The sequence below is a fragment of the Medicago truncatula genome, chromosome 5, assembly GCF_003473485.1.
Source record: "Medicago truncatula cultivar Jemalong A17 chromosome 5, MtrunA17r5.0-ANR, whole genome shotgun sequence".
Classification (NCBI taxonomy): Eukaryota; Viridiplantae; Streptophyta; class Magnoliopsida; order Fabales; family Fabaceae; genus Medicago; species Medicago truncatula.
The window spans coordinates 13,095,402-13,152,502 of NC_053046.1; the positions used below are offsets into that span (position 1 = coordinate 13,095,402).

At 32.7% G+C, this 57,101-nt stretch overlaps 5 protein-coding genes and 1 long non-coding RNA gene across 6 annotated transcripts; 4 read left to right on the plus strand and 2 right to left on the minus strand.

The window, feature by feature from the left end:
- Positions 1–8,550: 8,550 nt before the first annotated feature.
- Positions 8,551–13,531, plus strand: LOC11426255 (probable beta-D-xylosidase 6). Its single transcript, XM_003612896.4, has 6 exons — positions 8,551–9,346; positions 10,913–11,079; positions 11,184–11,281; positions 11,390–11,737; positions 12,262–12,678; positions 12,764–13,531. The coding sequence occupies exons 1-6, from the start codon at positions 8,633–8,635 to the stop codon at positions 13,369–13,371; spliced, it is 2,352 nt and encodes a 783-aa protein (XP_003612944.2). The 5' UTR covers positions 8,551–8,632; the 3' UTR covers positions 13,372–13,531.
- A 3,807-nt stretch (positions 13,532–17,338) lies between these two features.
- LOC11426256 (uncharacterized) lies at positions 17,339–18,755 on the plus strand. Its single transcript, XR_003012124.2, has 3 exons — positions 17,339–17,669; positions 18,042–18,129; positions 18,300–18,755. It is a non-coding gene; the product is annotated as an uncharacterized lncRNA (long non-coding RNA).
- Positions 18,756–23,303: 4,548 nt separating this feature from the next.
- LOC11413450 (squalene monooxygenase SE1) lies at positions 23,304–27,381 on the plus strand. The gene is made up of 4 exons (XM_024783148.2): positions 23,304–23,552; positions 23,642–23,682; positions 23,794–24,068; positions 27,378–27,381. Exons 1-4 carry the CDS (start codon positions 23,495–23,497, stop codon positions 27,379–27,381), a joined length of 378 nt encoding a protein of 125 aa, XP_024638916.2. The 5' UTR covers positions 23,304–23,494.
- A 585-nt stretch (positions 27,382–27,966) lies between these two features.
- LOC11407837 (glycine-rich domain-containing protein 1) lies at positions 27,967–34,094 on the minus strand. The gene is made up of 9 exons (XM_003612899.4): positions 33,979–34,094; positions 33,538–33,711; positions 33,243–33,360; positions 32,881–33,135; positions 31,770–32,225; positions 30,896–31,434; positions 30,252–30,444; positions 29,077–29,232; positions 27,967–28,942 (listed from the first exon to the last, which is right to left on the minus strand). Exons 2-9 carry the CDS (start codon positions 33,693–33,695, stop codon positions 28,124–28,126), a joined length of 2,694 nt encoding a protein of 897 aa, XP_003612947.1. The 5' UTR covers positions 33,696–33,711; positions 33,979–34,094; the 3' UTR covers positions 27,967–28,123.
- Positions 34,095–36,541: 2,447 nt separating this feature from the next.
- On the minus strand, positions 36,542–40,920 carry LOC11411928 (uncharacterized protein At4g37920). The gene is made up of 6 exons (XM_003612900.4): positions 40,660–40,920; positions 39,663–39,940; positions 39,152–39,317; positions 38,830–39,074; positions 37,263–37,450; positions 36,542–37,163 (listed from the first exon to the last, which is right to left on the minus strand). The coding sequence occupies exons 1-6, from the start codon at positions 40,832–40,834 to the stop codon at positions 36,947–36,949; spliced, it is 1,269 nt and encodes a 422-aa protein (XP_003612948.1). The 5' UTR covers positions 40,835–40,920; the 3' UTR covers positions 36,542–36,946.
- A 5,851-nt stretch (positions 40,921–46,771) lies between these two features.
- On the plus strand, positions 46,772–50,769 carry LOC11407838 (ABC transporter G family member STR2-like). Its single transcript, NM_001424622.1, has 3 exons — positions 46,772–47,526; positions 48,813–49,543; positions 49,694–50,769. Exons 1-3 carry the CDS (start codon positions 47,047–47,049, stop codon positions 50,664–50,666), a joined length of 2,184 nt encoding a protein of 727 aa, NP_001411551.1. The 5' UTR covers positions 46,772–47,046; the 3' UTR covers positions 50,667–50,769.
- Positions 50,770–57,101: the final 6,332 nt, after the last annotated feature.

Genomic DNA, 57,101 nt, shown 5'->3' on the forward strand with positions numbered 1-57,101 from the left:
CAGATAATTGTCGTTCATCAGTCTCTGGATGTCATTCTGAACAACGCAGCAACCCAAAGGATTACAGAATCATTCTTGGCAATTGGCATGATCATGGTCAAACAGAGAGGCTTGGCATAACTTGATGTGTAGTGGCACCAGAGGAGTTGCAACGTTACAAACGTCCGATCTGGGAGCTTCCTCATATACCTCAATCATGTTTACAGCAGCGTGATTCGGAAGAGGATTGTCGACGACATGAGGGACGTTATTCTCAAAGGTCAATTTTCCTTGGTCTATGAGTTTTTTTACAATGTACCTCAACGCGTAGCATCCTTCGACATCATGACCCATAGCACCTTGATGGAAATCACACTTGAGGTCCGAACGGAACTTGGGAGGCGATGGATCAGGTGGAGGCTTGCCCTGTCTGGTTGTGCAGTGCCCTTTGAGAAGTAGAGTCGGGAGTAATTCAGCATATAACATTGGTATCAGAGGAAAGGTAGGTCTAGCCTGTTGCTGCTGTCGTTGTTGAGCTGGAGGCTGTTGTTGCATTCGCTGGACGACGGCATTAACGGGTACCTGAGGTTGACCCGATGGCAAAGGATACTGATGATAGAATGGTGGAAAGAAGGGATGCTGAGAGTATTGCGCATACGTGTACGACGGAGGTAGCTGAGCAGCATTGATGTCCATGACCTGGAACGTGATCAGAAAGGTTTCGGGACAGATAGTTATTGGCAGATCTATCTCCCCAAGAATGTTCTTACGGGATCCGTCGAAGGCTTTAACCAGAAAGGTGCTCATTCCCAAGGGAGTTCCCCGATAGCTCAATCGATCCAGAGTGGCCGTTGTCTGAGGCAAGGTGGTATTGACAGAGACATGGTTCTTCCCAGGAATCTGGCCATTATTGACAGTACCAGAAACGCCAGCTGCAGTACTGGGAGTGAAGAACGGTGGAAGCCCATACGGAAACCCAGCTGTCATAGCAAAGCGAGCGTCTGCAGATGTGGTTGGGAGCACGCTTGTAGTCACCGGTGCAGCTGTGGCTATAGGGATAGCCGTAGCTGATTGTTCTTGAGCGGCTAGCAGAGCAGTCATGACATCATTAGCTTTAGCCAATTCCTCCCTTAGAGTGGCTAACTCGGTACGGAGCTGAGCGTTCTCTTCTTCCATAGCCTTTTTCCTTCTTCTGTACTCTCTGGTTCGATCGATTCTATCAGGTTCGTAGACCTTCTGAGCACGAGCCACTTTTCAAACTGTGGCAGAGGAACCAGGAAGTAGTGAGCAATTGGAAGCCTTTGTGACCGATGTATGATGCATATGATGCATGATATGCAGATGCAAATGCAAAAACGACTCTTTTTAATGTCATCGAAGGACTTTTTAAACAAATTCGAAACATTGTAAACACTGTTAAACAAGCAAAATAAGGTTTTACAATGGTAAACTTATGAATACAAGTTCACACCTGCGGTGTCTTACAATGTTTCGATCTGTCTAAAAAAATCTTCGATGTATGCGTGAAAAAAAACTTATGCATGAATGCATGTATGCATGGTTGTTTTGTTTAGTTACAAAGAACAAGGTGGGTTGAGATTCAAAGTAACAGGGCCACGGATGGACACGGCATCCGGTGAACTAAGGCTTTGGATAGTAGTAACCAAGGTTCTAACACAGTTCCCAAACTGCAACCTCTCTCACATATATCATGGTAGTACAGGACGACACCCGTTCCATGATTATTTGTGAGAAGGTCTAGTTTGAGTGTAGTATCGCGTGACGACTAAAGTTTGAGACAACACTCAATTTAGCCACCGCACTACGTCCTAAAAAGGCTAGGATGGGTTTGGTAACTACGGTTCATAGCTTCGTCGAACAATTGAAAGTGAAGTGCCTAAGCATGACAACACACGCCGACAATATCACCTTCAAAATGCCTCAGCTATGTGAGATTGATCGCATAATCCAATACACGAGGCAACCCCCGGATCGAATTGTCGATTATATCTCTACCTAAACATAAGTTCACTCAGCCCGGGTATAGGACTTTTGATATTCTCACCCCACACGTCAAATGAAAATAAACAAGTATTCACATATGTAAACAATAAAACAAAACGTAAATATAAACTAAGGAAAACTAGGCGCGACCCGCTAAAAAAAAAAAATCAATCCCCAGTGAAGTCGCCATTTCTGTTATCATGGTTTTTGGGTGCCAAGCCATTAATTGGACTTGAACCTTTTGACCGTTGATATCTCTCTTTTTTCTTGGGAAGGGTAAAAGGCGAAAAACCCTTAAAAAGTTCTAGATTCGGGGATCGTTTTCGCTACGGGAAGGTGTTAGGCACCCGGAGCGATTATGGTATTCCATAAGAACCGTTCTCCTAAGTTTATTTCTACGCTTTAGTTTTATTGCTTATTTGTAAAAATGAAGGTGTGATTAGTGAAGAATGGGGGTGAGAAGAAGTAGAATTTGATTTTATTTCGGCTTGGAGGAGTTTTGACTCATTGCCTACGTACCCTTTTAAGGGATCAAAACCGATCGTAGTTCATTCTCAAAAAATAGCTTTTGTTTTTGTTGGTTGATTTTAAGTTTGAAAAAGGAATTTTGGAAGAATAGAGATGAGAGGCCTCAAGGGCATAAGATTTGGAAAATGTGAGGTGGAATTAATCGTTTTGCTAAATGAAATCTAAGTATGGTTAAAGTTCATTAAAAGTTTTACTTAAGAAAATAAAAGGGAAAAGTTATTGGAGTTTTGACTCCATTTTTCATAAAAATATTTGAAGTGAATTTATTTGCATATTTTTTGGAAAAAATTGGATTTTCTCTAAGTGTTCAAAACTAAACGTTCATCTAATCATGCAATCCTAGCCATACATCTATGCATACAATCCTAAGCATACATCTAGGGTGAGTGTGTGCGTGTCGGTGCGTCATAGTGTCCATAGTCCATATTACAAAAATTGCCTAAATACATTCTATGGCCCCTTTGCCAAGCTACAAACCAATGATAACAAATTACATCACCAAATGAATTAAAACTTGCAAAGATAAATGCTAGGCTAAAGAAAGTGGAGGAAATAGTAAAATGCTATGAAATGTATGTCACATGAGATGAAATGGTTAGTAATCATAAAGCATGAAGTAGTAGGAAATAAATAAAAAGAGATTGTATAAGAATAGCAAAAAGGAAGTAATAAAGTGGTAAAAACCTATAAAAAATTTGATATGATACCTAAGTGTGCTTGTGACCCATAATCATCACATCATGGTAATTTTGAAGGGGATTTAGTTTCAAGCCATGATGTGAAATTAATAGAAACACATGCAAGCAAAGTATCACACCAAACTCATATAGGAATTTGACACTTTATTCCTTAAGACACACACTTGTTGCTTGCAAAACAAGAAATTTACAAAATCAAATCCAAAAACCGGCAAGAAAGCACATGGCCAGAGGCATATTCATCATAAGATTGGGTATCATTCATTCATGCCACACATCAAAGTATCAAGAACAAAAACATAACCAAAATAATACCCAAAAAATGTAAACACACATGGAAATTAATTCATGCCGTTTTACCATTTTTTATGCAAAAACACCATAGAAATACCAAAAATATATCAAGAAACAACTAGGATTTTTTAGGAATTTTTTGTAAAAAAAAGTGAGCAAGCAACAGGTGCAGATAGCAAAGACATATGGTGCAAATAGCAGGAAAATAACAAAAAACGTAAAAAAAACTAAACCCAAACCAAAGCCCAATACACAAAACTCAGATTGCACAGGAGACGTTGGATTGATCTAGAGGCTGAGAAAGAAAAGAAAAAACCGAAAATAAACCGGACCGGTTCAAAGCTCTATATAAATGCTTCCAGTCCGGTTTTTTTCATTTTCTTTCTTTTCCTTCTCTCTCTTCTCCCCTCTAGTGAGAGAAGCTCTCACTTCTCTCTAAGATTCCGGTCATCTTCTCCGGCTAACTCCTCCGTTCCGGCGCGGCGGATGGCGGCGGCGCCACCGTGCCGGAAAATCAAACTGCTCCGATTCGAGAAATTTTTACATTTTTAGATATCCTTTTTTATATACTTCTCGAATCCGAACTTAGATTTTTCGAAAAAAGCTTGAATCGGAGTAGATCTGAGTTTGAATCTTGATGAAATTTTTGTAAAAGAAACGGTAGAAAAAGGAAGAGAAACGAACGAAGAGGATGCTTACCTCTTCTTGCTTTCTGTTACGGCCCTTGCTGCTTGTGCTTCGCGTGCTTGCTCGCGTCCTTGCTTGCTTGCGCGCGTGTTTGCTTGCTTGTTTGCTTGCTTGCGCGCGTGTTTGCTTGCGTGCGCGTTTGCTTGCGTGCGCGTTTGATTGCTCTTTTGCTTGCTGTTTCTTTGGTTCTGTCTTCTTCTCCTTCCTCTGTGCAGATTCGGTTTTCCTTCTTCTGCCTCTACCGTGATCGGTGCTTGAGTTCTTCACTTCCGGTGAGGAATTCGCGCCTTGTATTGCGGTGGAATCGATTCAATGATGAAGATTCGTACACGAATCTCTGAGAATTGATGATGAATTTCAGTTAGGGTTCTTTGTGTTCTTGAGGAATTTTCTGCTTTGATCTAACAGAAAAGAGAGAGAAAATGGGAATTTGTTTTTGGTGATGTGTATTGTAATGAGTGGATCTGATCTATGTGGCACTGTGAACAGTATTTATAGCTGACATGTGTGAGTGATTGGACCATTGGAAAGCTGACATGTGGCATTGAAAAAAAAAAAAGAGGCGCTGCCTTGTAATTTTTGACTTGAAGGACCTGTTTGCAATTTTGAAAGAAATAGGGACTGGACTGAAAAAAGAAAGTAAGGACTGAAATGAAATAAAAAACTTTTTTTGGACAAAAAATGCAATTTTGGGACCTCAATTGAGGGACCAAAATGCAATTAAAATAAAATTGAATAAAAAACGCAATTTGACCAAACGTAAAGCGAAACAAAAATAAAATTGACAAAACGGACTAAAACGAATCAATGGCCTAAATGAGGTACTTCAAAGTAACCTCTCTATGCCGAAATTTTGTGTGAAATGACCAAAATGCCCCTAGGGCTAAAATTGACCTAAACAGATTCAAATTGACTTGACACTGACTCAGATGCAGGTTTGAAATGAATTTAACAAGGCTTACTGATGAAATGCTAAAAAACAATCTGAAAAGACTCAGAGACAGTCACAAGGATGAAAATGGGTCCCACTGCAGGAAATGACCAAAATACCCTTCTGTACGACTTTTTGCAAATTTTGAAATAAACTGTAGAAAAAGCAATGTAATGATTCAGAGACACTTTTGAATGACTTACAAGACAAGTAAAGACAATTCGAAAGGTTTTATGCAAGAAAAACATAGGTAAAATTGTGATTGAAAATACTGCGAGGCAGAGACAATTTGAACTGTGCAGTTGAAATTTGATAATTGACAAAGTTTGAAATGAAATTGGGCCCAGTATTTTTAGGTCCAAAAACAGGGTATAACAGACATATATAATAATTCAAGCACAAATTACAAACTCAAGCACAAGTTGAAATATGAAGATTCCAAGCACTAAAAATTAAGATTCAGATTGCAAACAGATTCCCCAAGTTCACATTAGTATCAACAAAGTGTCAGTTTTCATACTCAAACAAATGGCAACACGTTAAGCTTCAAAACATAAGCTTCGAGGTGGATTTCTAGAATATTCTTGTAAGTGGTAACGTTCTCCCCTATAAGGTGTGATGAGACATGCCTTTAAAGGAAACCCCGCATCAGCAAGATAATATTTTCCTATAGAAAATAATGAGTCTATTAGTTTGGATAAGCTACATACTTATAAAAAGCTTTTGTATTTTTTCGTTACCTTGCGGGACTTTAAGAGGATACCGATGTGTCAAAGCACTCTTTACTATTCTTGAGTCTGATGTTGTTCCTTCCCATCCAACCAAGACATATGTAAATTTCAAGTCAAATGTGCACGCAGCGAGTACATTTTGTGTAGGGTAATCTTTTCTACCACGGTATCTAGGTGCAAGTTCTGTTGGAACTTTGACACGTATATGTGTACAGTCAATTGCTCCGATACAATCCTGGCATTCAATTATCCCATTAAAAGTGTATAACATAATTTATTGAAGTGTAAGAAAAACTTATTCTTACCTTGAAATATGGGTAGAACCTATTGTTGTTACGTATCTCTGGAGGCACTTGTGTTCCATCAGGTTGTTTCAAAAATTTGTCTTCCAATTCTATCAAAGCATCTAATACTCTATGAAAATGACGACTAATTGTTTCACCTGAGCGTCTAAAGAAGAAGGACAACACACGATTTCTGACATTATGTCCGACTGTGTGAAGAAATTTGGCTACTTGTTCCTCGATAGATGCTCTTCATGTATGTGTAAGCCCACCGTGATCTCGTAATAAGGTGCACAAGTTTACGAAAGCTTTGGGACTCATACGAATTATATCATAACATCGGTCACTACCTATTATATGTTTCATTAGTTCGTTCCTAACTTTCTCTCTATGCTCTTTGATTCTAGAGGGTATTTGAGATCTAGACTTGTTTTTTAGGCGAAATATTAGAACTATAATGATGGATACTTGAACAATCATCATTTGAAGCAATTTCAAATGTTTTGTTCTCATGTCTTCATTAGTCATCTATAACAAAGCAAAAAAAAAAAGAAAAGAAAATCACATATAGACAAAAACTCAGTACCACAAATAACAAAGCAAAGAATCATATATAGACAAAAACCCAGTACCACAAATAACTAAGCAAAAAAAATCATATATAGACAAAATCTCACAAGTCTTCACTGTTCTAATGATGGTTACTTTATACAACTAGCATATAGACATAATCTCAGTTCCAGAAAAAAAAAATCAAATGACATGCATATGCCATATATAAGAAACTAGAATAAACAAATAAAAAAAACACACCCTCTATTTTACATTCATCAACTATCTACATAGAGATACTCCACACTACCAAAAATGACAAAATCATAGGATGCCCAAACAGAGCAAGTGTATAAATTTATCACGATCACCTAAAATAAATGAAAATTTTGACGCTAGTTCACAAAATAAATGGCTCACAAAGGATTGATGTTATGATACACATAATAAAAATGAAAAGATCACGTGACAAATAAAATTTGATAAACATAACTAAACATGCATAGAAGCATACGGTGAAAAAATAAATGGGGTAGAAATGAGGTACCTTGTGAAGCAAAATCGTAGAAATGAGAAGACAGGAGAAGAAGAAGAGCAGTCAGCAGTACAAAGAAGATGAAAGTGAAATGCAGTCAGTAGAAATAGAGAAAAGAACGTGTTGAAAATTGTGATTGAGTAGAGGAAGAGGCAAATAAAAGGAGGGTAGAATAGTAAAATTTCAAGACACAAATTTCATTCCATTGGATACCTCCCAAATTGGGGGGAATGAGAAATTGAAGGATTGAGTGGTATAGAATGGAATTGGTTCCATTGCATTCCATTCCATTCCATGTACATCCCATCAATCCAAACAATGGAATTTTATTATATACCATCTCATTCCATTCCATTCCACTACAACCCATCAATCCAAACATAGCCTAAAGGATCCAATCAAGTAGCCACACACTCGAAACATCCATGCCCTGTTGGCGCAAAGCCCCCTTTTGGTATGTTGAAGTGTAATGTGGATGTCTCATTTTCGAACAATGAGATGGGAATATGCATGTATATAAGAGATCACAATGGAAACTTTATGCGAGCCAAAACAACTAATTTATCAGCCATTCTATTAGTTAAGGACAATGAAGCTTACAATTTACTTCAAGCTATCAAATGGGTGGTTAGCTCAATCTTGCTATTGTTATATTCGAACTTGATGCAAAGGTCGTGGTTGATAACTTCAATACTCTTTGTCTAACTTATCTTCATTTGATTATATCATTAGAGATTGTATGCTTTATTGAATTGTGTACTAATTTGTTGGTTGAGTTTATTAAAAGACAAACTAATATGGTAGTTTATTAACTAGTTAAGATCACCATTTTAGATTAATGTTTTTTTTTTAATAATGATTTGATGTCTTCTTGCATTGCTTTATATTCGATTAGTTTTCTTTTTTGAAAAGGCTAAATTACTTATTTAATGTTGTTATGAGATAATTTTAAAACATAACTCACAACAAAATTATTATTATTTTTTGTAGAAGATCAATGTAATTATTTTTCCCTAAAAAAAAAAAATCAATATCATTATTTTTGACTAAACTCATTTATACTATCTCAATTTCATTATCATCGATGAACTTCCAATAATAACTCATTCATATAATTGACCCTTTAAAAAAAAAAAAAACTTCTTCATATAAGTATTATTATTTTTGACTTATCTCATTGATTTTTTTTTTTGAAGGAGACTTATCTCATTGATGAAACTAGAAAATTATCTACCAAAAATAAAGTACTCCATTATTAGAAAAAAATAATCTTTCTTTTGATGAAGTAAGCATTGATTTTCTTTGACAAAAATGAAGTAAGCATTCATAAAAGTAGCACTATTTGTCTTTGTTCTGAACTGAACTGTACTTCAACTCAAGTACACAAACTGAAGTAGTAACAAAAAACCATGATGTTTCTCCAACAAAGATCCACCATCATCATCTTCTTGTTTTCACTATTACTAATACACCTCCCTAAATTCTTCACCACCCCAGATTACCCATGCAAACCACCACACTCTCACTACCCATTCTGCAACATCTCTCTCCCCATCTCCACAAGAACAACCTCTCTCATCTCTCTCCTAACCCTCTCCGACAAAATCAACCAACTCTCCAACACCGCATCCTCCATCTCCCACCTTGGCATCCCATCTTACCAATGGTGGTCTGAAGCCCTCCATGGCATTGCAACCAATGGTCCTGGTGTCAACTTCAATGGATCAGTTAAATCTGCTACAAATTTCCCTCAAGTTATCGTCTCCGCCGCGGCGTTTAACCGTTCTCTTTGGTTTCTTATTGGTTATGCTGTTGGTGTTGAAGGTAGGGCTATGTTTAATGTGGGACAAGCTGGGTTGAGTTTTTGGGCTCCAAATGTTAATGTTTTTAGGGATCCTAGGTGGGGGAGAGGACAGGAAACTCCTGGAGAAGATCCTATGGTTGGTTCTGCTTATGCTGTTGAGTTTGTTAGAGGGATTCAAGGTGTTGATGGAATCAAGAAGGTGTTGAATGATCATGATAGTGATGATGATGGTCTTATGGTCTCTGCTTGTTGTAAACATTTTACTGCTTATGATTTGGAGAAATGGGGAGAGTTCTCTAGGTATAATTTCAATGCTGTGGTAAGTTTTTTTTTTTATTTGCTTTTTGCTTTGACCATGTTTGGATAAACAACTTAATTTGTAGTTGTAGTTAGCTTATAGCATAAACGCTTATTATAAGCTATTTCCTTAACAATAGATAAGCTAAAGTCAAACTTTTTTCATATAATCTATAAGCTATCATGGAGAGAAAATAAGCTAAAAACAACTTATAATTTATGAAAATGTCATAAATTGTTATCATTAGTTCTCTGAAACAGTAGATAAGATGCTAGTAGACTAGATCAAATAAGTCAATACAAAAGGGAGTTATAAGGTTGGCTTGGTATACTGTTTGTATTGTTTCTAAGACTTACCAGCTTTCACTTCCTCAGGATGAGTCAGTCTCAACTTAACTAATCTCCGCAAATCTTTCTCAAATATCTCATTCGTCGATGAAGAGAATGAAATGACTTGTTACTCCTTCAAGACTCAGTTTTCGTTCTTCATTACACAAACGAGGGATTTGTGCTTTTTATCTCTAGTAGCAACTTATCAGCTTCGTCGGTATATTGCCAAGAACATCGTTTGTGACCGTCATCTTTGACAACATAACCAACCCTCAGTCCGCCGACGATGCTGGAGAGTCAAAATTTAGTTTCGTAGTAAATTCACTAAAACCCTTAGAACAATAACCTTGACATTTATGAAATCTTTTGACTGACGAAGTCATCAACTGCTGGATTGAGTATTTCAAGTTTCAACGGTCATACTGTTTTTTAAGTGCTTCAACAAAAAAACCGCAAAACGCCATACTGACGATTAATATTGATATTTGTGTGTTTTGTTGATAACGGTGTGTTGTATATTGACATTTGAGCATCTGTTTCAGCCTAGGAGCCAATATCCGAGATTCCCCAAATCTATAGTTGGGATTTCAAAAGCTTTAAGGACTAAGCCATTTGAGTTATCTCTGACATGTTATATTCTTGGTGGTTTATTTGCTCTTTCAGTTGTGTTGTCTTTTTCGTATTACCTCTATAGTGTTATCAAGGGTAGGAGAACCCAAAACATTGCATTCAATACTAAATTAGGTGAGTGGCGGCAGCACATGCCACATACTATCCTCGTAACGACAAAACCACTGAACACACCCTAGCCAAACCTCCGTTAACATTACTCCAAAAGGGAGTTATAAGGTTGACTTGGTGATCGGAGTTGGAAAGCTTATGGAAATAAGCTAAAAACAACATATGGACATGTTATAAGCTTTTTTCACAAGCTCTGTCAAACAGTCTTACACATCCTTATGCTAATAGTTAACCTCTTCTAACAAGTCAATCCAAATAGACTTGATCACTTCTATTTTTTTAAATTATTTTGCGTCTACGTGTCAGTGTCTGTGCTTTACATATTTTGGTAAATTGAAAATGCTAATCTTGGCATGTTGTGTTAGGATAGTTAAGCCTGTTATTGTTGTTAGCTGAAGTTAGTTTCGCTAGTTACTTGCTTTCATCATGTATAGATATCAGAGATGTGCTAGATTCATTAGTCATATTCATTATTCATATGTTCGAATATGGTGTTGACTGCAATAGGTTTTTGTAGGTAACACAACAGGATTTGGAAGACACTTACCAGCCACCATTTCGTGGCTGTGTTCAACAAGGGAAAGCGAGCTGCTTGATGTGTTCTTACAATGAAGTTAACGGTGTTCCTGCTTGTGCTAGCAAGGATCTTTTAGGACTGGTTAGAAACAAGTGGGGATTTGAAGGGTAAGGATTTGAGGAACTTTTGGAATTTGATTTCATTGAGAAAACACCCACAAAAGCTTTAATTTTGCTGATTATTAGAATTGGTTGCATTGACTCGAGTGTAGGTATATTGCCTCAGACTGTGATGCTGTGGCTACTGTTTTTGAGTATCAAAAGTATGCAAAATCTGCCGAAGATGCTGTTGCTGATGTTCTTAAAGCAGGTATTTTTCTATGTCTTTGAAAATTTGTGGTTTTGTTGAATTAATTTCCGAGAATTTATATGAATTGGATGGTTTCCAAGGTATTTTAATTCATCAATTAAATTTTAGGTATGGATATTAATTGTGGAACGTTTATGCTTCGACACACTGAATCTGCCATTGAACAAGGACTGGTGAAGGAGGAAGATTTAGATAGAGCTCTTTTCAACCTGTTCTCTGTTCAAATGCGCCTTGGACTGTTTAATGGAGATCCGGAAAAAGGCAAGTTTGGCAAACTGGGACCTCAAGATGTTTGCACACCGGAACACAAAAAACTAGCACTTGAAGCTGCAAGGCAGGGGATAGTACTTCTGAAGAATGACAATAAGTTCCTTCCCTTGGATAAGAAGGATCGTGTCTCCTTAGCTATCATTGGTCCAATGGCAACTACGAGTGAATTAGGTGGCGGTTATTCAGGTATTTGTTTTCTTCAGATTGGAGTTGTTATTTGTCAATCTTAATTTAATCATTTAATTGTCTAAAGATCCTTTTCTCGTGGTACTGTAGTACATTGTATTAAGTGAATAAGGGAATGTTTTCTTATGGAAATGATTGACCTAGTTTACTGATTTCCGAATTATATGCTATACCGATCACTTGAAAAATATTGCTGAGCTTTTGTTTAGGTGACTGATGGAAGTTTCTCAGTGTCTTGGCTAATGACCTGTGACTGTGAATACAGGGGCATAATCATTTAATTGTCTGATGATCCCTTGAAATATTAAGTGAATAAGGGAAAGTTTTCCTATAGAAATGATTGACCTAGTTTACTGATTTCGAATTATATGCTATATCGATCACTTGAAAAATATTACTGAGCTTTGGTTTACGTGACTGTGAGTACAGGGGAATGATCTCCCATTTGACAGAAAGGCTGCTTTCTTAAATTTCAATATCTTTTGGCCATTAAGATTATTAATGTTTCCTATCTAATAATGTAGGAATTCCTTGCTCCCCAAGAAGCTTATATGATGGGCTTAAAGAATATGTAAAGACGATATCCTACGCTTTTGGTTGCAGTGATGTAAAATGTGACTCTGATGACGGGTTCGCCGTGGCTATTGACATTGCAAAACAAGCTGATTTTGTTGTAATAGTTGCCGGGCTTGATACCACACTTGAGACAGAGGATCTTGATCGAGTTAGTCTTCTTTTACCTGGTAAACAGATGGACCTTGTATCACGTGTTGCTGCTGCTAGTAAAAGACCAGTGATTCTAGTTCTTACTGGTGGAGGACCCCTTGATGTCTCTTTCGCTGAAAGTAATCAACTAATCACAAGTATTCTTTGGATAGGATACCCTGGTGAAGCTGGTGGAAAAGCACTAGCTGAAATAATCTTTGGAGAGTTCAATCCAGGTATGTATTATGTTAATGAATGAATACACTGCTCGAAAATGTTGTCCTTGTACATATTGAACATTTGAAGTTGATTTTGATGCAGCTGGAAGGCTTCCGATGACTTGGTACCCCGAGTCATTTACCAATGTTCCCATGAACGACATGGGAATGCGAGCTGATCCTTCGCGTGGTTATCCCGGAAGGACCTACCGTTTTTATACTGGAAGCAGAATATATGGATTCGGGCATGGCTTAAGTTACAGTGATTTCTCGTACAGGGTTTTATCAGCTCCAAGTAAACTTAGCTTGTCTAAGACAACCAATGGTGGTTTGAGAAGAAGTTTATTGAACAAGGTAGAGAAAGATGTGTTCGAAGTTGATCACGTTCATGTTGATGAGTTGCAAAATTGCAACTCATTGAGCTTTTCAGTGCATATTTCTGTGATGAACGTTGGCGATATGGATGGAAGTCATGTGGTGATGTTGTTCTCTAAATGGCCTAAAAATATACAAGGTTCTCCGGAATCCCAGCTTGTCGGATTCAGTCGTCTGCATACTGTTTCTAACAAATCAATTGAAACAAGTATTTTGGCGGATCCTTGTGAACACTTTAGCTTTGCAGATGAACAAGGAAAAAGGATATTGCCCTTGGGCAATCATATTTTGAACGTAGGGGATGTTGAACACATTGTTTCTATTGAAATTTATTGATTATTGATTGGTTGTAGAATGTCAATTGTGTAATTCCTTGATGAGTTGACATTTTACTAAAGAAAATAATCAAATAAGTGTATTGTAAAATGCAATTTATGTATAATGTATATGTTGAGAGGATATTAGAATTCAGAACAATAAAGGATACAAAGAGAAACTAGTAATTTGCTCAAAAAAAAAGAAGAAAAAGAAACTAGTACTCCATAATACTAGTGTATACATATTGAATGTAGGATTAAATGTGTCATTGGTCCATGCACTTTCATCAGATTTTGGCATTGATCCCTGCACTTTGTAAAAATATTGGTATTGGTCCCTCTGTTAACTTTCTGTTAAAAAAAAAAACACAAAATCAACGGAGTGCCACGTGGCCCAATCATTTCATGCCACGTGGCACCAATATTAACATTTTTACAAAGTGCAGGGACCAATACCAATATTTTTACAAAGTGCAAGGACCAATACCAATAGTTTTGTGTTTTTTTTTTAACAGAAAGTTAATAGAGGGACCAATATCAATATTTTTACAAAGTGCAGGGACCAATGCCAAACAAAAAAAAAGTGCAGGGACCAATGCCAAAATCTGATGAAAGTGCAAGGACCAATAACACATTTAAACCTTGAATGTATTACCTTACCTATTGCGACTATTTTTTGTGTTGCACAGTGAACTTTTGTCGAATTGTCATCCATATTACTTGTGCATATATTAATTCATACGTATTTTAAGAATGACTTCATTAAATATAATAAATAATGTTAAATATCTTACTTATATTCAAGACCACCTAATATGAGTATTTTTTTAGTTTATCAATGTGACCAAAGAAGAAGTAATGTGTAAAAGAAAAACAAGGAAATAAAACAAAATATTGACCCTATTATGACCTTAATGGAGTTGTTGAGCTTATGCATAAGAATTTAAAATATATTCCAGTCCTTAATTATTTATAAATAAAGGCTTATGTTGTTGACATCATATGCTCCCCATGGTTATTTATGGTACATAGATCTCAAGACTTCTGAGAGTACTGACGAATATATTTACACGTTTGTCGACTATATCACATCTATTATATCTTAAGGTTCACCCTCTAAGTATAAGATTGTGCCAACTAAATTATGACAATTTAAAAATAGTAGTAAAAATAAATTTAAGGTTGCTAATTTACACACACCTAAAAACATTAAAGACTAAGTTAACAATCTACATCCACTTATTTTTGACCAAAATATAAACTTGTAAATTTGATTTTATTTCTTAAAAAAATATTACAAACATATTTTTTCTTAATTGTTATTGTCTTAAACATATCTTTTGGTCATGTGTATATTTATAGACTGTATGGTACACACAATTTGATTTATAGACTGTATGGTACACACAATTTGATTTTGAGGAGTAGGTAACGCCATCAAATCAATAATCGTCATAGCTACTTACTTCACAATCACATAATGTGGAGAAGATTGTCGATTTCTCTAGATTACTAATTTACCATTTGTGGCAAAGTAGTTTGCATAAAATATAAGACAATATGTATTAAATAAGTTTTTCTTCTTTATCCTTCAAAATGTTTTTCTTTTTGTATAAATATAACGAATTTTAATTTTAATTCTGTAGAAAACAAATCAAGAGTTTTTTTAAAAGATAAAACAAAAAGTTTTCATCCTAAAAAAAAAAAATCATTTTGAAGAAAAATTCATTTTAGTTTTAGTACATAATGGTCGGTTTAAGTTCATATCAATATCAAGGGTACCATTTTGTAGTCTAGATGTATTCAAATTATGTTAGTATATTATATTCAATCTTTGTATGTCTTTTATTTTAAAAAAATGACAAGGACATGTCAAATTTATGTCAATTAAGGAACAAAATGAAACGGAAAATTTTAAAGGATGAAAAATACTCTACTTTATTTTTTAGGAAGAAAAATTTTCTATAACTTTTAGAGACGAAAACTTATTTAATCCTTTTCAATAAAATGGTTAGACGGTAATGAGTAGTCATAAGCTTGGATCATTAACCCTTCAGAAAAAAACTTGGATCATTAAGAATTGGTAAAGAATACTCTTGAGAATGTATATGTTGTTTGAAATAGATATAAGTTGTTGTTGCAAGTGTGATAAGAGTTAGAAATCTTTTATTGAATGAAAAAATGAAAGATGAACAAAATATAAGCGTGAGAATTTATAAACTATTTGAACAATATCTTAAGGTTTGAAGTATAAAACATGGTGTTCAACTTGTTAGTATTTTTTTTTTTTTTTTTTACGAAAACTTATTTGTATATTTGTTTTTATCTTATATAAACGATTATCGAACTCTCCTCGTGGCCTAACATAAATTAATCATTCTCATTGAGAAGGGGGTTTGGAAGTTGTAAATCAATCCTTATCATCAGTACACTATTTTTACCAATCATAGCCAAAGTCATTCTTCCATAGGCACAAACACAAATGAATTGTGTTTGGTCACACACACATAAATATGTCATTTTTTTAAAATACTAAATCATTTTATTATCAATTTCTTTCTTATTATTAAAAAAAATCTTGTGATGTGTGTGCCGAAACACTATGCATTTGTGTTTGTGATTATAAAAGAATTTCTCCGGTACACATTAAACAATTGAGGTGAAAGTCAAACACAAAATAAAACTTTTGCCATCTTTTGACAAAAACAAAATTCCTGATGCTGTGAGATTAGGTTCCTTCTGGGGAGTATATAGGCTCTTTCTCAGGTGGAGTAAACACCACGTCTCTATGGATTTTGTAAGGCTAACATTAATTTAGGGAACTAGTATATCATATCATATAGAATTAGTTCTAAGGTAAAAATAAAATGTTGTTGATCCGTTTATAAATTTTTATATGGATGATAATATTTTGGTGTTGGAATATTTAACGAGTAGTCATAATAGTCTCTTAATATATCTAAATTTTAAAATAATTCCTCATTATGTACTATGTTAGTCAAAATAACTCTTTACGTTAAAATGTTTCGTTAATATTATCATATTAGTCCCTCGATATACTTATTTTGTCATATCAATCCCTATAAATATTTAATTACTGTCGGTCTTTATATGAAAAAGGATAATGTCAACATTAAGAGACTATTTTCCTTAAAAAAAAACATTAAGAGACTATTTTAATTTATGTTCTATGAAATGCACAATCAAAAAATATTTTAAAATTTCACTACATTAAAGAACTATTATGATTACCCATTAAACAATCAAGAATCGAAATGACTTTTATCCCATTTTTAAATGTATACAAAAGAAATTACACAACTACTATTTATTTGTGGGATTCAACCGTGAGAAGGAGAGAGAACATTATTTTCTCTCCTTTCATTTCAATATTTTCCCCCTTCTAAATAGACCTTTCATTTCAATTAAGCTTGCTTTCTAATTACCCTTCAATCAGATTTCATAATAGCTATTAAGCTATTTGACAAAGAAACCCTTGTTAATATATTCTAATAAAAAAGCTAATATTTCGATCTTAATCCACAACATAAAAATTAACAATACAAATTGTCTAAAAAAAATATAATTGTATTTTCTACTTGTGTTAACCCTTCTGTTTTCAAAGGAAAGATGATTTGACAATTTAAAGTACGACTTAGATATAAATAAAATCTGTTTGAAAATTATTCTATTCAGAATGGAACTAGATTCTTTCGAACGATTTGTCATGTGGTAAAGCTCATTAGTATTTGGTTAAATATAGTTGTTTTAATTGTTACATAAATGCTATTTTTTTACAACAAGTGTTATATCAATGTTAAACTCATACAAACTATTTTAAAATAGAGAGAGTATCAAGAAAGAGGATAATTTAGGCCCTCTATTAATATTTTTTAAGTAATATGTACTACAACTAAATACTATGCCCCACAACTGTTGTTTTTTTATCAACATACTCTCCCTTATAAGAGCATATTTTAGAGCCAAATTCTTTGAAAGAAAAAAAAAAAAACTACCTTCCTGGCTGGTCCTGGGTATAGAAATAGTAGGGCTCCTATTAGTTTTTGTTCACTGTGAAGTCTCTCTTTTCTAGAAAGTGCTTTGTTACCTAAACAAGTATACCTCAGGTAAAGGGTTAGAATTAATTATAAGTTATAACCGTGGAAAAAACAAAGCACTAGTACTCAAAAACCAAGTCTCTTCTCCTCAAGTATATATTTGCAATTAAGAACATAGAATTTGTGTATCATATTGTGCTTTGAGTCCAATTCCCAGGAATGAATGACCCCAAATATGCCTATCCATACCCTGCTCAAGGTAACTCTTCCTTCTCTTGATACAAAAACTAGATCTTATAGCTAATTAACCATGATTATTATTATTAATACAAGAGCTTTCTAATTTCTCTCATACTATGCTTAAAATTTTCATCATCTGAAACCAATATTTTTTTTTCTTTCTCATATGATATGATTTTTTTTATGGTGTACAAAACTAACCCCTTAATTTGCTAGCTTTGTCCTTTATTCACTTTATGGATTTGTTTTTTTTTCTTCATCCTAATTTTTTTTAGGGTATTCTTTCTATATAGTACATATTTATTTCTTCATCTTTACCAAAAAAAATATATATTTATTTCTTCATAAATTAATCACGTCCTTAATTTAAGAGGAACCTTTTTGCTGGCAGGGTATTATCAAGGTCCCCCAGTGATGGCACCACCTCAATATGCTGCTCCACCACCCAGAAGACAAAGTACTGGATTCCTTGAGGGATGGTGAGTCTATAAATCTCAACTAAATTAATTAAATTGTTCAGTCTAAATAATTAAAACTATAGATTATGATTATTTTTCTTTTCTTTTTCCATCACAAGGAATAAAAATATTATATTTTAATCTTGTTCATGTTCTTGTCGACTTCTATTAATTTTTTTTGTTTGTTTCAGTTTTGCAGCTCTATGTTGTTGTTGCCTCTTAGATGAATGTTGCTGTGACCCGTCAATCATATGTATCTGCTAAAAATATAAAAGTTCCTGCATTTAGAAAAATATAAATAAAGAAGCTAGGTTAGCTATTTAAATATTGATACTTCAAGCTAAAATTTTAGCAAATAGTTTTACTTTAAGTTTATAATTACGCTATGATAAATCTGATTTTCATTTTCCAACTTGGTTGTAAGTTGTTTTATCTACAGGCGTGGTTTTACAGATTCTATCGTGATCTGATTATGTAATGTAATGCAATGTGTGGTAAACACAAAATTCTTGAGTTACATTGGGTCCCCTATGTTCCCTTAATCATCTTCATATTTTTGAATCATCAATATGAATTTGAATAGGAAACGCGGAAATGTAACTTTGGCAAACCGTCAACGTGGATAAGATGCATGCAACATTATCAAAGAAATTTGTGGCACTTAGATAATTGATGAGACATTAGATAACAACTGTCCTAAGGACACTTCTTTTTTAAAGATTCAAAAATAAAAATAATTGATAATTTTCATGTAGAAAAAGTTATTTTTTTAATGTTTCAATGTGTTGAATACACAAATTCTAAAATAAAATTTCTATGTTAAACTTTTTATCAAATGCCGACAAAACATGATTTCACGAGTTTATCCCGAATTTACTGCCACCGTTCGATCTTATTTGGCACAAAGCATAGATGCTGGGATACGATGTCATGCTACAATCACATGCCAAAAAGCTACAAGATAGTCTTGATGTTTTCGCTAATATTTTTTTTCCGCTAGAAGCAGCATTGCCCATCTATTAAACAACTCATTTTCTCTCAATTACATTATCAAACTATCATATCACTATCTTTATCTCTCTTTGTTGTTCGCAACATTTTCCTTAGGATTGATATTGAACCTTAAGCCTTCAAACGACTTTTCCTGCAAAATTCATTCCATCTGCCGGTAAGGATTAACTCTTTGTTATGCTCCTACGTATGTCCATCTCATGTTGCATTAAAAAATAGTGCATGTCCTTAATTATAAATTCTAAGTGAAATAACAAAAACAAAGAGAAGGAAAAAGTATATATGGAGAAAAACGTTGAGGGGGTAAATGTTATGGGGAAAAAAAAAAACCAGATTTAGAGTTATATTGTTCAAGCCGATTAATTTTATCAGCCGTGTTCAAAGTTGAAACGATGTTTTAAGTTTTGATCTAATTGCGAAAGTGTCACCGTGTCAAAGTGTTATAAGCATGTTGTTTTGAAAAACCAGCTTAAAGTGTTTCAAGACTTCAATATAATTGCAACAACGCAATATGGTACATTTTTAAAACGACTTTCACTGGTCTAGAAGTCCTAGCTCAACTGGCAAATGCCGAAATTGCAAGGCCGGACGTCGTGACCCGGGTTCGAACCCGGGACCTCACAGTTATGTGTGAGTTTATTTTCAGTGGATTACCACTTCATCTAAGACCAAAAAAAAAAAAAAAACGACTTTCACTGCAACCGGTTAAGAAAATGGGTCCTTGGATCCTTTTTTTACACTAGTGACCTTCTCTTAAGAAAGGATTATAAAGTAGACTAAAAAATGCAGCAATCTCTGTGTCGAAAAATTTAAAATTTCTTGTAGTGTGAGAAGTATGTAATTGCTTGCTTGCAAACTTCTTAAGCACTCTTCTTCTATGGTTTTTAGAAGATGTATTATTTTAAATTTTCTTCGAATGACTTTGGCAGCTTGTTTGAGTCTTCGAAGTAACTTAATCTCTCGAACTAAATGATCTTGATTTGAAAAAATAGACATTAACTCGCTTGGAATATAATTTGAATTTTGCATATAACATTTATGTAGACAATAATTCATTTTATTTCTTTGACAACAAAGAACTTGATCTCTATGTTCTCGACCTGATCTAGTTCATGCTATTATTGAAAATAGAACTTCTTATTTATTGTCACAAAATAACTTTAGCGGTCTTTCAATTTTATCCACTACATGTAACTATGTGACATATATAGTTTCCCAACAAAGTTCTATGATTGGAAGCCTCGTTACATGCTATAGTGGAAGTGCCTATAAGATATTGTTTCGCACTCTTCCATAAGATAACACCTCCAACTTGTGCGCGCATGGACACGCGCACACACGCATATAAGGTTAAATTTGATATACAAACTCTTAATTATTTATCACGTTTCACATAGGTAATCTAATTCAATTGTTACATTTTGGTTGGTTAACTCACCTTCTGTTGTCACATAATAAATCATTTTTATTAAATTTTGTGGACAAACATTAGCATTCATCACTCCCTTCATCATATTCATCATCTATAAACTAGAAAAAAACTCATCATCTTCATCACCAAAATCATAAACCTAGAAAAATAAAATAAAAAAACTAAAAAATTTAACCAAAAATAGTATCTTCATCATTATCTTCCAAAAATTAACACAAATAATCAAACCCAAACCCAATTTTTTTTGGGTGTAACTTGTTAATTTTTGGAAGAAGATGATGAAAATACTATTTTGGGTTTAGTTTTTGAGATCTTGCTTTTACTTTTCTAGGTTTGGTGATGAAAGTGATGAATTTTTCTGGTTTTTATGATGAAGATGTTGAAGGAAGGGTGATGATGGATGCCAACATTTTTCATAAAAGTTAACATAAATGATTTATTGGCTGATAGAAGCTGAGTAAAAGGATAAAGACTTAACAAAAATTAACTATGAGACCAATATGAAATCACAAATGGTTAATGGATTGTATATCCAATTTAGCCAAAGAAAAACCATGAATTTGCAAATAGCTTCTACTTACTTTACTATTACTATAATAACAGGAAAAAAAATTCCCCTAGTTTTTCCAATTTTGCCCTTGAGAGGGGCATTTTCGATATTTCCTAATTATTGGATTTTATTTCTTGACACATAATCTGTTTTTCTTCTATGTATATGGATTTTATCTGTTGACACATCATCTGTTATTCTTCTATATATATATATATATATATATATATATATATATATATATATATATGGAGTGGTATGAGATTACTTCCCACTATTCAACTTCCTCCGGTTCCATTTAACAGCGCCATTCTCAGTATCCAGTCTAGTTCGGTTCTTCGTTGTTTTTGTTCAAAAGGTTGGTGTTGATTTTCGTTTGCATGTCCCTTATATGTGTTGATTTTGTGTTATTTCTTCTTCTCCTCTTTGTTTTAGTGATGTGTTCCTCTTTGTTTTAGTCATGTGTTTTGATTTAATGGCCTAATCGATTGATAGATTATGATTGGTGTTTGTGTTGTGTTTGTTTTGGGCTATTTTCTCCAATGTTACATTCTGGTATTTGCCAAGGTGCAGAAATTGAAAATTTTGGTGGTTTTTTTATGCATGTATGTTGGTTTTTTTCTTTGGTGTTTGTTTTTTATAGGAAATTATATGTTTAGTTTGATTATTTGTAAGAATAAGTGCTTAATCCAAACATGACCTAGATGCTTAATCAATAAATATTCTGTAATTACAGGTCATTACAATTTATACAGTACAATTTATGGAGTTGTCACTATTTCTGCACTAAGGATTAGTCTTTGTGTTAGTAATCATTGTCTTCATGTGCAGGATATAGAATAACTTAACGCATTTGTATGCTAAAGACATAAGACCAAATGATAAGCAAGAACTTGATGAGGCTTTACAAAGAGAGGTACATGCTTGATTCCTTATTGAATATATAATGCAATTTCACCTATTTGGCATTCACACGACTCTCTGAGTTGATTGATATATAAATATTAATTTTCAAAATCACCTTTTTTATTTGTTTATTTTGTTTCTCAATTTCAAAATTAGTGAACATTAACTCATTAAGTTTTCATCATATCTATTTCTACAATTTGCAGATGAGGGAAGAAGACGAGGAAATTGAAGTTGATGGTGCCAATTACCAGCTTGAAATGATGAGGTGCTTTTGAGAGGTCACTGTGGACAATAATACCGTTGGATGACACGTATGATTTAAGTAACACTTTACATATGTATGAGTCTTTCTAATTTCAGTGGTTTGATAAACAAAATTTGATTTGGTTCAAATTTCAATGTGTTATTTATAATTACTTATCTAACATATGGATAATTCTCTGAATCTAGGTACGAGTCTACATTGCTTGGCTAGCTCCTATCAAACTGTGGAGCTGATTGAAACCTTTATGAAATACCAGGTAGGACTATGTTATGTTGATTTGGAGATCATAATGAGCTGTAGTGATCAACTTTTATTCACCTAAGTGATCAAGTTTGAACCAGTTGAAAGTCCTATTAATGCTTCCTTTGAATCTTCCCTCACTTTCAATACTACTCTTTATTTTCAATTCTTGCAAGCAATATAAATTTCTTTCTAACTTGAATAAAAAGAGAATGTTCAGTAACATATTGTTCAAATATATTGGAGTGTTTCAAGTTTAGCATATATGTTGCATTGATGCATTTTTGATTATTTAGGTGCATAAATTATTTGAACCCTATTTATAGTAGGGTATAAATAGTTTTACCAAGTGGTTTCTTCAGTATGAATTGTACTTCATTGCAAATTATGCAAATTCATACAAACATTACTGTGATGTGCATGTGTAAATTGATCTATTCGATCATCAATCAAGTTTTAGCCTCGTGTTTCATTCTAATTGCCCCAAAAGTTTCATTTGGAGTATGGCTGATTAGGAAGTTTAAAAATGATACCTATCATTAGATCGTTCTGTCTTATTAAATTTGAATTTAGAGACCAGTCAAATTTTGAAGTTGGTCTTAGTTGCTACTCAATCTTTTACAGGTCGCGTACAGATAGATCAATCAAATAAAGAAACTGATTTGCTCAAAAATAACAATGACTTCATTTATGCTTCAGTTGATAAAACTCTTGAAGGTACAGAACCACCTGTAATTCCTTTTGGCTTGAAAGACAGCGACATCAATGTGCAAAATTTACGCTTGCTAATTTACATGACATTCTATTTGTTGGTAAAGATTCAGTTGTAGTCCAAGAAATTTCTTACAATGAGATCATTGCAAAGGGAAGTTCACTGGTAAATGGTATCCGGTCAAAGCAGGAACAAGTAGAAAATCGACTTCATAACCAGGGTGTTGGGGATATTCCAAAATATGTGAATCTTGAACCGTCACTAGCAATGGACTGGCTTGAGATATCATGGGATGAGCTGCGGATCAAAGAACGCATTGGTGCTGGTAAATTTTCTGTTTCTCATGCTTTGCAGTTTTGAAGGAGCATAAATGACGCGATGGCTCTAATTGTTGTTGTTCTTTTATTTATGCAGGATCATTTGAGACAATGTACTGTGCTGAATGGCATGGATTAGTAAGTGTTATATCAATCACTTTTTTCTTCATGCTGAAATTTACTGTTTTTTTGCATATATAAGTTCATGAGTTAATGTGCTTTGTAATCTTTGCTTGATTCTATTTGCAGCAAGTGACATCTACAATAAACACATTAGCAGGTGCATTGTACAAGGTGTTTTGTGCATCTCCTGATCCAGCTAGCATTGAAATGCACCGAGCATGTTTTAATTATTTGAGCCTTGGAGGTGTTTGCTCATACGGACCAATAGCTCTACTCTCCAGTCTGAATCCGCGTCCATTGAGCTTGGTTCTACATTTCTTCGTGGTGGCTGTATACGGTGTTGGCCGCCTCTTGATACCGTTTCCTTCTCCAAAACGAATGTATAAAGCTTTAATTATTTGGTTTAAAAATATATGGTTAATTAAGTTTTGAGTCCTTATAAATATTTACTGTTTTGTTTTTAGTCCCTACAAAATAAAATCACACTTTTTAGTCCCTGTAACATTTTCCTTAAGCATTTTAGGGACCAAAAATCTTGATGGAAATTTTTGACAGGGACTAAAATGCTGATGGAAAAATTTTATAAGGCCTAAAAATGCTGACGGAGAATTATACAGGGACTAAAAAGTGCGATTTTATTTTGTAGGGACTAAAAACAAAATTCTGAATATTTGTAGGGACTATATATATATATACATATATATAGGGGGCATATCACATGAGAATGGACAACTTATGTGAGAATGGTGAGAACACTTATCAACCTTTAGATAAAAAAATGAATGGACCAGATTAAAAGCTTCACATGTGTCTCACCCTATTCAATCAATTTTCATGAAATGTTCATCTTCCCCAACAGTAACACCTTCGTCTTCCACCCACCTCATTTATGTTAACATTACTCTTCACCACCATTAACATCGACGGCCAAATCTGAATGGTTTTTTACGTTTTTTTTTAATTGTAAATAAAGAGGTTCATAGGCTTGTATTATATACTGTCCCATAAAGAACAAATTGTCCTAACATTGTTATCGATCTGGCAAGAACATGTCAAAGAACATCTAGATTGAAGATGAAGTGGTTCAGAGCTTTGCAATTCAAATTAGGGATTTCAAAACTAAGAAAATCAACAGAGCAAAATTAGGGATTTTAATTAGAAACTCAGTTAAGAATCATGCTACTTTGCTTTCAATCACAACAATAGAACGGCCGAATTTCAGATCGGAAATGGTAGAAGGTTGAGGGAGCAAAGAAGAAGAAGAAGAAACAGGACTTTTCTGGAACACAAAGAACAAAGAAGTGTGTGGGTTCATGAAAATTGATTGAATAGGGTGAGACACATGTGAAGCTTTTAATCTGATCCATTATTATTTATTTTTTTAATCTAAAGGTTGATAAGTGTTCTCACTATTCTGACAAAAGTTACCCATTCTCATGTGATATGCCCCCTCTATATATATATATATATATATATATATATATATATATAAACACATGCACACAAGAGGATGTCGTTATTGTTCAAAAAGTAGCCCTCAAAGATTATTGTCATCTGTTTATAAATAAATTCGAACATGCGAATTTATAAAAAAAAACATATATCAAAGATAAATTTATAAAATATCGGATTAATTTATTCAACAAGACAATAATGTTTTTTCCTTCAAAAAAAAAAAGACAATAATGTTTATTTCGGGTATGATAAATAATAGGTGATAGTTTTCATGTTATGTTAACATTGAATTAAATAACTCAATAAATAGATGGTGGTCATGTTGTTTTTTTAACTCATGTTTTTGTTATGGTTAAGCTTATATTGTATGTATGGACCCATGATTTTGTTATTGTCACACTTAAATTGAATTTGACAAGTGCTTGTTTTAGATGAAGTGTATATTTGGTGAATGTTAGGTGAAGTTGTTATGTTAGTATTGAACTAAGTAACTAAATAAATAGATTATGGTCATGTCTTTACTCATGCTTGTGGCTAATTTTAAGTTTTATTTATGGGCTCATATTTTTTTTATTGTCACACTTAAATTGTATTCGTCAAGGACATGTTTCTATGATGTTTTGGACAATCTTTTGAAGTGTTTGTTTTTGGGTAGCTGGTAGTCAAGAAATATTGAATTTCACATACAATGTTAACTAAATATCTCTCTTTGTTATATAGATTATCATATAATGTTAATTTTTTTTTTGAGTTTTTCTATTCACACCCTATATATTTCTGGTTACACCCAGTTTTTTAAAAAAGTTTTTGATAATACTAAAATTGTCATTTTATATAAATTTTCTTAAAATCTTGATTTCATTCATTGTCACTCTAAAATTCCACTCTCTTTCACCCACCAACGATCAAACAATTCTAATGTTCAATTAATCTCTATGGAAGATTAAAGAGTGAATCAAAACATCTCTCATTCATACTCGATTGCATATAAATAAGTGAATTTTTTTTTTCTTTTTCAATAACGCTGGTTTCAATTTTCTTCTTCTTGTTCAACTGCACTGTACGACAGTTTCAGTTTTATATTGTTGAAGTTAACTTAAATTCAGTTTAAGTAGGTTCATGTAAACTTAGTTTACATAACCTACTTAAACTAAGTTTACATGTACATACTTAAACTGATATTACGTATAATCATTGAACAAGGTTGAACTTTTAGATGTACACTTAAACTCAGTTTACATGACCTACTTAAACTGAGTTTACATGACCTACCTAAACTGAGTTTAAGCATGTATACTTAAACTAAGTTTACATGATATACTTAAACTTAGTTTACATGACTTACTTAAAATAAGTTTACATGTACATACTAAACTAGATTACGTAGAATCATTGAACAAGGTTGAACTTTTAAATGTACACTTAAACTCGGTTTACATGACCTACTTAAACTGAGTTTAAGTATGTACACTTAAACTTAGTTTACATGACCTACTGAAACTAAGTTTACATGACCTACTTAAATTGAAGAGGGATTTTAGGGTGTAACCAAGAAAAAAGGAAGATGCTTTTTGAAAATTAAATTTTATGGAACAGTAATTTTGTCATTTTAAGGTGCAACCAGGATTAAACAGGGTGTAAATAGAGAAAAACTTTTTTTTTTATTAAATAGTACTAAATCAATAAAATTTAACAAACTAACCGCATCACTAATTTTAGTCCATTTATAAAAACAAAATCTTAACACATGTTGATTCTCTCTTTCTAGTCGCTGAAAAATCATATGAAATTCTTCAAAGATTCCATAAGGAGGCTTGTGATTAGGGGTATACGTGAGTTGGTTTGGGCTGAGTTTAACCAAACGAAAAACTTAACCATGTAAGGTATTATAGTTTGAGTGAGTTAAAATAACTATCCATTATACGATTAGGTCGGTTTGGATAAACTCGTTAATTTTCGAGTTTGATTGGATTAGATAATAAGTTATCCAAAATATTTGTCTGTTTTTTAATATTAAATGACTAAATGATGATAATACGTATTGATTTTTTTATTATTATTCTTTCATAGTTTTACTTCAATTTTTGTCTTATTATTTTTATTTTATTTTTGTAGTTGGCTGTTCTATGCACAAAATAGAAATTTAAGGAAATGAAATTTGAATTGTCTGTCTATTCTATTGCCTAATCTATTGCGAAACTAATTATGGCAGAGTTAGTCTTGAAACTTTTGCTTTGACTGTTTGTACCTTGCAGTTGAAGCTTCCTTTAGTCCCAAGAAAATTGTTGAAATTAACCATTCATATTTGCAATGCTTAAACAAAATTCTACCACTACCTTTATAGTTGTCAATATATCATTTCTTATTCAAAATAGTGACAGATCCAATTTTCTCATCCAGAACTAATTCGCATGCAACTGTATTTTATGTTTTCTTCCACCTGTTTAACTTGCAAACCCAATTTAAACTGTCCTTTCGCGTAAAAGATAGTCCAGTTCGATCGGTGGTTCCATTTGTCCACCTCTAACTAAAAATGCTTCAAACGAAAAATCTATGTGTAGATTATGTAATGCTTCGACATTTATTTTAAAAATAGTAATTTATTTTTGTTTGGAGGTTTGAATGACCTTAGAAAAAATTGTTCTTTTCTGAAGTCTAACTAAAGCAAAATGTTGATCAAGTCCAATTGCAACTTATTTTTGTAAAGCAATATCAACAGCTGATTGATATTACTACTAATCATGGGCAGACCTGACTAAAGGTATGGCGTGGCTATAGCCACACCAACCTACCCCAGAATTTTTAAAAAAAATATACTGACACAATTAAAAATTCTCACACAAGTAATTAAATGCAATTCATATAATCTCATTATATAAATCACACAATCAACTCTCTCATGTTTATTCTTTACACTTTATTTCTGTTTATGAAAAAAAGCAATGTGAGAGATCTCTTACACATAGGTTTGTACAGTACTTATACACATATTAAACATGCTTCATGCAGCAGCAACTGCTTCTTCATTCATGTTGTGTGCTTCCTCGTTCAAATGCTCACTGAAGCCGCACTTACCGTCCAAAATATCACCACCGCAACCACCACATCCTCCACCACAGCCTCCACCACACCCGCTACTCTTCTTCATGTTGTCATAATTTTCACACCCTCCACTCCCCACCATACTTCCACACCCTCCTCCACAACCTCCACCACAACCACCACCGCAACCGCCACCACAGCCACCACTCTCCACTATATTTCCACAGCCTCCTCCACATCCTCCACCACAGCCACCTCCACAGCCACCACTCTTGATTATATTTCCACACCCTCCTCCACACCCTCCATCACAACCACCTCCACAGCCACCACTCTTGATTATATTTCCACAACCTCCTCCACACCCTCCACCACAGCCGCCTCCACAGCCACCACTCTTGATCATATTTCCACACCCTCCTCCACAGCCGCTGCCACAACCACTACCACAGCCACCACTCTTAATCATATTCCCACACCCTCCGCCACAACCACCCGCACCACATCCCCCACAGCCACCACTTCTCACTGCATTCCCACAGCCACTGCCACAACCACTACCACACCCTCCACTTGATAGTACAACCTTTTTTGTAATCCCAACATCTCTACTTAACTCCGCTCCGTTCAAGTCATTCCTTTCAATTTCCTCATATGTGTCGACAACTTCCAAATCTTTACTTTTGGCAATGATGCCTTCATATCCTTCCTTTTTCATTATATCAGAAGCAAGAAAAGCCAATATGATTCCAGGCAACACCATCCACTTTTCCTTTGCCTATTTAATTTTAGAAAGGATAAAAAAACCAGATGGGAGAAAAAAACAGAAATTAATATAACTATAAATGAATGTCTTAAAAATAAATGTTTAATATAGTAGTAGTAGCAGCAGCTAGCAATAAAGTAAGGTACCGAAACAAGATTAGATTTCAAGTCCAGCAATGCTACTGCTTTTCCATAAGGATCTTCTATGGAGAATTCAACTGCTGTTAAGAAGTCCATTTCATTTCCTTGTTTCAAATGATATCTCAGTTCATATTCTCCCTTTCTTCCGGAAAATATTTTGATCTGTGCCAAAAATCAAATGAATTTAGTTAATGTTTGAACATTGATAGCTGCCCAATTCTTTCTCATGTGCATCTTTAACAATTTTATGTCCAAGGCAGATCAGATGAACACACTTCATGAATTTCCAATTCTTAGTAGCTTTTGCAAACAGAATAATGGTTTTGAAACTTAGAATTCTCTATGAAGCCATGGAAATACATAGAAAGCAAGACAACAAGAGATAAGTCATTGTGTATTAGTGTGTATTAAATCATTATCAATCTCACTGGTCTAAAATATGCACAATGTAACTTTCATTTAGGCAAATTTGATACACTGCTGCGGATAAAAAAACAAATGGAGCATGCATTTGAGTTTTAACGTCTCTCCACATGGTGTCAAAGAGGTTCTAGTTATGCCAATCATGGATATTAATCGAAATTCATATTGCGGATCAAAAGGCCAATTTTTTGAATTGTAAATCGAATCTTATTACAAATCATAAGAAACATTACCAATATAAATAGAACATTTTAAGTATATAAAGTAACATGAAAAAATTATAAGTTGAAATATCATATATGAACCTCGAAGTAATTCATTAGTCAAGTCATGAATCAAATGACAATAAAGTGAATGGCTATACGAAAAAAAATGGTTGATTACACACACTAAGTTTAAGCAGTGATTGTGATTCATTAGAATGAATCGAGATTCAAAATAGGAATCATGTCCAAAATAGATACACGCTAGAGATTTGTATTGATTGTGTTCAGTTTTGTATCTAATCAAGATACAAACCGGGTGTATCGTAAGATACTGATAATCATGATGTCAATGACCAAGTTCTAAAAATGTATGCATTTAAGTGAAGGCCTTCCAGCCATGTTCTTTTTTTAATCCTAACATCACCTTGAAGTCTACATTATTGACATCAATGTACCGGTCATTTTGATTTGTTAATAAATCGAATGAAGAATCAAGATTCAAGAAATCTCATGGCATGACAAGATGATTAAAACAAGATAATAGATGCTTACTGTTTTGGTGCCTGTAAGCTCAAAGATATGGCCATCATTCTTGCTTTTGCTTGGACGGTGCAATAACCAAAGGTTGTCCATAAAACTCCACCCATTTTCCATATACTCAGCAAGAGTGCGAGTTTCACCAGATTCCATGAGGCCAGCAACCTCCTTTCCAAGGTTTTCTACGTTCTTTGCGTTTTTCAAGTCCCTGGAACATAATCAAAGATATGAAAAACCATCATGAGCTTCCAGACAAGTGTCAGTAATTTTGCATATAAATGTAAAATGTAATGGAATTCAAAGATGATGACAATCATAATCACTTTGTATAAATCTTTAATCTCTGACTAAAGTGCAAAACAACCATATGGAAATGCATGCTCTAAGAAGAGATTATTTAAGCGCAGTTAAATACATTTACTAGCACACCAGAGAAACACATTTAAAAGCACTTGCAATGGACCAACACAATTGACAGTCTTGGAATTAGATGCGAGCTAGCACTAGGTGGTTCAAAGATTATTCAAATGCAACTAAAACAAGTTTTGACATTTCCAAGACGCAGAACATATCAGATTTGAAGCAGTAACTTACATGCACAAATCTTCCAAAGACAGTAAGACTTTATAAGTCATACATGACATAAGAAAAAGATTTACCTCATTTGCAGGCTGATGATTCTGGTGCCATTTTCATCTGTGGCGTGAGTCCAGCTCTTGGCTTGTTGAGGCTTAACTGGAAGGTTAAAGAAACATGTATTTTTTGACACTGGACGAGATTGAGCCAATTGAAACGTATATGGGGCGGGAATTGGAGCAGTAAATGAGATGGCTACTCGTAACAGGATTGGCTTTGTGCTCATAACACCGGAGCTTGGCACCAACTCTAACCATTTCTCAATGTAGAGCTTTGAAACTGGATCAAGATAGTCTTGCATAGGGATTGCAGCAGAACCCAGTGCCTTTGGTGATTTTCTTAATGATAACTTTGAAGAAGAATGGGACATGAGTTCAAAAAGCAGCTCTCCAGTAGGTTCACATTGGAAAGATGCAACCTGTTTCTCTTTAGTCTTTGACAAAATACTAAGTCTCCTTTTTGCTTCAAAGAATGCATCAGGCTGTGATTTGGAAAATAAAACAAAGAGACTTCCTTCCTGTCCATCTGGTAAGTTTTTAACATCAACAAACTCCAAGAAAACCTAGAAATGGATTCAAGAGGAAATTATTTTTAGTTATACTCTTGTACATAAACATAAGCTGTTTTGGTGATAGTTATTCAGTACAGAAGGATCAAATTTTGTAGCCACTCATATAGTTCATTAAACTAATAGTCCCCATAAGCTTGCCATTGATCCAGTAAAACAACTTCGTAATACAAACTTCTCATGATAATATGATATGTAGCATACACTTGATTTTGCATATTCATGTACATAATCAAGAAATGCTTCATCAATTTGTTTCTACATGTATGCACATAATTCAGGACTTGAGCTTAAAACATGTAACCTATGACAAAGAAATATTAAAGTACCTCCACAACTTTCCGGTCTTGTAGCAAATTATCATGTAGCTGCTCTTTGGAAGATACAACCTTCTTACAATTCTTGCTGGATGAAAAAGGGCTACTTGTGATAGGAGATGGTGCATTACCCTTATACATTGCTCCAGCCTTCCAATATCTGGTACCAAATGTGTCTTCCCACTGTTTGGTGGTTCCAGAAAACCCAACATCCAGTTTCTTTCCTTTGGTTCTGTCTGAGTCAGTATCATCGTGTTCCAATATTTTTCCAAGTGCCTCATTGAGGTCTTTACTATAAGCAACTGGATGTAACTGGTGAGAGTGCCACATTAGATCGATATCATATGTTGGAACACAAAAGCGGTTTATACCCTTCTCCTTGTTTTTCTTAATAAGATACAGAAAGCCTTTATATCTGGCCTCAGCTTCCTTGATAAATAGATCATCTTTTATATAGGGTCTTGATACCTATCACAAAGACGATCAATAACCATTTAGAATATACTGAATTCTGCACTAGTCTAGCTGTGCACCAAAAAATAAACCACTGGTAAATTCCAACAGACTAAAAACTGAACAGCGCATCCATAACTAATTGGCGATGAGATGCTATCATACAAAATAAATAAAATTATGGATGTTCTGAATAATTCATAACTGTTCTCAAAACATGGTAAAAAGTTATATATCTAATCCAACGTTGTCAATTGCGGATCGCGAAAAATAGCAATTTGTGCAAATTCTGCTACACTAAAAATGCTATAGCACCGCTATATCCGCAATGTAACAACATTTTGGACTAAATCGTGTATCGTCGAACAATAGAGGCGTGTTCAAAATTCTCTACACCATGACATTATAGTTCCGCTGTAGCTTCTATTTGACATCACTGGTCTAACCACAAATCAGTAGAATCAAAGATGAGTCAGGTTGAACTAATTCAAACCACGAAACATCCAAATCAAAGGTATGGAAAATAAAGATCACAGGCCTGGTAAACCTTGGTGACATAACTAATTCTAATAGAATATCAGGCATTGAGTATAACAATTAACAAACAATAATTTCAATGGTTGTACTACATGAAATGGGACAACTGGACAAATACCATTCTCTCCATTACCTGGTAAAAGAATGGGCTCTGCCTCTTAACAGCTGAAATCAGATCATATTTAGTGTATTTTGCAAGACTAGTGGTCCTTTTAGAGATATCCTCAGGATCAAGGTTAATCAAATCAGAATTGTATGGCTCATCGGGATACAATTTGTTCCAGATTTCTTCAGTTTGCCTGCCACAAATTCCTTCAACGGTAGAGACAACATCAAAGTTGTCAAGTACAAGTCCATAAAGCTCCTCACAGTCAAGTTTGTACCTTACCTGTGTAAAGAATGGAAACAAATAGAATCAGTAGCAACTCAACTTTTCATCAAACAAACAGAAATGAACAGTAAGAAATAATGTATTTTCTCTAGACTAAAGCGTACCGGGTTGAGCCTGTGACAGTGCCAAATCCATTCACAGTCGAGAGGAACTACCAAAGGACCTTCAAAAATACGAGATTCTGAATGTTTGGCAAGCAAGGGAAGCCAACAAGCATTGTACCTAATCATACACATCAAAATCCTCCATCCAATCATACCTCAAGGCTAGGCTATACCTTCCAAACTATCATTGGATGGTAATTTAAAACTGAGATGATCATAAAGAAACATGACTAAAACAAAGTAACACAGTTCTTGATCTAATACCAAAAATATATACTATTTGAAAGAATATTACCTATAGATAGCTCTATCAAGAGCAGGACCATCATAAAGATGACGATTTCTATCAACAGCTGCAAGAAACTGAAGCTGTTTTTTCGCCACATCAACAAGGTCAACGCTCATACCAATCTTTTGTGCTTCATTCCATGCATGTTCTTGTTCTGCTTCCATCTTCACTCACTTTAACCTGATCAATTAACATCAATCTTCACATATTAGTCTCAATTATATAATCAAAATTCATCAATTAGTAAAAAAAAAAAAAAAAAATAGTCAAATTTAGAGAAAATTGTACAAGATTAGATTAGATGATAATTAAAGGTTGATCAACGACAAAAATCAAAGATCAGTTAGAATTACAAGAAAATGAAGAATTTGTGAATCATTTATTATAGAGATTATTTGCATTAATATGAAACCGAAGAAGAGAGGAAAAAATTGAGTATGAAACAACCTTAACGAGAAAAATAAAGGAAAGTTCTAAATTCTTGAATTGAATTATGTTTTGTTTCAGTGACGTGACATTGCATTTGTAACGCTTATTGTTACGTTCTTATATAGTGGTAACATTGCGTGCGTTGCATTCGGTATTTTTAATATCTATTCTATAATTCTATAACAATATTTTAAATATGATTTTTTTTTTACTAAATTTAAAAAGAATGATAAAATTATAAACAAAATAGATGAAAAATTTATTAGACCATTCATTTTAAAAGAGTTTAGCCTCATAAGACTTGATACCAAATAAAAAAAGGTATTTTAGAGTTCAAAAATTACTTACAATGGTATTTACATTTATATTTTTCAAAGTTACTAACGAAATTCAAACTCAAAATATCTAAATCCAAACTTATCTTTTTACAATTAGACCAACACCTTGAAGTTAGATTTTGGTGTTTATGAAGTAATGTTACTAAAAGATTACCTGAATAAATATGACCAATAAGGATATTTGAGAAGTATATAAGTAATTTTCATAATTCACATATATCAACTTTTTAAATATTATTTTCTCTGATCATATTTATAAGAAAAAAAAAACAATTTTTTAGGTTCATCGAATAATTAAAGTATTTTGTCATATTTATAGGTAAGATGCATTAGTTATTCAACGTAACTAAAAAATTATTTTTTTCTTATAAATATAATCGAAAAAGTATTGTTAAAATATTCAAAATAAAGAATAAATGAGTGATGTTATCAAAAAAGGATTTCAGTATTGAGATGCTCTTAGGGAGATATAAAAAAACAAACTTGTACTACAAGTGAGACTAGTACCAATATGCAACGTTATCCACTTCAGAGAAGTACAACAACACCTAAGTAGTAGTACAACAGCACATAACTTCTCTAACTCAATCCAAAGTAATCATGTACCTTAAAGTAAGAACTTTTGTTGGAAATTCAGTTAATTGAGTGAAGTTTTTGTGAATGAAACATAATGATTTACGGATCTCAATCAACTAAAGTAAGTATATGAGTTGTTTGAAAAATACATGCAGAGAAACTTGTGGTACAAGGGACCCTGGTCGGTGTTCATTAGAACTTAGTATTGTAACTTGTGTGTCTCTTCACGGAAAATGATTGTGTTAAACCAAAAATATTTCATAAAAATAAGGCATACTAATAGTGTATAATAGTATATGATTGACAAAATACACGTTAAAAAAGTGTATCCCATACCATACTATAATTTAGTCAATAATTCGAGGGATGTTTTAACTATTTCGATCAAATTTGATGGTGAAATTGATTGATTGGGCAAAATTCAACGAGGAACAGACGTATTTAAACAATAATTTAATCAATAATTGTTTATGAAGTTAGTTATTTCATGTAGATAGTGAACTATACCATATATGAACAAACAAAGAAATAAGATAATATTTGAGAAATAACTTGACATAGTTTTCCACTAAACTTAAATGTTTATACAGTTTGTTTGGATCGTTATCAAATGTATTAGTTTCTCCGTTCCTTTTTAAGTGTCTTTTAGAAAATTAACACCAAATTAATGATATGTATTTTTGCACATCTTTTTCTTCTATCATACCCTCATTTAATCCACCAATATATTTCTATTTTTTTGCACACACTTTATTTTTTTCCAATAAATTTAATATGTTATCTTTTTATCATAACAAACAATTGTGAATTATTATCCTTTTCTTCGACAAATTCTTTTTTTTTTGCGCACTCTCTCTCATAACAAGCAATTGTCAATTTTCTTCAAATAGATAGCATGAATTAGTTTTATTAAAAAAGATAAAAGTAGTTGACAAAAGATATAATTAACAAATCATATTTTTAAAATGCAAAAAAGACAATTAAATAGAAACGAAAAATTCCAAAAAAGAACACTTAAAAAAAGAAGGGATGGAGTATTTTTCAATCAACTTCATGATAAATTGTTTTGTACTGAATGAATATTCAGAAAGGTCAAAGACATACTACACGATCCAAACTGCCAAGGTGGCAAGGTCCCACTGTGACGTTTAGTTTTGAAATACATCAGAAATCGACAGATAATGCATTGAACCAAAGTTGTCTTTTTTTGTTCTGAAATGTAAATTTTTCATTTGGCTTACCAAAAAGAATAAAAGAGAGTTTTAAAACCGTTAATAAAGTTAAAAGTTTAACAAAAGCTAGAGATAAAAAATTATAATTCAGTATGGTTATTGTTCGATTCGCAATGACAATATTGTTAGATTGAATGTATCCATCCAGTTCAAACTCGAGACCTCGTAATGCATGTGTTTCAGGTGATTTGTCATTTTTTTTTTTGTGGTTGCCGGGGTTTGAACCCGAACTTTGCGTATATTATGCATCGTCCTTACCAACTGAGCTAAGCTCACGAGGACAAGTGATTTGTCATTTCATTTATAGACAAAAAAACCGTGTAACTCGTCTTAAATAATTATTTAATTGTTAATCCGTTATTTGCATAGAGTTAATCAATTTCTTTTTCTTTGAGCAAATATTTAGATTAGAATAGAAAACCCCTAAAAAAACAATCAATTTCAACAAAAACTTACGATAAAATTTTCATATAACCTACAGACAGAAGAACTCTGGAATCGAATCCAAGTCAGAGCTAATCACTTTTGTTTTGGCATATAAAGTTTATGTGAGTTGGATTCCGGAGTTCACCAAAGTCATGGTAGGCCTTAAAGCTCATACATCACTGACAAATGTTCTTACTAATTACCCACCAATGTAGCACTCACGCCAGCAGTGGGAGTTAAGTCCCCGCCATTATGAGGTATGAGCCAACTCTTTAACCAACCTCCGTTGGCGTAAATCACTTTCTATTATCAACTTCCTACCACCCAAACATTCATTCATTTTCTTCACTTCAACCCTGCATAACGCTTCTCTCGATCAAAAACGGTATCACGAACGGGAAACAAATGACCAACTTAAAACACTTCTGATTGAGAGTCATCTTCAGTCTCGGACTTTGGAACAGTGTTGTTTTCCATATATTCCTTCTCAATAGTATCCTTGAGGATAAACAACCTCTGAATAACTATAGGATCAGTCATTTGCCTAGCTTCTCTCAAATCTGATTCTTCCTTGTTCAGATTATATGCATCTAGCATGATCTGAATCCATTTATGCAGTTCCTTTGGCGTACTGTTTAATTATTCACATACAAATTAGAGGAGTATCAGCACAACACAATCATTACAGAAAAGGCATACTTTTGAATTAACTAGTAGGAAATTTTCTTACGTGTATAAAGCATTAGGATCTTTGGCTTCATGTTCATCACCAGGGGAGAAAGCTGTTGCCAAGGCAGAGAATCGCTCCTCGGGATCTATGATGTTTAGCAAATGCTTCAATAGCCTTATTTCTTTTGGGGCAATAGTCCTTAGGCTGCTCTTTGTGGTCTTGTACAATTGGTACATTATCTCTTTCACCTGCACAATATCGAGCAAAATTGTTGAGTACACTGTACACATTATCCAGTTTGAGTCTACACTTCAGCATAAAACAAGAATAGGTTTAATGAAGAAAAAATGCAAGGTTTTGCATGAAGATGTTTAATTTTATAAGAACAAAGGAAGAGGCATTTCACCTTGTAGAGAAATTACTTTGGCTGTCTGTCCAAGTAACAAAATTATATAGGTAAATATATACCTTGACACCTCTCAAAAAAATAGGCCATAAAAACTCAGGGTTCAATCTGTTCAACATTTATGGGTTACAGTACCACCTAAAAGGTTTCTTGAATTGTGATGCTACTACTGATCATATTTGCATCTCTAGGAATGTGATTTGGTTTAAAATCGATATTTTTGTTATATTCTCAAAGTTCGCTCTCGAATCGTTGCCACCCTTTCTGACTATAGTGAGATCTCTCGTTCTATCGAATATTTCAAATCAACTGTTGTGCATACAAGACATGAGTTCAACTTCGGCACCTTGATGATCAACTTCCACACACTTCTCTTAATAGTTAATGTGATTATTTTACATTTCTATTCCTACTTGTTCTCTTAAGTTATAAGTTCGAACACTCACTATTGTTTGGGTCTTGAGGTGTATTCATATTCACAGGGTATTTTCTTACAACAACATAAAAAATATGTATTTCGTTGATACAGGTAATATCAATCAATTCTTTTAGTTTTCCTAGATCGTACGGTCTCATACATGCACAGTCTTATGACGCCTCTCATTCTAATGTGAATTATATTCATTCATACATCACTCTTCCTAGAAGGGGGCCACTCCTGCGCCTGACCATTTGCATTAGCGATCACTCCCTGCCCCAGCCAGCCTTGAGTGTCATATGTGTAATAATTTCATAGATTTGAGATCAATTTAGACTCGTGCATAGTGTCTCAGCTAACTGAGTTTTCATACAGATCTATAGACTTTCAGCTATTAACGGTTGTCACTGGCTGTCTTTGTGTCTTTGTAACAAGTAGTTTTAGTCACTTATCTGTTGTAACTGTCTTATGAAGTTAGGCTTAGATTAGTTCATAAAAATACTTGTATCAGAAGCTCTCAAAATATCTATATTCATTGTTCAGTAAAACCACAAACAGCTATTCATTTTCGCTCTACTGGTTTACCTTTAATAAGAGGACACAACATTTGGTAATTGGAAAAAGTTTCCATATTCATTCATATTCTGGACCGTCAACAAGACCATTCAAACGCATAAATCATTTAAGTACTATGTTCAACTTCAAACTCAAAAATAAGAATGCACATCCAAATCTTAGAATAAGCAAAACAAGCAGATAACACACGAAAATGAAATTTTTAAAATGAAGAATCAAGTTCATACCTCATTCTTCATTGTTGTAGATTCTTTTGCTTTAGCCCAAGCACCACTTATCAACAATATCAATGAAGAATCAAGTTCCTTTGCTTTTGCAAGGCTTTTGATTTTCTTACAAGCTACATCGATGGAAGGAGAATTAAGGATATCATCAAATTTGGCCTGCGCAGCATCTAACGTCTCCATATTCATCAGAGTATTATCGTATGCACCGACGGCAGATAAGCATTTAGCTCCTAGCCTGGCGATCCCTGTTCAACAAATAGGATAAAGATCAATCATAAGAAACAGTCAACTTAAGCGACAGAAAGCACTCATATACAATTACCATCACGATCATCCAAGCTGTCATAAGTGTCTGCAATAAGAGAGAGGTAGCGGAAAAATTCTCCAGTGAAGTCTTTGCGCCTTCGTGCAACTATGGCATTAATGTCGGTCGGAAAATCTTGTATCTCCTTGAGAAGTTCGTAGTGTCCTTCCATTTCATCATCAATCTGCAATGCTTACTCCTGATCAAACAGAACCGATGAAGAAGCTCTAAAACCAAGCAAGTGCCTAGATATATGATAGTAAATTTTGCTGCATTGATTTCTACTTTCTCATAGAACTAATTAATGTGTAAAATAACAACACAATGTTATCTTATTACAATTTACGTGTTCAGCAAGAACAAAATCTAGTTAATTTTTTTGCCTTTGCTATATCTATTGACAAACAAAAATTATAAAACAAATTAAGGGAAAAAGAAGGTTTATTTGCTTTTTCCAACATTCATTTGGTAACAAAAGATTCTTTCTAAAATCAACATTACATAGAGATAGAATTTGATAATATGTTACCTTCTTCACCCTTCTCCCCAATGAAGTAAATTTTTCCTTCATTGTTGGATCATTCTCCATGTCAGCTCTTCTTTGGCATCTAATGAAGAAGCTATTCCTATATTTCTTCCATTCGTCCCTAAATACCAAGTACTTCCTCCATTCCTTTGATTTGGTTTTCTCATTCAGAAATAAATCTATCATTTTGTCACAAAATTGAGTCATAGTATAACCCTTTACAATTTCAATATCTGCTTGCTCTTCAACTTGAGCCATGGAAGCACTACTAGCTTGTGGGCCTAAAAGGAATTTCAAATATCAAGTGAGACATTAAAAATACACCTAGAGACTATAAATTAACTTGTGGTCATATAAGCATAAACAACTTAAATAAGCGCTTGCAGCATAACAGTTATCATAGAAGTGCTTATGTATAAGCTATTTCTATAACAAAAGATAAAATAAAATCCAACTCTTTTTGTAAGTTGTTTTCATAAGCTATCTTGAAGATGTTGCAAAAATAAGTTGAAAACAGATTATGAATATATCATACGCTCTCCAAAACAGTCTCAGATAAATAATAAAATAAAAAAGTACTTCTGATACAAGAAAACTTCATCTGAATAAACTAAAAGTGAGTTATAATATATGAAGTGGTCTGTGTTTGGATATATTCATGTAAAAGTGGCTTAAAGTATACATTTGAGAATTAAAATCAGTTGCGGAGGTAAAAGCTCCAAATTCTAGCTTCAAGTTTGAATGAATTATAGAAACAAAATCAATTATACTCGGAACATCCAAACATGTCAAAATCAATTATACATCTCTAGAATCAATTTTACCTACTTCAAAAGTGAAACTAAACTACACTGAAACTTATTGCTAGAATTTCTAATAAATTCAAATTCAAATTCCCATGTATCTAACTCTAAAATGAACAACAATGTTAAATCTTTTTAACAAACCCATGTTGAGAAAACTAAAAAAACAACAAATTGAGATGGAAAACAATACTTACTTGGAAAAGAAGCGCATAAGAGAATAAGGGGTTTGAAATTCTGAGTTATAAGTTTTGGTTTTTGGTTTTGAAAGGAAGGAGTGAGAAAGTTGGCGGTGCAGAGATTATTATCATTGAAAGGGAAGAAAGTGGTGGTGATGTTTAAGGTTGAAGTGCATGTTTTGAAGCTCTTCATGTTCCAGTTGAGGTTGTGTTGTTCTTTCAGCAAAGACACCAAAGTGAGTTTCACTTCACTCTTTAGAACACATTCGACATAATCTTTGTTTCTATATTATGATATGATTATCTTATCTTGTTTTGTCAACAAGAGAAGAGAAAAAAAGATTTTTAATTAGTAATGCAAAATTTGTTTTTTTTTACAAATCAATTTTTTTTTCCAAGGAACAAAAAATATCATTTGCGAATAATTGTAGAAACTAATCTTTCGAACGAGATATAAGTAGATGTTTAGCAAACTCTATTAAAAAATATATCATTGTTGCAAAGTTTGGTTGATTACACTTTTAATGTATCTTTGAATCTATGTGACAAAATGAATAAAGTAATTAAAAAAATTTGATTCCGACTAAAAGTGATACGACGATGAACTATTTTATTTTTGAATAGATTATATAAAAGTGAATCGAATAATAAATTTGAGTGTAAAAATTAAATATTGAATAAAAGGTTTTAAATTCTAATTTCAAGTAAAAATAAGAGGAATAATTGAGTCAGTTTTAAGTTTTAACTCATTCGGAAATTAAACCAAGCATACATCAAGTCATCTAGCTCAGCCACTACACTATTTTAGTTTTTGATAAAAGCTACTCCAATATTTGTTTTTCTATTTTTTCTTCTATAACTATCTTATTAGTCCCTATATTTTAAAAATTAATGAAATATTTTTTTAGTTAATTTGATAGATTGATTGGTGAATTTTACATAAATATTTTAAAGTCATTTTTTATTAAAATGTTTGGGGCTCGATAATAAAGTTTGAAATATAAAATAAAATTGAAAGTTCAAAAGTAAGAAATTCGATGAAATTCAAAGAACTTTGTGGATTTGAGATTAAACAAGAAATTTGATGTTTTATTTTTTTGTTAAATTTGATAGTTTAATTGGTAAATTTCAAGTGAAATAATATTTAAAACAATTAATCAATTTCATTTGTGAAATTTTGTAGAAGATAATGAGAATTTAAAAGTTGTAAATAAATGAAAGGAGATGAATGCACTTTATATTTTTTGAGGGAGATGTTTTTTCTCTTGAAATAGGCAAGATGAGATGTATTAAAAAATTGAACAAGTCATTATAGCATAAGATATACCAAAAACAAACTTATAAATAGTTTATCAAGGTTATAGATACAACTTGAAACAACCAAAGTGAAACGAAAAAGAAACGAGCTAAGAAATTGTATACAAACATTGAAGAGGGTTAAACCACCAATAGTGATAATCACATAGTTCACTTTCGAACATTGAAATCAATGACCAAATTCTACCAAAAAATCACATTTGACAAACAAATGATTCATATCTTCATTCTAACTATAACATCATCAAGATGCTCTAGTCCATAGAGACAAGCTTTTTGAAAAATCTACTTTAAATAACAATAAATCTTTTTTGAGTTGGCGCACATCATCCACCGCCTCAATAGTTATGGAAATCTCATAATATTTGCATACCTTTTATAAATGCTGACTGAGATTATGAAATAACACTCCTAATGACATTTCTCAATCTATTAGCCAACACCTTAGCCAACTCATTATACAAGCATCAAACCAAAGAAATAGAACGGAAATAACTCAGTCGTTGAGGACTCTCCACTTTGGGTATAAGAGCTATAAAAGTACAGTGGAGCCCTTTCGTTAGTTAGCCATTTCGATGAAAATTAGAAAAAATTGCATTAAATCATCCTTTAATTCCACCCAAAAGTGCTAATAAAACCAAGATTAATCTCATCCGACCCAAGACTCTTAAATTTATCGTAATCCCAAACTACATGTTTCACTTCTTTAAGAGAAAAATGTTTGACTAAATCCCCTTTGTTCAAACCACTCAAAGACTTAAAGTTCAAATTATCCACCTCAGACCGATTAACATTACCAGCCTTAAAATGATGAAAAAAACACTTCCAACATTTTCAACCCCTTTCAACTGAGTATTATTTATTGTGATTGTAATAAAATCATTTGACATGCGCCTAGATGACATTATTCCATAGAAAAATTTGGACTTTGCACCTCTTTCCTTCAACCAAGTTAATCTTGATATTTGCCGATGCAGGTTAGAGTTTAGATGGGATAAAGAACATAAATTTGTTGATAATGAATGCAACTCCTCTATCTCTTCCATCTCCAAAACTTGTGCCTCCCCCTTAACATCAAGGAAATAAATTTTATCTTTTACCTGTTCGATTCTATCGTTTAGGTTCTGAGATGATTCTGATGTTAGATCTTCAGACTTTCTTTGATCAATATTAATTTTTCATTCAACACATAACCACCCACAACCAAACACCTAGAATGAATGTCATTGCTCCCTAACAAACTGGTAATACCCATGTAAGTCTGCCAAACATTTCAACATTCTTTGCGACCTTGAGCTAGAGCCACCTGAATACAATTAGGTCATAACAAACTCTATTATTCATACAATAAAAATCTATCCAAACATCTCATTGACCCCTCGTTAATAAAGACAATAGAAGGAGGATCGAGTTCGAGTTACCCCTTAGATTATGAACAATGTTACTTTATATTATATTGCTCACATTACATTAGTCACTAAGTCAGTGACTAACACACTAAATTGCCAATTAATGCAACTCTATTTTTCTTCAAGTTCAATTAATAAATTGAATCAACTATTTCTAACATTGTCGATAGTCATTAATCCCATTATCTTTTTCCTCTTCATAATTCATCTATGTGTTTTCTTTAATAGAAAACCTAGGCTCTGTTTGGTAAAAATAGCGGATAGCTGATAAGCTAGCTGATAGCTTATAGCTGATAAGCTAGCTGATAGCTTTTAGCTGATAAGCTAACTGAAGTGTTTGGTAAAAATAGCGGTTCAACTAGCTGATAAATGTAAAATGACATAAAGGGTATTCTTAATTCATAATAAAAATTATATCATTAATTTAAGTATTTGTAATTTTGTAAACTAATTTTTCTTTAAAAAAATACTTTAAATTTATTAATTTAAATTTTATTCACTAAAATTTTATCTTATATTTATTATCATTTAAGTGTTTCCACTTTATAAAGAAAATAACATTTACCTCAAAAACAAAAAAAAAGGTAGCACTAATAGAGTAATACTAATAACAGAGAATAAAGAAAATAACACTTACTTCAAAAAAAAAAAAAAAAAAGGTCAGCCGATATATATACAAAAATTGGAATAAAGGGATAGTAGTCTTTATTACGTAGCTTATTATAAAAATTATAATGGATAAAAATACAATTTAAATGAAATAATAAAGGTAAAATTGGAAGAAAAAGTGAGAAGCTATAAGCTATAAGCTCAAACGCTACTTGGAATAGCTTCTGAAAAATAGCTTATAAGCTCGTGAAATAAGCTATAAGCTCATGGTAAAAAAGTGTTACCAAACAGAGCTTTTTTGTCAAACGAGCTTATAAGCTATAAGCTAAAAGCTAAAAGCTCTTTTTTGGAGTTTCCCAAACAGACCCCTAGTATTATTTTATTATGTTGTGATAAATTTCATATTTGTTACTTAAAATAGAAGGTTCTATTCTTTAAAGCTTCAAATTTGAGTTTCCCATTTCAAATTTTACTCGTAATTTATGATTTTCGTAAAAAGTGACTTATATTAAGACGAACCCAATCTTCTTGTATCATTCCGTCTTTATTAAACTCGTATCACATCAAATACATGGTCGAATTCATGTCTAAATAATTTGACTGATTTATTGTTAAGGTTGGGTTTGGGACTAGCCAAATATGATCTACCTTGTCTCATATACACTTCCCGTTCTTGTTATCTACTCTTTCTTTGTTTGTTTTACTCTGAAAACATGTTTTTGGTCCCTTGTACTAATAAATTTGTAATTTTGGACTTCCATTTTCAAAAAATTTAAATTGGGGGTCAATGGCAAAAAATAAAATGGTCTTATCCTTCGATTTCTAAGAAAGTGGGGTCTTAACAATACAAAATTTTGTCTAAATGATAGTAATTAAAGTTTAGTCAATGTCTCTTTCAAGGAGAACTAAAACTCGAGTTCTCTAAAATGATATATTGTTCAATGATAAAATATACCTTCATATTTGGTGAAGTAACATGATATGTCAATTAATAAATTGACACGGAGTATTAATAGAATAATCATCAAAGTAATCTTTAAATTTGTAACAACTTGTAATTTTTGTCTATAAAATATCACAATAGACAAAGACATCTTAAAATTTGTAAGAGATTAATTAATTTAGTCATTAGATTGTAGTGCATAAGATGAAACACTGGACATAATTGAAATATTGAATTTTTTGATTCTTCTTTCTCATCCAAAATCAAATCCTTAAGTAAAATTCCTTTTCATCACATTCATATCAACCAAGGTTTTATATGAATGACATAGAAGATTAGGGATTTGGTTTTTTATGAGGAAGAAGAAGGTACAAAAGTTCACTCCTTCAAATTTGTCCGTATAACATGCCATATACATGATTGCGTATGTAACAGAAAGACTTAACAAAATGAATAAGTTGATTGACCTCAAACAAATTCATGGATGTTTTTCATTCCTAATCGTAAATATTGCGGACTAAAATTATTTACTCCAATATAGAGATATCTATGACACAATTTTTTGTAATATAATGACCAATTATTATATTCATAGACAGATGATTTAAATATATCTATATTAACATATACTCTGCCTATATACTCTCCCAATTGTTCGATCAAAATCAAATAATCTAAATAATAAATTATAAATTAAAAATATATCTTAAACTCTGAATCGTTTAATATTGTTCAAACAAACAATTTAAATGTAGTTGATTGCGTGCAATCACACCTTACATAATCAATTAAGTTGTCACATTGTGGGAGAAAAAAGTTGGTTGGTTACATATGGGTTCCCCAAAATGTGAATTAAGTTGGGCTGGGCAGAATGTTGGAATTTAATTATTAGTATTTTATCTCTCTAATCAAGTCAAGAAGCCACAGTTGTCAAACAAAGGTCAAGAACTACAAAACATTTATGTCTATAGCATTGTGACAAATTCTAAGCTGGTACCTTATAATTGTACGAAGTTAAAAATTAGAAATGATCATTTTATGTTGGTTGTGACTGAAAACGGACGAGATAATTTGTTCCAAAACATTCTGCTGTATTATTATTTTTCATATATTAACCTTTAATTTTCTATTTTATTCTATTTAAGACATATTAGACACTAAATATTAAATTTGGACATCTTTAACTTTTAATTTCATCTTGTTCTATTATTCATTCCTTAATTTTAAAACTAGCTATTTACGGTAATTATCTATTCATGGATGCTGAAAGAAGTCAAAAAGAGAATGGAATCATATGAATGCATACGATAAGTTTGAGAAAAATACTATGTTGGAAGATAAAATGAAAATAAATAGATTACACATCAACTACTAAATTTGAACTGTGCTGCCTGATTTTACTGTTACTGTGTTTGTCATTTTTGATGTTTTAGAAGACAAAACTTGCACGTCTTGTTTGTGAGGATAAAGGAGTTACAGCTTCCTTTTTATATTTAATGTTTGTTTTTAATAAACAATCATAGTTGGTATCTGACCTAGTGATTTAATTTAATTTAAAAGATTAATTAATTTCATCAAATGAAAAATTGTTTGCAAAAAATTCAAGTTTAATTTTTAGAAGGGGATAACATTTGTTACTTTTATGATAAGCCTTGTTGCATTGTTAATTAATTAAATACATATCAATCAGTCCAAAGTGACCAGTTATTTTAATGTCCCCTTATAAAATTGTTAAGTCCGTTTGATTGTTACACATACAGATAAGGATAAACATAAATCCAAAAAAGAATTATTCATAGCCAGCCTTTATTTATTTTCATATAATAATACATTGATCACGTATTTGCATGCATAACACAATTAATCAAATGATGAAGAAACCAAGAATCCATTAGTTTCAAACTTTTCCTTAAAAACAACCTAAAATGTATTCTTTCAATGAAAACAACATTGTAATAGCTTTGTTACAATCTCCTGAAAAAAACACCAACCGGCCTTACAATGTCCTTATATACATCCTCAGCACACCATCCCCTCAGTTTAGGAGCACTTCAGAACATGCTATGTTGATCTGAAATTCTTCTAAACATTTTATCAAAATCAAAACTTAACTTGCACCTCAAGAAAATGAAAACACAAGGTCTTGAACTTGAAACAGTGATTGACATAAAGCATAAACCTGTTAGTTTCACTGGAGGACTTGAATTTGAATCTCTTACATACACAGTGACAAAGAAGAAGAAAGTTGATGGAAAATGGTCGAATGAAGATGTGGATTTGTTGCATGATATAACAGGTTATGCACCAAAGGGTTGTATCACTGCAGTAATGGGACCAAGTGGTGCTGGAAAATCAACTTTATTGGATGGACTTGCTGGGAGAATTGCAAGTGGGAGTCTTAAAGGAAAAGTTTCATTGGATGGAAATAGTGTGAATGCAAGCTTGATTAAAAGAACTTCTGCTTATATTATGCAAGAAGATAGGCTTTTTCCTATGCTTACTGTCTATGAGACTTTGATGTTTGCTGCTGATTTCAGATTAGGGCCACTTTCAGCTGTTGATAAGAGGCAGAGAGTTGAGAAGCTTATTGAGCAGCTTGGCTTATCAGTAAGTGGTTTTTATTTCAACCTTCAAAATTATCTCCTCCATGTACTAATATCTGTCACTAACTATATAGACAAGACACCTTAGATTGAAGTCGTGTCTAGTGGCTACCACGTGTCTGTGTTGGATGCTGACACGACATTGACACATGTGGTTACATTTATTTAATCTATTTTGTCAAATTATTCATATTGTTGATGTGTCAGCGTCGTGTTTAATGTTTGTAATTATTCAAATATCAGTAAGTGTTTTTTTTCAACCTTCAAAATTATGATCTCTCCATGTACTAATATGTCACTAACTATATACACAAGACATCTTAGATTGAAGTCGTGTCTAGTGTCTAACACGTGTCTATGTTGGATGCGGACACGACACTGATACACGTGGTTATATTTAGTTATTCTATTTTGTCAAATTATTCATAATGTCGACGTGTTAGTGTCGTGTCCATGTCTGTGTAAGTAATTCATAGGTGATTGATTTATAACAAAATTTTAGAACATGATCATCTTTTTTGGACAAAAGATGTATATGACACTTTATTTCTTTGCATAAAATTTTCTAAGATGAAATGATAAACTATAGAATTATACAATCAATCCTTCCATCTAATATCAAAAAGCTAAACCAGATATAATCAATTAAGGTCTTTCAACCTCTAGTTGATCATCATCATTAAAAAATTGAAAAGTTTTAGTATTAATCATTATGGTCATTTTGATGTCTATTTGAAAGGAATTGTCTGCTAGGTTTCAGACTGTCTACAAAGTTGTGTCCTCAACAAAAAACTAAAAAAATAGTTTTATACTTAGAATTAGGTCAATAATATTTAAAGTAGTTACAAATTAGTTATGATTAGTTGAAAGTTGGTTATATCAGATCCAAATCAGTTACGATCAGTTGAAAGTTGGTTATATTATTTAAACAACTTTCGACTAATCATAACTAATTAGGTATGTTAGTGGTTCAATATTGTTTATACTAGTGATCTTAAGGTAACTAATATAATCAACTTATCATAACTAATTTGTAACTAACTAAAATAAGATTGAACTTGTTCTAGTCAACATCCAACTGTATCGAACAATAATCAGACGCTAGACCATAGAATAAATGTTCAATGTGTGTCATACGGGTGTTGTAAGAGGTCAATCTCCAACATATGTGTCGAAAACTCAAATATATTTTCAACCTGACGTGTTGGTGCGACAACTAAAAACAAACTTAAACCTTTTCTAGTTTTCCCCTTTGTTTTATTGATTGTGATTTTTGTTGTATGCATGCAGTCATCTAGGAACACCTACATAGGAGATGAAGGCACAAGAGGAGTCTCTGGTGGAGAGCGCCGCAGAGTCTCAATTGGCGTAGACATAATCCATGGACCTTCACTCCTTTTCCTAGATGAACCAACTTCAGGACTAGACTCAACAAGTGCTCTTAGTGTGATCGAAAAACTACATGACATAGCAAGAAATGGTAGCACAGTTATTCTCACAATCCACCAACCTTCATCAAGAATCCAGCTTCTGCTTGACCATCTCATCATCCTTGCTAGAGGACAACTCATGTTTCAAGGATCACTAAAAGATGTTGGTCACCATTTGAATCGAATGGGACGAAAAATTCCTAAAGGAGAGAATCCAATTGAGAATCTCATTGATGTGATACAAGAGTATGATCAGTGTGATTTTGTTGGTGTTGAGGTGCTAGCTGAGTTTGCACGTACCGGAATGAAACCACCTCTTTTGAGTGATATGGAGGAAATAATTTCATATACTAATTCCATTGCACCTTCACCATCTCCTTTGCATAGAGGATCTAAATATGAGGAAAAATCTCAAGATTTCTCTTATTCATCACAAATTAGCAGAAGGAGTTTGAATGATGAGTTTGATCATAGTATTAGAAGTCCATATAATAACACACCAATGTCATGGAGTGCTAGTAATAGTGCAGCTTTCTTGAAATTCACACCCTCAAGACTTAAAAATGAGAACAAGGTGCAAAAGCCTCCAAGGTAAAGCATTTATTCAACAATACTAATTTATATGATTACTACTAACATGGTTTACAATACATGATTATTGATTGAATGGTAAATTGATATATGCAATCAAAATTAGATGTAAACTTGTAATATACCATATTGTTTTTGTGTGATGTGCAGCCATGCTTCCCCTGGCATCTACACATACTCAAGTGAAATCCTTCCAGCAACACCAACACCACATAGCAGTGACTACGTAGTCGACGAGAATGACTACCTTACACCAACAAATAGCTCACAAGAACATCTAGGTCCAAAGTTTGCAAATTCCTACATAGGAGAGACATGGATCCTAATGCGCCGCAACTTCACAAACATACGGAGAACCCCCGAGCTTTTTCTATCAAGACTAATGGTCCTCACCTTCATGGGAGTTATGATGGCAACAATGTTCCACAATCCAAAAAATACCTTACAAGGAATCACAAATCGTCTCAGTTTCTTCATTTTCACAGTGTGTCTGTTTTTCTTCTCTTCAAATGATGCCGTCCCTGCCTTCATCCAAGAGAGGTTCATCTTCATCCGCGAAACTTCTCATAATGCCTATAGAGCTTCTTGTTACACCATAGCTAGCCTAATCACTCACATGCCGTTTCTTGCGCTCCAAGCTTTAGCCTATGCTGCCATTGTTTGGTTTGCTTTAGAACTTAGAGGCCCATTTATATACTTCTTCCTTGTTCTCTTCATTTCTCTTCTTTCGACAAATTCGTTTGTTGTGTTTGTGAGTTCAATTGTTCCAAACTATATCTTGGGTTATGCTGCTGTGATAGCCTTCACTGCCTTGTTTTTCTTGTTTTGTGGATACTTCTTGAGCAGCGAGGATATTCCGCTTTATTGGCGTTGGATGAACAAGGTTTCGACAATGACATACCCTTATGAAGGACTCTTGATGAATGAGTATCAGACTAATGAAACTTTTGGATCAAATGATGGTGTATCTATTACTGGTTTTGATATTTTGAAAAGTCTTCATATTGGTACTGAAGAGATTAAGAAAAGGAACAATGTGCTTATAATGTTAGGTTGGGCTGTTCTATATAGGATTTTATTTTACATTATTCTTCGTTTTGCATCAAAAAATCAAAGGTCCTAGTAGAGGAAAAATGTGTGATAAAGTTAACAATTTAATTTCTTTTGTATAATGCAAACATATTGTTTGGATATTTGTTGCTTCAATGTATTGTATTTGAACAAGGTTTATAAATTGAGTGATCATTGTATTGTACCTCTCACAATAAATCAAATGAAGGGATAGTGGTTTGAATTTGTTATCCAATGATAATGAAAATTTACCAATAATTTATAAGAATAATTAAACAAAACCATATCATTCACTTTCTTTTATTTTTTAATTTATGTAAAATGATCAAATGCGATAATTATTATGGACATACAAAATCTTTTGAAATAGAATTCAATTTTCATCTAGTCAATGACTCATATTATCAATTTGAACCACGTCAAGCATGTTATGTAACTTGAGCTATATAGATTTAGTTAGCATCATTAGCATTTAAAAGACGAGTTTGACAATTGACACCCTCAAATCCATAGATAAAGATGACTCATATTATTAAAATGTTTAAAATCTTAGATTTTTGAATATTAAAGAGACTCCCTTGTATGTGTCAAATCTAATTTAGAAAAAAGTAATTTATTGTCAAAAAGATCTAATATAAATTTTTTTTTGTAGTGGTTAGAGTTTGAACCCTGAACCTTATGTATTTTTTATGAATTGTCTCAACCAACTGAGCTAAGCTCACGAGAACTAATCGAACTAATCTAAGTTATTTTAATTACATAAAATAAGGGTTTTGATCATATGAATAACTAGGTGACAAAAATTATTAAAGAAATATGCCAATAAATTCATGGGGAAGTATCAATTCCCTTTGTCGAGTATAGGCAAGCCCAAATCATCACGAAATAGTATTTGGACTATTTGCAAACTTTGCCTAACACGTATAATATACATTGCTGAAAAATCTCTAGTAATCTAACTGGAATAGGATTCTCCTCATTTCTCAAAAAATATAGAGTTTAATCAGAGGAAGTTAAACAAAAACTAAATACTGCTTCATCCCTAATTATAAGACCCTTTTGAAAAAATAATTTGTCCCTTTTTATAAGACCCCTTTGATGTTTCTAAGTACATTAATTATTTCTTTACCAACATACCATTATTTATTTTGCATTTTTTCTTCAATCAACAATAAATATTATATTGAAAACATAAATTTACTCTCTCTTAAGGATAAAATTGTAAAAATAATAGTAATTATATACAAATTTAATACTACAACCAACTTTCTTAATCTCCGCAATTTTGACAAAAGACTCCTGTATTTAGGGACGGAGGTAGTAGTATATATCTTACCATCATTATTATTTTCTTGTCAAAAAAAAACTTCAAATAGAGTCTTACATTTTTTAATAAATTGAGAGAATCTAAACTCAAACCGAAAAGCCTAAATAATTAATTCATTGTTATATGTCATCATAGAGTCTCTACTAGTATTTCAAAGTTTTGGATTATTCATTTCAAACTATCACAAAATTGAATCACATCATTTTATTTTTTTTCCTTATTATTTTTATTTACATAGCTTATATTTATAAGGGGGTACATACATATTCCTAACCTTTAATTTATAAACTCGTATGCCTTAAAGTCTTCCATGAATGACCCAATGAAAGGCGATGGCAATTAACATCGAAACTTACTTTATGCACCTGCGTTTTATTTTATGTATGCCCCTTTTGCTCACAATGTTATTGTAGAATATTTCTTTTAGAAAAACTAGTTATAAAGTTTTTATTTACATTTTTTTTAGAAAAATGGTTTATGAAAGAATCATTTTTGATGTTTTATCCGAGGCTTGCATGCTTAGGAATGTTCGATTAACTTCTTAATTTTATTTTCTCTCTTGTACAAAAAAAAAAAACTAAGATAAACAATTTATTGGAAAAGCAACGGAAAATCTCCACACAAAAATCAAAGAAAAATACAAGATAACTCACACATTTACATTGTAAATCCTCTTATGTAACTTCTATATGAAGAAAATATAATTAAAAACCCTCTCAACTACAATTTTTTCAAGTGAAAATTGCAAACTCTCAATACACACAATTAGACAAACCCTCGGTACATCAAAAAGATTAAAATTATTGGAATGAAGAAAACTCAAACTAATTCTCCATATTTGTAATAACTCTTTACGTCATTTTCCTTCCCACTATTTGATGTGGGACTCAAATATGTATCCAATTTACCACAACATAATTTTCATTCGTTCAAAGTTTCACATTTCTTTACTTTGTTATCGGCTTTATCCTTACAAAAACTATATCATCATCATAAGTAACCACATTTTCAAAAGGAGCACTATTCTACTTTTCTCACAAAGACTCGATGAATTTTGGACATTTTACCGGTATGTGATAAAATTCTTCACAATAATGAAATTTGACAATACTAATATATCTTGGTTGCAGATTTTACCAAATTGACCACCATATTTTTTTTCGTTGCCCACCTTTAATTACTAATATTTGATTGTCTTGAGAAGATTTATCAATATCCATCATTTGTTGGCTTTCTTTTATCGATCTCATCTCATCACCTCATCTAACTGCAATTTTCATGCTAACATTGATTGCACTAGTGATTTATAAAATTTGGGAAATGAAGCCAATGAAGGTAATGCTTGCTCTTCATCTTTGATAGTGTCATTTGTCTTTGTACATCTAGATATCAACTTGTTAATCTAAATAATATGATCAAGATAAATGTTAAGAATATTCTTTTTTCAACACTTATTATTATATTTGATGAAATTCACGTGAGTTTTCAACACATTATGTGGGTTCATGTTGATTTCATGCAGTAAAGTGTGCGTTAGAGTGAATATTGAAAAGAAAGTGTTCCTAACACTGTTCATTTGATCAAACACGTTACCTTTATCTTCTATCTTCAGCGAATATAGCCTCGTTTTCACCATTAATTATAGGTTGGTTAATGGGATTGACGCATACATTCATTCTAACAAATCTCAAAATTTCTTTGGACATGTACAATCACTTTTGTTATGTAGTAAATGTAAGTTAGAAGTCTCACATTACTCAGAAGACCAATGACTTAATGTTTTGAATAAAGATGTGATGTCAAACTCACTTGTATGGTTGCTCCTGGTTCAATGTGAATAGTTTCCCGAACAATTAAACTCTTAATAATTTGATTTCACTTTTCTTTTGCTCAAAATAAAAGAATAAATTTTATCCAAAATCTAATATTGAAGATTGTTACCAAAAAATAAAATGAATAGAGATAATCTTAACATGACTAGTACATGCATGATGATGACTGCATCAAGGTTTTGAAAATCCTGTTAACACCCAGCTTTGAAATTACCGGCAAAATATAAGATTTTATGCAACTTGTAACGCTGACTAAATAATACCGAAAGTAACAAAAACAATTTATTTATACAAATTATTTGGGTACTACAAGTACAACTTGATCACTTTATAAAAATAAAAATAAAAAGTACAATTCGATTACTTGAAGTATGCTAAGGAAGACCAAGTAAAACATATCAACATCTATCCTTTCTGTAATTACAATGCTTTCCAATAATTTGGATTCTCATGCCTATAGGTTGATTCCATAAAACGAGATAACTGCAATCAGCAAAAACTAAAAATGCAGTTAGTAAATTGAGAGTTGTGAATTTAACATGCCAAATGTTTGAATTAGAGTTGGTGTGTTAACATGAACAAGAGACTTTGATCACTTAAGTGAAAGGTCAATCATTCGATTTGTTACTCATCTGCATGTGGAAAATAAATCGATTGGGAGGAAAGAGCTCACCATATATGTTTCACACGTTTCCTGACGGAAATCAATTACTATGAAATGATAGTTAAAACTTTAGACATATAACATGATAACTTATAAACAAAACAAAAATTGGTATGTTAACGGGTTAGGTTGGTTATTGGTTCAATTTGAGGTCTAAAAGGTTGAATGAACAATCTGTATTTTTTTAAGTTAAACTCGTATCATTCCAACTCGGTGATGAGCAAATCTGTTTGAGTCGGATTATTGGATCCATGATAAATAGTTTCTTAAATCTAAAATAAAATAAAATTTAATAACATTATTTTTCATAAAAATTTCAATACCGGCTAAATCCTACAATTTAAAAATTTAACACTTACATAAAATAGAAACATTTTATTTTAAATCATCATAAAAACCTTAAAATACATTAACAAAAATTTTATACAATATTTTTTTAACGGGTTGCATTTGCATGTTGAAGAATTTGAAATCTTAACCTTGTTATATAAACCAAAACACTTTGGATTTGAATGGATTGGATTGATTTGAATTATCAAATGAACATGTCACACGTGAACACCTTAGATTAGAGTTTACCAAGTAATTAAGAATTGTTTTGTATGTTTTCAAATTGCAAAGTTGGGAAACAGATAAATCGTGACACGATTTGGTAAGCGTGTCACGATTTTGGTAATGTCGAGAGCTGTTTTTAGGGTGTTCAATCGTGACAAGATTTTGGGTAAACGTGACACGATCTTTGACTTGCTGGACAAGTTTTCAGGATAAGGTTGGTCGTACCTTGGGTCGTACGCATCAATCGTGACACGATTGATGGAAAACGTGACACAATTTTGACGCTGAAGACTGCTATATAAGTGTTCTTTGCAGATTTTGAAGTAGAGTTTGAAGAGAGAGAAACTTAGAAAATCAAAGGAGGTAACTTTATGGTTGAGGGTCTTTGATTAGAGTTCTCTTGGGTTGGGAAACATTGTAAACACCTTGGTGAGTGAAAATCATTGAGTGTCTTGTTCATTGGTGAGATTGGAAAAAATGGTAGAAATTAGGGTTTTTCTTTGTGAACTTGTTGAAGCTAATTTCTTGTAACTCTTTTGTATCTCTTTGTAAGAACTCATTGATAGTGGATTGGAGAGATCAATCTCTCCTCCAGAGTAGGTCAAATTTGGACCGAACTGGGTGAACAATTTTTGGTGTGTTTGTTTCTCTCTTCTCTCCTTTTATCTTTTGCTTGTGGTTTTGTGTTTTTCACTTTGATTACTAGATTAGATCTAGGTGTTGTTATTGTTGTTGTTGCTTGTGTTTACTTTAAAATTGGTTACTACTTTCCTTTACTCCACACATCATAGTTTGTATTAGTGTGATTTTGAGTTCGAATTCACAACTAGAATTACAAATTATAAATTTCAACTTAATTTATTTTGTGAAAAAACAATATTACAACCTAATTTCTTAAATTTATAATATCATTTCCAATTAAATATGGCAGTTAAGGTTCCTCAACGTGACAGCACTCCAAACACATTTTGGAGAGGTCGCCTCCAACAACTTTCTTTTCTTTTATATATTTTGTTTCCTTGCCCCATATAGTTATATGATATACTTTTGTTTACATGTATTATATACTAAAACTCTTACATTCAACTTTGAAAAAGAAAATAGGAAGAACGACTATCATATTGAATAATGATCAATACTATTATTAAGCTAAAAACAAAATACTCATTCATATAAATTGTAAATCCTGAATCCTACCATATATAGCAGTCTGATCTGATTAGTGCAAATTTAACCAGATTTAATCATAATAATATTTTGTGCACATAGTTGACCATTTGATATTTTTTTAGGAGAGAAAGTTTATAACATTTCTTTAGATATCAAAATAGTGATACGGTACCCCTACCAACGCATGAGCAACCTTATTTGTTTGCCTCCAAATAAACAAGTTTTTTATTTTTTATTTTTATTTTTTTTTAAATTGATTTTTGTGGCAGTATTTGTAATACTTAATGTAGTATTGTAGTGTGTATACTATTTTTCTACACACAAAATTATCAGCTCTCTGATCACATAATCTTCTCGTAGTAATTCCAAGCAATATATATGGAAACAGTAAATCCGTAATATTTGTAAGCAATTATGTAGACAAAAAAAAATCAGCCAAATCTTTATAAATGGATGCGCTAGCTTAATTTGTGAAGTAGTTTTCAGTCAGCTCATGCTGAACAGTTATGGTAGTTTTACAAGGATGTAAGGGGTTACTTGCTCTTTTGTGGTATCATTGAGCCACTTTCCACTTTCTTAATTCTTTGCTATCAAATTTAAATATATTATATTATTGTAGGAAATATGAAAAAGAAACCCTAGATGCTTTAATTGTGCTAAGCATATAAGATACAAAAAAAAAAAAGTCTAATCTCTTTTGATAGGAAACTGACACAAGGTTCGATCCTCAGAACCAACTATGAGACTAATTTTTGCTTGAATTGGTTAATCAACTGCATCGCACTCATTGAATAAAAAAGTACGTTTAGATTGACGGTGAATTTAACATAATCACAGTTGACCACTTTGATTTTCACGAAAGTTGCATGTAACTTTCGTGCTTGAATATAAAGTCACGGTGCCACAATGGTTTTGTCAATATCGCCGTGAATCCAAACA

Coding starts and splice junctions, on each gene's coding strand:
- LOC11426255 (XM_003612896.4), top strand. CDS start 8,633: ATGATGTTTCTCCAACAAAGATCCACCATCATCATCTTCTTGTTTTCA. Junction 11,080..11,183: donor AACAAGTGGGGATTTGAAGG/GTAAGGATTTGA, acceptor ACTCGAGTGTAG/GTATATTGCCTCAGACTGTG. Junction 12,679..12,763: donor CTTTGGAGAGTTCAATCCAG/GTATGTATTATG, acceptor ATTTTGATGCAG/CTGGAAGGCTTCCGATGACT.
- LOC11413450 (XM_024783148.2), top strand. CDS start 23,495: ATGGACTGGCTTGAGATATCATGGGATGAGCTGCGGATCAAAGAACGC. Junction 23,553..23,641: donor CAAAGAACGCATTGGTGCTG/GTAAATTTTCTG, acceptor TTATTTATGCAG/GATCATTTGAGACAATGTAC. Junction 23,683..23,793: donor GTGCTGAATGGCATGGATTA/GTAAGTGTTATA, acceptor TTCTATTTGCAG/CAAGTGACATCTACAATAAA.
- LOC11407837 (XM_003612899.4), bottom strand. CDS start 33,695: ATGGAAGCAGAACAAGAACATGCATGGAATGAAGCACAAAAGATTGGT. Junction 32,226..32,880: donor AGAGCCCATTCTTTTACCAG/GTAATGGAGAGA, acceptor TCTTTGTGATAG/GTATCAAGACCCTATATAAA. Junction 31,435..31,769: donor AAGACCGGAAAGTTGTGGAG/GTACTTTAATAT, acceptor ATCCATTTCTAG/GTTTTCTTGGAGTTTGTTGA.
- LOC11411928 (XM_003612900.4), bottom strand. CDS start 40,834: ATGAAGAGCTTCAAAACATGCACTTCAACCTTAAACATCACCACCACT. Junction 39,075..39,151: donor CAGCTTGGATGATCGTGATG/GTAATTGTATAT, acceptor TTTGTTGAACAG/GGATCGCCAGGCTAGGAGCT. Junction 37,451..38,829: donor CTACAACAATGAAGAATGAG/GTATGAACTTGA, acceptor GATATTGTGCAG/GTGAAAGAGATAATGTACCA.
- LOC11407838 (NM_001424622.1), top strand. CDS start 47,047: ATGAAAACACAAGGTCTTGAACTTGAAACAGTGATTGACATAAAGCAT. Junction 47,527..48,812: donor TTGAGCAGCTTGGCTTATCA/GTAAGTGGTTTT, acceptor GTATGCATGCAG/TCATCTAGGAACACCTACAT. Junction 49,544..49,693: donor AAGGTGCAAAAGCCTCCAAG/GTAAAGCATTTA, acceptor TGTGATGTGCAG/CCATGCTTCCCCTGGCATCT.